Source organism: Rhinolophus hipposideros (assembly GCF_964194185.1).
Source record: "Rhinolophus hipposideros genome assembly, chromosome: 3".
Lineage (NCBI taxonomy): Eukaryota > Metazoa > Chordata > Mammalia > Chiroptera > Rhinolophidae > Rhinolophus > Rhinolophus hipposideros.
Genome location: NC_138049.1, coordinates 90858643 through 90930731, shown reverse-complemented (window position 1 = coordinate 90930731; position 72089 = coordinate 90858643). Strand labels below are relative to the sequence as shown.

Sequence of the window (72089 nt, the reverse complement as noted above, 5' to 3'; positions counted from 1 at the left end):
AATAATAATGACACTTTTAGAAACAAACAGTTAAGACACTCAGCACTGTTTATCTAGCTACTTATTGTTATAATCAGACATGGAGTAGAGAAAATAATTAGCAATTGCCAGTCCTAATAATATCTGCCTGATCTGAGAAGCAGCATAACTATAAAATAATCGAAGGAACTAAAACAATCAAAGAAACTGGGATCAAATTCCAGGTCCTACTGAAAAGGTACGTGAAAACAGGAGTGATAATAAAATTTTCTAACTTCCAATTTTCTGATATACCTAGATTCTCCCCAATTTGATTGGGAGGGTAAAATAAGAAAACATATGTGAAAGTAACTGATACAGAGTAATTTTCAGCTGGTTTGCTCCCCTCTTGAGGACACTGGTCAGGCTTTTAGTGATTTTCTGCTATCTCATTTATCAAGTAAAAAATGTGATAAATGCGCATCATGTGTATTTTTTAGCTAAGTCCAATAAAAATGGGGAGAGGCATTGCTGTGGTACAATTTGCAGTGTACAATGTGAGAAAAGCATATATTGAGTAATAACCATAAAAATTAACCTGGGCTGTCATTCTACGGAGACAATCAGCAGCTGACTTAAAAATTAATTACATAAGGTAGTTGATACAGCGCTTCAGAAATCAGATGGGTTTTCCACTTGACCTTTCCTATCATCCAGCTTACTTCCACACCCCATTCCATGGGCTTTCTAGTATATGCGTTGACGAAGCGAGCACTCCATGTACTTTCTTAAAAACTTTAATTATCTATTAGGCACCCTTGGTAAAAAACTTTTTCTTCTAAGCCCAAGAATTTTCTCTGTCCTTAGAGTTTCAAGCAAGTACTGTAAGAGATCACCACCAACCTCACACTTCATGAACTTCTCACAAGTAACACCAACACTGACAGAATAATCTCATTGGAAACTTGCAAGTCATCTCAAACCTCATTCCTAAGGATGCTCTGTGCTCCCATAAGAGAGTTTTAGTTTTTGAACATTTTATTCTTTCAAATATATTTTTAAATTCTTTATGTATTTTGAAAAATATTCTTTTATAGATAAAATATCAACTATACTTCACCTTAAACATGTAATGTGACAAATGCTTTAATAATTGTAACCCAAGATGCTGTGTTAGAGTAGAAGTACTGTGTTTCCCCTAAAATAAGACCGGATCTTATATTAATTTTTGCTCCAAAAGACTCTTTAGGAGTTATGTTCAGGGGATGTCATCCTGAAAAATCATGCTAGGGTTTATTTTCCAGTTAGGTCTTATTTTCGGGGAAACATGGTATAATGAATTAGTTGTGATGAATTTGGAAAGGATCAGACAATACCTTCTGGATGAAGTTTTATTTTTTTTGGAGAAGATTTGAAGATCCATATTGAAGTGAAAGGAATGGAATAGTGAGCTTTTCCCCAGAAGAGAGTACTTAATCAATACCTTAATTGTTTCTTTACTGTTTTTTAACCCTTTGGTTTAATAAAAATTTATAAGTGTAAATTAAACAATAAAGGAATTGTACACTGGTTTAGTCTCTTAATTTGTGCAACAAATATATGTAATCTGTTAGCAAGACTATTATTAAAAAGCAAAGACACCAACTCCTGATGTCTGCTCACCTTTGAGCCCTGAGAGTCAATTTAGGGACATAATGAGGAAAATACTGAAAGTGTAATTTCAAAGCTTATGTTGGTTCTTTAATGTAAATGCTCAATGTTCAGTGCATGAAAATAGTGATTGCTTTTTCTTTTCCTTCTCACATACATATTTTTGTCTTCTTTCCTTTCATTCATGGTCAGGAGTGTTCTAGATTACAGGCATGGGAAAGGTTAAAGCAAAGAGATATCATTTGCTCTGCAAAATAAACTAATAGAAATATATATCCACATTTCTTTAGTGACTTGGGAAAATTTGTATTTATGTTGTCAAAGGGACAGAAGAAATAAGTTCAGAAACTAGCTTGCATTCATGATTTCTTTTTTTAATTTAAAAAGTATAAGACTTAAAGATATTCCAATGACATATTACCAAGTGAAATAAAAATAATTAGATTACCTGCTTACTATGATTTTAACTGAATCTATTAATGAGGAATTTCAAAGAGAAAAATTAGTATATTTAATAATATATGGATAATGAAAATAAGTATTTTTTCATGTTCCAGGTCTGAATTATTTAATAGCTATTCTTTAGATTTTAATAAGAGATGAGTGCTATTAGCATTATTCTACACTTCTGATATTTATATCTAGAAATAGTTCAAAAAATTTAGTATGTTTATAACCATCTGTATATATTTATCTACCAGATATTTCATACAAAAAGTATAATTCTGTTCATGTATTCCATTTGACTAAAGGAAACACATTCTTTTATAGTGTAAAGGAAGTATCAGCAAACACTTTTTTGGGTAGATATTCTGGTCCAGTTTTATATTATACTCATAGTGTTATAACTAAGATTTATGAAAAATATCAATTTTGTGAACAATTTTTGATGATCTCTCAATATCATGTTAGCCTACCTTCTTCTCAACTGTCCTCATTTCTATTTGGGGTTTCTTGTGGTTCTGGGAAGTATGACTCCACACCTGACTTCTTGTAAAGGGAGGGGAGAACATGTAACTTCAGCTAAGCTAATCAGGCTACTATTCAGGCCACTTCATTCCATAGTGATTGATAGAGGTATGTGACTTAAGTAAATCCAGTTCAAACAAACTTGGGATCCATGTTTACAAGCCAGTATGAAGCATTACTTTTCTCTCTTTTGGATATTGTGTAATCTGCATGCATAGCTGGCATATCTAAGGTCATGGTTTCTACTGTTATACTCACACTCTTCAATTCTTTCTTGAACTGCCTTTACTCAAACTTTTGCACCCATGAGTCCATTAAAACTGCCTTTCTTAAGGGATCAGTGACCTCAATTTTTAGTTCTCCTCTTTCATTTGATGTATTGGTGGCTTATCCTTCATCCTTAAAACACTTTGTTTACCCACATAGCTTCCAGTGAAGTGCAATTAGCTCATACCTCAAAGGCTGTTCTTTAGTTTCTTCCCAAAACCAATGTTACAGTACCCTATGTCTATCTTTAGACCTCTCTTTCTATTTGCCCTCACCCCGTGATCTCATCAAAGTCATGTATTTAAATACCTGTATTTGTATGCTGAGGTTCCCAACTTTATATCCCTATTCTGGAGTTCTCCCCTGAACTCCAGACTCAAATATCCAATTCCCTACTCAACATCTCCACTTGGTTACAGGAAATGCATACACAACTTATTTAAAACTGAACTGATCTTCCCACCAAAACTTGATCATCCACTCGTCTTCTCCATCTCATGAAATAGCAATTCCCTAGTTCTGGTTGTTCTGCTCAAAACCTCATAAATATTCTTGATTCTACTCTTTCTCTTACATCCTACTCCAGCAAATCTTCATAAGCCTTCTGTTCAAAATATATCCAGAATCTTATGCTTTCTCATCACTTATGCTTTCTCATCACATAACTATTTTCATCTCTTATCTGTAATATTTACCATTACTTCCAAACTTCCGTACTTCAGCTCTTGCCCAATTTTATAAAACTAAAATAATCATGTTAAGTCATCAATCAAATTACGTCATTCCTCTGTTTAAACCCTCCAATGGCTCCTTCAGTAGTTCTCCGAACAGCTTCCATCTCACTGAAAATAAATCAAACTCCTTACAATGATCCACAAGATCCTACATGATTTTCTTCCCACCCTTTACTTCTCTGATCCATTTCCTACGATTTCCCACCTTGTTACTCAACTCCTGGCTTATTATTATGAATTACATTATATATTTTCCTGATTTATCCTCTTAATTATCTACCTCCCTCCAGTAGAATATGAGTTCCCCAGGGCAAGGATTTTTGTATGTTTGTTTACTTATACATTTTTAACATCAGTAACAGTGCCTGACACATAGTAAGTACTAAATAAGTATTTGTTAAAAGAATAAAATGATCAGGGGGTCCCAAACAACACAAAAAATAAAAAACAATAAATAAAAAAAAAAAAAAACAAAAAACAAAAAAATAAAAAAGCAATAAAAAATTTCTTAGGATTCTTGGCCTTGCTTATTTGTATAGCTTCGATAGAAAATACCTCCCCTTTGATCAACTCAAGTGTCCCCTGAATTATCTGTAATCCTTAGATCTTAAATTAAATAGAGGCTGACACTCTTATTATAATATAGCAATTATAAGTTAGGATCACATTCTGTTTAAAATGTGATGTGATTATTAAAATAATTTGGAAGAATTGATGGGTCCCATGTTTTTGGACTGTCAGTAATGTCAACCATGGTTTGCGTGAACTGCTATCATATACATAATTAGCCCTAAAAGAAATTTCCCCATTGCTCCTTGGTTCCCATAGCTCCATGATTGTCTTTCCTGGAAGTCTGAGGTAGCAGGAAAGACACCCAGTTCCCTGCTTGGGCTGTTATATTTGCTGACATCCATTGGTCAAAGTTCTTTGTGTCCCTTGACTAGACGGAGAAGTCTCCGCTGTTCAGAACCAGCCCACCTGGCTCTCTGTCATCTGTCCCGTGCCCTGCCTGGAGTGGTAAGAAGCTACATCCCTTCACTCTTCCTTGACCTACAGATCTTCTTAAACCTTAACGTTTGGCCTAAGGAAGCTGAGAAGTGACATTAAATCTTACTTTTTATTTATTCCTTGCTATTATATAAAAATCCATTCACTGAGGAGATTAATACCTTGCTTTTAGTTCCACATTTAAAGCTACAGATTAATTTTAAATAAGATTACAGTAAAACCTGAAGATAAAGCCAATACACAGAGGGGCCAAAATTGAGAGGACTGCAGAGAAATGAATCGGGTAGCTTGAGAACACTGAAAACCTTTGGCTCCAGCAGTTTGCCTATGTTTGTGTCGTTTTAGTTTTACAAGTCAGGGAAAAGTCCTGTATTATTTAAATTATTTTGGATTGTGTTTTAAATTTTTTTTTTTGCAATAAAAGTGTACTAACTTATGTACTTATATAGTTAATTAAGGATAGACATAAAAACAGATATTTTGAAATTATACACTCTTATAAATAATATGATTCAAAATTTATAGGCTATTTACTATATATCTTGGATTTAGTAGGTATGGATTAAATGCAAGTTACATGCTACATTCTGGTGACATTGGTGCCATAAAGAGGAAAATGAAACATCACATCCTTCCTTTCAGAGATGAAGTAGAATAGATTGGGGTACTACAGTAAGAGGAAACTACTTATTGTTACTATGCCACATTCTAGGGACTCCCAAATAGTTGCATTATCCTACTATGAGAAGGGGGAAAAGGTTGGAAATAAAGTTTATATCCAGTTGATGAAGGGTCCTAACATTTCAAATTAAATGCTTTCATTGCAGAAAAGAGAACATGTTGGGAGGTTTTTAAGCAGGAGGGAAACACATGGTAAATTCAAGTATGTTCTAGGAAGTATAGTTTGGTAGATGTGTACATGATGAAGTGGATTTGATAATTTAGGACTCATAATTAATAGTACAGGGAATAGAGTTTAGTGGTATTCAAGGATGGCTATCACATCCTCACAACCTCAATTTTTCTCTTTGTTGTTTCAAGAATTTATGGTGTTCAGGTACTTTCCTTTTAATCATCCTTTATGGAAGTTTCCTATACAGAATCACACATTAGAAAATAATACTCCTCATGTAGTGTGAGAAGAATAGTAACAATATCTAATGTGTGTATAATATTTTACTGCCATGAAGTGTTCAGAAATATGCTGTGATATCACAAAACTGAAATAATTGGGCAAGAATTTTTATTTTGAAGCTTAGCAAAACTATAGCTCAGAGAGGTAAGTAATTCTATCACGTGTGAGTTCAGAGAATGGAAGCAGTTGCAGATCATCATTCGCTAGAAATTCTTGGCTTTTCATTTCTCCACATGGCTTCATAGGAGGCAGAACAGGCTAGCATCTACTTTATTCCACTAAAGGAGATTGAAATTAATTTAGTTTCCCAGCTACCTCCTTATCACCTCGACTCAGTGACCCAAAAATATACCAGAATCAAAGTCTTTCTTTCTGCCTTTCCTTTCTTTCTTTTCCCTTTTTAGAGTGAGCTGGCTTCACACCATTGATCACTTTCTTCTTGACTTTGAGTTTATTCGTTATCCTTGCCAGCTGTGGTTCAACCTGACTCATAACTCCAAATTGCCAATAAAAAAAGGTGAATCAAATTTGTATCTCTGATAATAATGTTTACCTCCAGGATTGACATTCTTCATATTTAGAAAATCTGCCCACATTGTTTTAAGATATTGAGTGGATCCATACCTTCCATAAAGTCAGGATTTCCCAACGCAACTAATCAACACACATAGGACATAGTATACACTCAATATATATTCAGTATATTTTTTTGAATGAAAGACTATCCTTTGTTTACCAGAGATAAGCATAATGGTGCTGGATACCCAGTGGATATTCAATTATAAATATAATATAATATAATAAATATATAAGTATATATATATATATATATATATATATATATATACACACACCCATAGTTGCCCTTTAATTTCAATGTTCTTGTTTTATCAAATATATTGTGGTATGTCCCTTTACACTAAATTTTAAGATATTTTTTGCTTTCTTTTCCAATTTTCATGCCTCAAACAACAAATATACCAGCTTATTTTTAAATAATAAGCATAGTATTAAAGAGAGAGTTCAGAATCAACTTAGCTTTCATGATTTCTTTATGTTTTTTTCCTTGTGTTCATTGTTTCAAAAAGAAATTGTCTCCGATTCCTTCCTTCCACAGAAATGTTCTGTTTTCCAAAGAGGTAGAGATGACAATTATTCTCTTCTTTGTTTTTAATAAAGAGCAGGTAGTGTTCGTTGCACACAATTGTAGCAGAAAATACAGCAAGGATTTCTTTGGAAATAAGTCTTTATTTCCCAAACGATTCTTAAAGTATCTATGTCAGTTTCACAAAATATAGTCCTGTGCAATTATTCAATTATTCTTTCATTCATTTGCTTATTTGCTCATGTACACATTCATTAAATTACTACTTAGCAGCTAATGTTAAGCAGAGCACTGGGCTACTGAACAGAGTTCTAACTACACATACACCAAATTTAATAATGAATAAAGATATACTTGAGGAAATGTAAGAAAGCCCAGCAGACAATCATTTAAGGGATTGATACTTAATAAGGAAATAGATAACAAAGCTAAGTATAATTATGGTAGATGGATAAGAAATGATGATATTTAAGAATGAATATTAGTTTTAGTGGAATGATTACAGAAATTGGAGTCAGGAAGCCTGGGTTTAGAATCAATGTTAGACTTGTAACTTCTACCAGTTATGTCTATAACCTTCTCTTTTGTGGTTTCAGTGTTCTCATCTCTAAAAAGAGTGTAGGCCATAGAATCTCTGACGGTCTTTTTAAGCTCTGATAGCTCATACTTGCAGGGTGATTATACTAAAAACGCACCCAGAATTTAAAAACAAAAATAATGACATCTAAAATAGAACACTAGAAAAGGTGTTTAGAAACAATTCAACACAATCAATATTTCCGGAACATCAAATATTTCTCCACAGCAGGCTAAGTGCTTTAGGGGATATAAGAGAAGAGTCATCTACAACTATAAAGAGTTATATAACTTGATTGTGTTGATAAGGCATATACAACCCACATGAGCAGTGCTGTGTCCCAATTTCAGCTTTGGGCCACATTATAAGAAGTGTCAGTCCATCAGTAGGCTTTGCTTTTTGGCAGAGATACAACTCTTTTGAAGCTCTGGGGAGTAAAAATTTTCATCTAGTTATATCTTTTCCAGGAAAAAGTCCTGAAAAATCTATTACTCACTTTTTTCTTTTTTTAATCTGAGAAGTGGAAGAAAAACAGTTTTTTGTTGTCAGTGAGAGTTGCTGTCTCATATCATAACTCCCTCCGTCCCTGCCTCCCTTCTGTTTCTTCTATGTGGCTGGGATATTTGTAATTGTGGAGGGGCAAACATGATACCATCAGAGTTTAAAGTGAGGAAGGTAAAAGACCAGAATCTCCATCCTGAGGTGACTGTCACATATTTTACCATTATAGCCAGCCCCCACCCACATGCTTCTGATCACCACATTTCAAGTAGGAAAAATGTCGTCCGCATCTTTCCCATTTTAATCGCTTCTACCAAGATTTGCTACCTGCAAAGGTACACAGGTGGCCACTAAGTATTCCATAGTGCCCCAAACCAAAGCAAACATAAGAAAGTCTCTGCCTACCGGAAATGATCATTGAGTGAGAGGCAGCCATGCTCAACGTATGTGGGAATCTGCAGGATTGGTGTCCCAATGGCTCGATGGGACGTCCTATTGGGTGATATGGTTTTAATACACCTCACCTCCCTATCACTGTCCTTTGGACACTGGTTCAAATACCCTGTGAAAAGCTGACATCAGAAAAGGATATAATGCTATAATGCTCTGGTTGTGTTCTCCACAATACATAGTAGAAATGGCCTTTTATTTGCCCCGAATGAACATTTTTCCTATACATGCACTCTAGGCTTGCATCAACTGTAGTAGTGCTGTCATACTGTTGTCGTGAGTCACATTTGTAATCAATGAAAAGCTCTAGGTCTTTTTCAAATAAGATATTCAGGTGCCAAGTATTGCTTAACTTGTTCTTCCACAGTCGATTTCTGAACCAAAATTCAATCTTAGTTACTGCCACGGCCCAGGTTTTCAATGCTTTCTACCCTTGATTCTGTCACTTAAAGTATTAGCCATCTGTCCAAATTTAGCATGATTATGTTCCCCATGAAGGGATCCTTCTTTATATTGACAGGGTAATCAGAAGGTCAAACATGCAATAAAAATAGTGCTTTTTGAATGTAAAATGAGAGCAAAGGGAAAGAGTTTTGAGAGGCATTTCATTCGAGTCTTGATGGGGCTACTGAGAGAGCCTGGCCTCATGTGGAATACTGTCCCCTAATAACGACGCTGGAGTCTGCCAAATTCAGTGTCTGCCTTCCCTAATCCACGCAGTAGGCAAGTTAATCTTGAACTTTAGTGCGCTTTAACAGGGATCATGTTAAAACACAGACTGCTGAGTCTCACCCCGTTTCTGATTCGGTGCATTTTAACAAGTTGCCACTTGACATTGGGGCTACTGGTTAGGGGATGGACTCTTTAAGGGCCACTGCCTTGCACTGACTTACCCTGTCTAATCATATAGTTTTTCCTTGTTATGTTTCCATTTAAGAAATTATAATCACATTCCAATCTTATTTCTAGAATAGATCTAGGTTACCTTCACTGGTGTTTGAGGGTTTCCCAAGCGTTTCACTTAGAATTGATAACATCACTTGGTTCAAACAAGAAACAAAATTTTATTTGCAAATTCCTGAGAGATTGCTCATTGCTGTCCCAATGCACTGCCTAATTGCCTGCTTGCATAGAAGTTACTGGAAGCACTGATTAATAGCGTCCAATCAAGGTCACAGTCTTGTGCTGAACAAGCACAGTACAGAGAACTGTAGATTGACATTTTCACTCTAATTTGCATTTTTAAACCAGTTTCAAGTACCCATTGTAATATTTGCAAACAGTCCCCATGTTCTTCTTTTTATTATCAAAGTTTATTGGGGGGATAATAGTTAGTAAAGTTACATAGGTTTCAAGTGTACAATTCTCTAATACATCATCTATATAACACATTGTGTGTTCATCACCCAGAGTCATTTCTCCTTCCATCACCATATATTTGATAGTCCCCATGTTCTAATAAGAATTTAGTGAAATTCTGCTGAACATTTAGATGAATTCTGAACACACACATGTAGTTTTATAAAATGGGAACAATCTTGATTTATATGCATACACTGTCAAAAAGAAACAAATTTAGTTTAGCACAGTTTTTTAAAAGTGTGGGTTTATGAATAATTCTGTGTATATATGAAGCCATGGTTCAAGAATGCTAAAATAAAAAAAAATATTTTCAATTGTAGGGTTCTCCCACAGATTAATGTCAAACTTTCAAGATATTTTTCAGCCCTTCCATTTGCCGTGTCCGTCATCAGAGATTGCTCTTCTTCTTCATCATTTTTCAGGTTAACTGATAATAATTTCATGATGACTTGCAAAGTTTTTCAATATCCTCCACGTATCTAGATGATTTGTTTCTGTCTCCTCATAGATTAAATTATTCTTTTCCTCTTTCAGATAATTGTTCTGAACTCTAGAGTTTAAAGATTCACCTCTTTGATAGAAAAATAAATAAATAAGTTAGACAGTAATTTGTTTCCTTGTGATACTTTGGTTGACCTTTTCATCTTATATTCACAAGCTTCAGCATATTCTGGGATTTAGCATATTGCTTCACTCTCTAGAAATCAAATGCAGTATCATGACTTTCAGTATCCTCTCTGCAGAGATGATTACCAAATGTTTATTTCCATTCTGAACTGAATCCCAGACTCATAAATTCAACTGCCACTCCATTCCTCCACTTTTAACATGCCCTACAGTGAACATCTGATGCTCTTCCCAAACCTGTGCCTCCGTGCCATATTATGGTAATCTATTTCCTTTTCTTTTCTTGACTTTTTCTTTTTCTGCTCTCTTTCTTCTTTCTTCCTCCCCTCCCTGTTTCTCTCCTTCTTTCTTTCTTTCCTTCCTTCCTTCTTTCCTTCCTTCCTTCTTTCTTTCAGCATCTATTTTTTTTTTTTAGATTGAGACATAACTTGTACACATTATAGTACATGAACTCTTAAGGGTATATAGCCAATTTAATTTTTACATATGTATATAGCTATGTAACCAGTAATCTAGAAGACTTCTTCATACCTTCACCCAATCAGTACTCTTCAAGGTTTAAACTATTTCTTGTCACCATTTTTATACTCAGAGACCAGCTCTTTAATATAATAGAAATGGAAATTAACCTGATTGATTGAGTCAGTATGTGCTCTTATGAAGTTATAAGGAAGGTATTTTATGCCTGACTACCATTGAACTACAAGTTTGAAAAGTCACATTGTCAAAAATAAACACACCTCCAAGAATATAGAACAAGTAATCTATCTAAGAACTTAATATAAGTGAAATTTTCTTTTCAAATTAAATAATATAAATACATTTTTTAGTTCAAACTGTCAATTAATTTTAATTTAGATCAGAGAACAGCATTGTGTAGTGCTTAAAAACATTAGGCTTTTTTCAGGCTATATCTGAGTTGAGTCCATGCTCTGATTTTTGCTGGCTGTTTATATCTAGACAAGGTACTTAACCCTCCTATCCCTCTTTACTCATCTGCAAAATGCAAACAAAGAACTGTTGCGAGGATAAAGTGCAAAAAGTTAATATAAAAAATTCTGCATGACATCTGGATTGTAATATGTCTCTTATTAACTTAGGTAGCAGGAAGTGGAAACAGATAAGTAAATAAAAATTTATTGAGCATCATTAGTATCACTTACTCCTAAATATCTTGCATGCATAAAAATGAGGAAAATCATCTCGGTTTGAAATAAAGAAATACGTATCTGACGACATTTTAAAATTCTATATACAAGAGTACCTTTTATGATCATATTTCCCAACTCTAAGAGTTTCGGTTTTAAGATAGTTCCCATTAATTGTTTTTACTCATGTGTGTGCATGCATGTGTGTGACAGGCAAAGATAGTGTTTGTTCCCTTCTATCTGCTAATGAAAGAGCCATAAACCCTAAACCTCTCACCCAATTACTACTGTGTACCCGCAGGCCCCTGAGGGTTTTCTCAGGGCTATTAACAAATCTTGTCACCTACCTCACAGCTCTTCCCCAGATGTGAGGAGCTAAGGACTCTGATGCCCAGGAACACAGAGTGAGCATGTCACTGAAAACTCCAGGCCTCGAAGATGAGTTTATATTTGCTGCTTGATGACAACCAATGAGGCAGTATTATGGATGTATACTCCATGCAGACAACATGGAATTGTGTCTTCTGGAACTTTCTTTAATTCAAAACCATGATGTGTTCCATCTAAAAGTGGCAAGAAGGTTGAAGTTGGATCGGCTGTCACTATACTTTGCATTTTATAGTTTTCTATAAATGGAAAAGAAGAACAAGAGAAACCCAACATCAGCAGAAGAAAGGAAATAACAAAAATCAGAGCAGAACTAAATGAAATAGAGAACAAAAAGAAAATAGAAAAAATTAATGTGACAAAGAGCTCAAAGAGCTGGTTCTTTGAAAAGATTAACAAAATCTACAAACCCTTGGCTAGACTCACTAAGATAAAAAGAGAGAAGACACTAATTAACAAAATCAGAAAAGAAAAAGGGGAAGTTAACACGGACACCACAGAAATACAAAGGATCATGCAAGAATACTATGAAGGACTATATGCCACCAAATTCAATAACCTAGAAGAAATGGACAAGTTCTTAGAAACATATAGCCTTCCAAGGCTGAACCATGAAGAGCTGGAAACTCTAAACAGACCGATCACCAGTAACGAAATTGAATCAGTCATCCAAAACCTTCCCAAAAGCAAAAGTCCGGGACCAGATGGCTTCACTAGTGAATTCTACCAAACCTTCAAAGAGGATCTAATACCAATACTGCTCAAACTCTTCCAAAAAATTGAAGATAGTCAGTACTCCCTAACTCATTTTATGAGTCCAACATTACCCTGATACCAAAACCTGGTAAGGACAACATAAAAAAAGAAAACTACAGACCTATATCTCTGATGAATACTGATGCAAAAATTCTAAACAAAATTCTAGCAAATCGAATACAACAATGCATCAAAAAGATTATTCATCACGACCAAGTAGGGTTCATCCCCGGGGCACAAGGATGGTTCAACATTCGCAAATCCATCAATGTGATACATCACATAAACAAAATAAAGGACACAAATCATATGATTATATCAATTGATGCAGAAAAAGCATTTGACAAGATACAACATCCATTTATGAATAAAACACTTAATAAAATAGGTATAGAAGGAAAATACCTTAACATGATAAAGGCCATCTATGACAAGCCCTCAGCTAATCTCATAATTAATGGTGAAAAACTGAAGCCCTTTCCTCTACATTCAGGAACACTACAGGGCTGTCCCCTATCACCTCTGCTTTTCAACATAGTGTTGGAAGTACTTGCCAGAGCCATCAGGCAAGAGAAAGAAATAAAAGTCATCCCAATTGGGAATGAAGAAGTTAAATTATCACTCTTTGCAGATGACGTGATGCTATATATAGAAAACCCTAAAGACTCCACCAAAAAGCTATTAGAAACAATAAACAAATACAGTAAAGTTGCCTGCTACAAAATCAACGTACAAAAGTCCATTGTATTCCTATATACTAACAATGAAATCTCAGAAAAAAAAAATACAAAAAACAGTTCCCTTTGCAAGTGCAGCAAAAAGAATAAAATACCTAGGGATAAACCAAGGATGTGAGGGATTTATATGCTGAAAATTATAAGACATTTCTGAAAGAAATTGAAGAAGACACAAAGAAATGGAAAGACATTCCATGCTCATGGATTGGAAGAATCAACATAGTTAAAATGGCCATATTACCCAAAGCAATATACAGATTTAATGCAATCCCCATCAAAATCCCAATGGAATTTTTTAAAGAAATAGAACAAAAAATCATCAGATTTGTTTGGAACCACCAGAGTCCAAACAGCCAAAGCAATCTTAAGAAAAAAGAACAATACTGGAGGTATTACACTCCCTGACTTTAGCTTGTATTACAGGGCTACAATAATCAAAACAGCATGGTATTGGCAGAAAAACAGACATATAGACCAATGGAATAGAATTGAGAACCCAAAAATAAAACCACATAATTATGGACAGACAATTTTTGACAAAGAAGCTAAAAACATACAATGGAGGAAAGACAGCCTATTCAATAAATGGTGCTGGGAGAATTGGATAGCCACGTGCAAAAGAATGAAACTGGACTGCTATCTGTCACCATGTACCAAAATTAATTCAAAATGGATCAAAGACTTAAGCATAAGACCTGACACAATAAACTGCATAGAAGAAAACATAGGTACTAAACTTATGGACCTTGGGTTCAAAGAGCATTTTATGAATTTGACTCCAAAGGCAATGGAAGTAAAAGCTAAAATAAACGAATGGGACTATATGAAACTGAAAAGCTTCTGCACAGCAAAAGAAACCATCGACAAAACAAAGAGGAAACTGACTGAATGGGAGAAGATTTTTGCAAACAGTGCCTCCGATAAGGGGCTAACATCCAAAATATACAAGGAAGTCATAAAGCTCAACAACAAAAAACCAAACAACCCAATTGAAAAACGGGCAGAGGACCTGAAGAGACATTTCTCCAAAGAGGACATACAAATGGCAAATAGACATATGAAAAAATGCTCAACATCACTAATCATCAGAGAAATGCAAATAAAAACCACAATGAGATATCACCTCACCCCAGTCAGAATGGCTATCATCAACAAGACAAATAGTAACAAGTGTTGGAGAGGCTGTGGAGAAAAAGGAACCCTCATACACTGTTGGTGGGAATGCAGACTGGTGCAGCCCTAATGGATGTTCCTCAAGAAATTACGAATAGAATAACCATATGACCCAGCAATCCCTCTCTTGGGTATCTACCCCCAAAATTTGAAACCATTTATACATAAAGACACGTGTGTTCCAATGTTCATTGCAGCTTTGTTTACAGTGGCCAAGACATGTAAACAATCAAAATGTCCTTCGATAGATGAATGGATAAAGAAGTTGTGGTATATATACACAATGGAATACTATTCGGCGGTAAGGAAAGATGATATAGGAACATTTGTGACAACATGGATGGATCTTGAGAGTATAATGCTAAGCGAAATAAGTCAGACAGTAAAAGCAGAGAACCGTATGATTTCAATGACATGTGGTATATAAACCAAAAACAACAAAAGAACAAGACAAACAAATGAGAAATAAAAATTCATAGACACAGACAATAGTTTAGTGGTTACCAGAGGGTAAGGGGGTGGGGGTGGGAGATGAGGGTAAGGGGGATCAAATATATGGTGATGGAAGGAGAACTGACTCTGGGTGGTGAACACATGATGGGATTTATAGATGATGAAATACAGAAATCTATGTACACCTGAAATCTATGTAATTTCACTAACAATTGTCACCCCAATAAATTTTAAAAAAAAGAAACAGACACAAAAAATCATTATTGAATTTTGAGAGTCATTATGCCAGTATATTCCCAATCAAGTCCTGTTTTAGATACCCATAGATGTTTTGCAAACAATTTCTCAACCTGTGAATTGCCTTTTTATTCTCTTAATGGTCTTGTTTAGAACATAACTTTTTCATTTTGATGCAGTCTAATTTATCAATTTGTTCTTTTATATATTGCTTTGACATTGTGTGTAAGAAATCATTGCTTAACCAGAAGTCACACAGATTTTCTCTTATGTTTCCTTCTAAATGTTTTCTAATCTCTCTCTCTCTTTTTAGATCTATGATAGGTTGGGGTTGCTTTTTGTGCATAGTGCAAAGTCTGGATCAAGTTTTAAACATATGGATATCAATGTTTCCAGCACCATTTGTTGACAACACTATTTTTTCTCCACTGAGTTGCCTCTACACCACTGTCAAAAATCAGTTGTCCATATACGTGTGTTTATTTCCAGATTGATAATTATGTTTATTATTCCTTCTGTGTATAAGGATAGTTTTACTTCTTCCTTTCCAGTTGAAAGTCTTCCGTTTGTCTTACCTGATTCACCAGCCAGAACTAGTACAATGTTTAATAGAGATGATGAGAGTGGACATCTTTGTCTTTTTCTGATCTTAAGGGGGGAACATTCACAGTTTTACCATTAAGTCAGGTGTATTTGTTTATACTTTATATATTTGTTTATAGAAGGATGTATTTGTTTACAGTTTCCCTTTATCAAGTTGAGAAACTTCTTTTACTATTCTTGGTTTGCTGAGAATTTTATCAGGATTGGATATTAGATTTTTGTCAAATGCTTGATTATCTTCTATTGAGGGGAACGCATGGTTTTCTTCTCTAGCCTAATATGCTGTCATACAAGTTTTATTTGAATGTTAGCTCAACCCTGAACCATATAGGGTTAAATCCCACGTGGTTAGGCCATATTATCTTTGTTTTATAATCCTGGATTTACTAAATTTTTGTTTGGAATTTTTCTATGCATATTCACAACAGGTATAAATCTGTAGTTTTTGTTTGTTTGCTTTATCCTCTTTAATGTCTTTGGTTTTAATAGTGGGATAATACTAGTCTCAAAGAATGAATTGAGGAGTATTCCTTCCTATTCAGTTTTCTGGAAAAGATTGTGTATAATTTATACTAATTCTTATTTTAATGTTTGGTATAATTCTGCTGTGAAACCATCTGGGCCTGGAAATTTCCCTTATAGAAACTTTAGAATTATGAATGCAATTTCTTTAATGTGTATGGGAAAATTTAGATGATCTATTTAATCTCAGAGGCATCAGTCGGCACATGCTATTTTACCATCTGTCTGGCCAGACCTATTTTCTGACTAATATCAACACCTCCTTCACTTTTTAAAGATTTTTAATGTATAGTTTTTCATCCATGAAATAGATCTACTTCACACTGTTGTTTTATCAATCTCAAATGAGAATGTATGCAAAGACTTATAAATAGTAAATCTCTCTAAAATATGTATTACTATTGTTTTCTTTGGGGGATATATATTTGCATATGCTGTCAGATAATACACTTTAAAAAAAATGTATCAACTAAACCAGTGAGGAGGAGACCAAAATGTCAAAAAGTGAAAAGCAAGTAAGAATAGAATTGATTTCTGTTTTAGTTAAAGTTTAATTTTATAGACAAATATTTTGGAAATTTTATTCTGTATAATCATTTATCTAGAGTTAATTATGAATACTATAAAATATTGCACAAGAATCACGAATCACTTTTATGTGGTTGCTTAGATAAGTTTTTTTATTTTAAAAGCTGATTACTTTTGTTAAAAGAGGAAGCTGTAAGATGATGGTTAACCTTGGAATTCATTCTTCATACACGTAAAAATCAGGTAACAGAAACAACAATGTTATAGTTGTTAGTGTGTGTGTGTGTGTGTGTGTGTGTGTGTGTGTGTGCATGTTGTTTCTTCATTTTAATCGAAAGTTCTAGTGACCTAAGTCTTGTGGGTATACAACTTTAAAAATCCTCAACTTGGTTTAACTCATCAACTTTGAAGTGCCAAATGTATGTCAAAGTCCAAAGTTGTCATCATAGACTGTGTTACTTATGTTAGCCGATGTATGAAACAGATTTCTGTGTAGATCCAAGAGGAAAAGCTACATCACTGTTTGGAATCAAATTTGTAACTAGCAAGCCTACAATTACCACTCCGGTATGTGTCAATTAAATGATATAGCCCTTCTCCACTTAGTCTTGTGCAATGCACGTTGAGCATTTCAGTAAATTTTGTTTTCACATTGGCAAGTAGCCTTGCACTTTTCCTTGAGTAATTCATGTTCACAACCAGCTGTTGTCTTCAAGGAATCACAGTTACTAAGGAGATCTTCATACTGACAACTATTGGCTGTAACAAAAACAGATTAGTTATGTTATCATTTTCCTTAGTAGCAGCAAAACAACTTCAAAGTGTATAGGGAGTAGGATTAAACAAGTCAACATCTCTTCCACTATGATGGGCCTTTTTGAGGTACATATGAGGTGCCTTAGGTTGAGCTCACTGATTAATCCATCACTGTTTTATTTTGAACTGGGTGATATGTTTCTAAACTGAATTGACCTACTTTTATCTCTTAGCAAAAACATTAAAATGAATATATGCGTAAATAAATCTTTCTGCGCTTGCAGAGTCTAACATGAAAGCCACTAGTGACACATATATATTTAAATTTAAATTATTCTAAATTAAATAAAATTAAAAATTTAGTTCCTTAATCTTATTGGCCACATTTCACGTGTTCAAAGGCCACATGTGATTAGTGGCTACTTTAAAAATGATGCTGATAGAGAACATTTTCTTCATTTCATACTATTGGACAGCATGGCTCTAAACTCTAATGCTTTCTTTCTGGAGAAAGTGATTTTCTACGGGAGGATAAAGATGTGAATCAGTGATAATATGCCCCATTTTCTTCTGATATTGCTTCTTGGGTATTCCCCAGAGGTCCCAAATTCAACAAATCTCAGACTAAATTCATCATACTACCCCCAAGGCTGACAATTCTTGGGTTTTGTCACCCTATATACCTCCCACAATTTCAGTGAAATGGCTCTCCTACTCAGTAACTTAGGCTGGGAACTGAATCATTCTGAACTCTTCTACTTCGGACCAACAATCCACCAGCACAGGTAACAAATATTGGCTATTCTACTTGTCTCTCAACTCTGTCCATTTCTCTTCATTCATTTTGCCAGTAATGCAGTAAAGACATTCTTTTTTCTTTCTACCCTTGTTTTTCAACAGTTTTTCAGCTAGCTTTCAACCAATTGTTTCTATGTATGACTGCTAGAAAGCTTTTTATAAAACATGATTCTACCTTGTCACTCATGTTTAATTTTCTTCAATTGAGTGTATATTCCTAATAGGATGAATTCCAAGATCCTTAGCAAATAGCATTCAGCATAGGTATAAATATTCAAATTTTTTTCCTTTAGTTGATTTATAGCTTTGATGTCATCAACATTCTGAATTATACCTATATAATTCAGTGACAAAAAATGCTAACTAAAAGCGAATGCATTTGAAAGGTAAAAATCTCAGTGAATGGGCCAACTCTATTTTTCAACTATAAAAGGCCAACAACTATTTTTCCTTCTATTTATGATGTCTTTAGAAATGATACATATAGCATTTATTTCATTCTTTCCTTTTGCACAATATGTTTGTGGATTCTCTGAGCCAATATTGTATACAGATTGGATTTTGTCATTAAAACTGTGCACAAAACTACTCTTGAATTATAGGGCACGTGATCATTTATTAACTCAAACACTAATGATTCCAATTATACTATAAAAACATGATAATCAGCACAATGAACTCATTAGCACAAAAGAAACATCATATTTGGTTTGCCTGTCTAGACCAAGCTGTAATTTTATCTCACACCTGTATGTTTATACATTTTCATTCTTTCAAAATACCACCTTTGGTATAATGATACTAACTTCGATGAAATGAACTAGTTACCAGAAACATGTATAGTTATATTAAAGAGCTCTGCATACTTCCAAAACCACACTGATGATAGATGTTTCATTATGTTACATGTGGTAATATTCTTTTCATTACAAAAAATATGTAGATTATTAAAGTGTATAAAATGTTGAGTAACCTTTTTGTCTTTTGCATAGAAACATTTAAATTGGTAAGTTAAGGAGGTTTCTTAATCCATAAAAAAGAAAAAAAAATCAATTGTTTACTATCACAGCAGGTCAATCACTCAAACTTACTGCATAGTCCATTCTCACAGTTACCAGGGCAACTGGCACAGGGTGTTCCTTGTTGGTAGGGGGTATTCTTTTTACTCACATTATTCCCACTGAAATTTAAAATACATGATATCAAATACTTTTCACTTTGCTGTTTAGTTTATACTCCAAGGAGCATGAGCCACTGAATATACAGTTATTACAGTTATATTTTTAGATATGTTAACAAGACTGAAAAATTACATTCCCAATGTGTAATTCAGATAACCTCCAAATTAAGAAAATACTTCACACATTAACCCATCTCCTTGACTGTACTTTTTCAGGCTGATCAACTAAATTGAGATAGCTAGAGCTTAAAGTGTTCAGAGTATATTTCAACACTTTCTTCATGTCCTGGGAGACTCAGTCATATTGGTAAGGCAGTACACTCCAATGAGCAAGCTAGGGGTAGAACATATCTCCTAGAGAGACATGAGAAACTCCTGGGAAGGAAGGGGTTGCAGGATGGAAAAGAATACTCAATGTTACAACAGCATTTCATATTTGAAAGATGATAAAAATACCATAATTTCTCTAATATGAACTAGGGACAGGAACGTTACTATGTATATAAATATATTTTATTTTCCTTCTAGCCAGGAATAGGGATATTTAAGTAGTTAGTATTATGTGTGTTTGTTGGCTGGGAAGAGCTAGGGAAGTTTGTGAATTTCTAGAGGAATGTTAGTTTTAAAAAGTTTTGATAAGCACCAATGTCCAGGGTATAATCACCTTACAGGGACTAACTTGTAACTCACTGATAATCATTATCATATTGGCCATTTAATTCATTTGAAAATACATGGAAGTCCAAATCTCAACAGTATCAAGTGGGCCAAGAGCCCAAGGCAGTACATTTGGATCTCAGTATCGCTACACAGAATGTATCTACATGTGTGTGAATCCTTAAAAAATTGTAAAATAGACATAAAAGTATTCTGGAAGGTCTCTCACATTTGCTTTCCCTCATTACTCACTCCAACCTTCACTTCTGATGCCTGGCTCCAGGCACCTCCCCTCTCACAGCCAGGCAGTGAGTTTGGATGATTCTCATGTAAGACTTCAATTCTTTCTACTTAACCCTAATAGGTGCTTGTGGAAAAATGACTTTGGAGGTCACACTTTTCAAACAAGAGATCCATATCCATAACCCACAATCTCAAAATAAATCCTGTGGGAGATTTGGTTTTGGGGGTCCCTCTGCCTCTAATCGTAAGGTATTTCAAACCGTAAAAGAAATTAAGACTAACAGATATGTTGGGATTAGATCTTCAGTACGAATATAGGATTCATTGTGGAAGACGTCAAACATATTGCTTGGTGAAACAGCATGTTTCCTGTTATAAATCAAGACCTCATAGGTTGGTTCATTATGGAGCTTTTTGTTTGTTGGTTTGTTTGTTTGTTTTTTGTGAAAACTGCTGAGAAACAAAGACATAAGATACTTTTTCTGGACTCTGAAATATACTAAAGATCTCTTGAGAAACCTTTGAAACCCAAAAGAATGAATCATTTTTAATGGTAAAAATGTGAGTGGTCTTTAGATAAATGGAGTGGAAACATTTTAGCAGAAAAGATGGAAATCACAATTTGCTATCCCTGATTAGCCACTCCACTAACCACCTTGCTTAATATCAAGCTTCCACCCTCCTAGAGTGTGAAATTGGCAAGAACTGATGATACCAAATCTGGAGAAATGCACACTAGACAGGGTCATGGAATACCCTTGATCCCCAGGGAAAGGCAATTGAGAGAAAAGACATCACTTTGTAACTGAGGAAAGAGAGCTTCAGAGTCTGTACTTGGACCTGAGAACTTGGTTTCTTATTGATAAGTTGAAATTATCTCACCTTAAAAACCATTTCCAAAGATGTTTCCTTCCCTTCACTGAGGTATGCTTTTTAGTCTCATTTGTTTAATATATGAGAATTTAAAAATATTAACTTGCAGATGGAAGTATTGACACTGAACTCTAAAGAGTATACTTACGCAGGACAATATTGGCAAACGTAGTAGTATTTTAGACTCTGTTGATTGGGACAATAGGCAACTCCACATCCAACAAGGTAAGATGAGTACCAAACAACCTACAAATCCACAAGGGGATATATAAGAGTACATTTAAAAAGAAGAACAGTATTAAAAAACAGCTAGCAAATAAACACTTGAAAAAAATGTTACTACTATAGTTTGTAGCATTGTATCTTATGGAAATATCTAAATTATTAAAAGAAACTCACAAACTTTTAAAATATTACATTTTCATGCACATTCACTACTTTATTCAGTTATACTGTTGGAAAAGTACAGAATGCATTTCCCAATCAAGAGTTTTGCCATGGGAAAAAAAAAAAGACAGCTCTAGATGAAGTACCAATCAAATGCAGGACTGTATCATACCTATTTTGGCTCTGTCCCCCAAATTAAACACTGGGGTTTGTCATAATTTGGAGAAGCTTCCTATATGGGAGAATATAGTAGTTTAATTTGTTCCCTTTACCTGGGTATAATGTCCAACAGGTGCATTGGAACTCTTTGGTCCTACACCATAGACAAAATTTTGGCTCTCATCATACCAGTTTTGAATTGCATTTGACCAGGCAGCAGGATCACTTGACATATAGATATTCTCGCCACATTTCATACCTAAGAAGGAACAGGTCATGAGGACAGCAATACAGCATGCAAAAGAAATCAACTGTATGAACATAAGGATGTCGCCTTTCACTTGCTAACTGTTGATTAAAACATAAAAAGGGGGTTCTATTCCTTATCAGCTATAAAGCTGAATAGAAGACAGATCTGCCGAGCACTGTGAGACTAACCTCAATGTGTAAATCTTTGAATGGGTTGAGAAGACCTTATTTTTAAAAAATATTTCTCCCTCTGGATTGTCAAAGATGTATGCTTTTTCATGATACATTCTTCATGTGTGTAATGTCTTGTATGTTCTCAGCTTTTCCTTGTAAGCTTGCAAAAAGCAGCAACTACTTTTCTTTCTCTCCTCCTTTTACCCACCCTCACCAGAGATTTTTCACATATAGGACCCTGAATAAACATTTATGATTACAATTTTGTGTGAACTGTGGGGGGGAAAAAGCTTTATAGGCAGTCTTTAAGAGCCCCAATCAAGAAGCAACTGACATCAGGAGGGATAACAGTTTTCAAAACTTTTGAATCTTCCCTTAATAAGTCAGAATGTCCCAAGGTCAAATCCTCTTCAGCGAGTTAGGCGAGAAGGACCTTGCCGAGGGTGAAATAAGCAAGATAGTGGAGTAGGAAGCCCCAGACTTTCCTTTCCCCAACAAACACACTGATTCAACAACAGTTTATGAACAAATTACTCTTGTGAGAAATCCAAAGGCGAACTGAAAGGCTCCCATACCCTGGGAGAATATGAACCCAGACTCATTGGAGTCTGTAAGATTAGAATCCCCTCTTGTTAGAAGCCCTACCTTCAGTACAGTGCCATATGATCAGGAAGAGACCCGCCCACCCCACCCTGAAAGTTCCTAGATTCTCCCAGGGAAGAGAATAACTTGGTCTATGTGTCCAGCATCCCATTTTTTCCAAGCAGACTCTGCAGAGGCCTCACTTCTGTCTTGCTGGTCTTGGAGCTCTGAGTGTCGTTACACATTGGCTAGCTACCTAAGAGAGAATGGCTATGGTGCTTGGGCCGGTACACATCATAACTGCTTCTCCTTGGCTCAGCACAGAGCAAGCAATAAAAAAATCTTATCTCTCAGCTTCCGCCCTTGGAAGGCAAAGAGTTGATCAGTGTGTCCAATGTTCCAATTTTGCCAGGACTACCCAAAGAACTGGCATCTGTCTTGCCAGTCTTGAAGCACTGATGGGTTTGGCACAGTCTTGCCCAGAGAAGATGGTTTGGTTCTGTAGATGCCATAGCTCTTTTTTTCCAGCTCAGCATAGAACAAGCAGACAAAACCCACAGCTGCTTGCTTCTCCTTGGGGAGAAAAAGAGTTGGGTCTGGGCATCTAATGCCACAAATTGCCAAAGGCTGCCAAAAGGACTGGCTGCTCAGAAGATTTAGCTTGTCTGGGAATGCTAACAAGATCTAACATAATCTAGCTGCCTGGGGCTAGTGAAAACAGATGGGGATTTGCACTGGCAATTGCCATAGTTTCCCTTCCTGGTCCAGCACAGAGCGAGAAGACAAAGAAATCTCAGTTCCTAGCCTCTCCCTGGAAGTGGAAAGAATTGGATGGAATGTCCAAAGTCCATTATTTCTGGGGGCTGCCTGAGGAACTAAGGATATTTTCTGAGCACAATGGACTTAAACAGGCATTTCTCCAAAGACGATGTAAAAATGGCCAACAGGCATATGAAAAGATACGCAACATCACTAATCATCAGGGAAAGGCAAATCAAAAAGATATTATTACGATACACCTATCAAATATCTATTATCAAAAAATCCAAAAGACAACAAGTGATGGTGAGGATGTAGAGAAATTGGAATCCTTGTACACTGCTGGTGAGAATGCAAAATGGTGTAGCTACTACGGTAAACAGTATGGAGGCTTCTCGAAAACATGAAAAGTAGAACTACCAAATGATCTAGCAATTCCACTTCTGAGTACTTATCCAAAAGAATTGAATTCAGGATCTCAAAGAGATATTAGCACTCTGATCTTCATTGTAGCACTTACCATTTACAATAGCCAAGATGTGGAAACAACCAAATGTCCATAGACAGATGAATGGATAAACAAAATGTGGTATACACATACAATAGAACACTATTCATCTTCTAAAAAGGAGGAAATTCTGCAACACTTGACAACATGGATGAACTTTGAAGACATTATGCTAAGTGAAATAAGCCAGTGACAGAAAGACAGCTACTGTATGATTCCACTTATGCGAGGTATCTAAAGTAGTCAAATTTACAGAATCAAAGAGTGAAATGGCAGTTGCCAGGGCTGGGAGGAAGGGAAAATGGGGGCATTACTAATCAATGCACATAAAGTTTCAGTAAGCAAGATTAATAAGCTCTAGAGAGCTACTGTACTACATTGCACCTATAGTTAACAATGTGTATTGTACACTTAAACATTTGTTAAAAGGGTAGATATGTTAAGTGTTCTTACACAATAAATTTTTTTTTTTAAAGTGCCTTGTGTCCCAGAAAGTTTTCCCTATCTTTTCAACCCCTCACTTACATTTTGGTGGCTTGAAATTTAATGTCTACATGCTGATTAGAGTATAAAATATTCTTGGATATTATCTTTAACAAGGAAAGAGAGAAACTGATAATCTAACAGACTTGGATTTTAAGACCATTTGTTTCAGTCTTCTACTGAATGCATGCATCTCTCTTCATATTTCATTATAATGTTAGTAGCAACAATATAAACAATAATAGTTCTGAAATTACAGGTAAATTATTCATTACTTTCAAATTGGGTTTGTCTATTGTATATTATCATTGATAAAGTAAACAAATATTTTATATACAGTTTATACATAAATCTTTTTTCTCTGTTTGATCCTTGATAGATATTTTATTTCAATCTAATGTATTATTCTATGCATTATAGGCACATAGTCCATACAAAATACTTAACTATGTTATCAAAATTTAAAAAATGAATCAACATACTCAAAATATTCATTCTGATTTAAAAAGGCTTAAATATTTATAGGGGAAATTCAGGAAGAATTAAACAATCAATGTATTTTATGAATACAAAATAATTAGATTTCAGAACACCAAATGACTATAAAATATCACACAAAGGCAGTGGGTTAGAAATCAGAAAGCCTGGTTAACTTTCTAATATATAATACTACTTCTGGTTGTATTTTGGGTAAGTCATTCCTCCCACATCCTAGTTTTCTAATCTTCAAAATTTGAAAAGTGGTGATACATGACCTGCTTACTCATGAGCTGGTTGAGAGGAACAAATGATATGCTGCTTGAGAAATTATTTGTATGACATAAACAATCAACAAGCACAAAATGGTACTTATCATAATTACCTCTCTATATACAGTGATTTCAAAAAGACAGAAGTATAAGCAACATTTATTCACAATGCCTTCTTAACACCTCAGAATGGTCCATTCTATTTTATTTATCCAGTGTTACTTTATTTGTTCATTTATTCATCAAATAGTTACTAATTTACGCACTGGTTTTTCGGTCTGCTGCATCACTATGTCCTAAAGTGCACTTATTTGCCCACTTTTGGGCATTTGATGTTGCTTCTTTGTTCCATTCCTAAATGTCAAAACAACAAAAAACAAATACACTTAAAAATTCAACTCCAACAAAGCCTATGCATTATAATCTGATTGGTAGATTGATTTGCACTACTCTAAAACTTCTGTAGATGTATCATTTAATTATCTCTACTATTAAAACATCTTTGTGTGTGTGTGTGTCTTTATCTGCCCCAGTACCGGTTTCCACACAAAGATAGTCGATGGGTGATGTATTTAACAAGAGAAATACTAATACAATAATATCTATTTATGATAGCACAGCAGCCACACCTAGGAATTTTAGTAATGGTGCTACTTTATATACTGATCAATTTGTGAAGTATTATAATTATATTTCGATAGTAATAAGCTGATTATTTCCAGTTCCATTTGTAGCCCATTTCCTTCCTATGGGAGATATTTAGCTTTTAGGGACTATGCCCTAGAAAATGTGCTATTTACCCTAAATGGCACTGATCCTGAAGGAAAGGGGATTTCTTTAATTTAGATTAGGGAAGATAGTGAACAAAAAGTTTAACAACTTCACCTTTGATGTCTGAAGATTTAGCTTCTAATTCTGCCTTCCCAATGTAATACCTCTGTAACCTTGACAAGTTATTTAATCATTATAAAGGAAAATCAAGAATTTCTGCCCTGCCCATAACACAGCTCAAATAAAATAGCAAAATCAAGGCAGAACTTTGTAAGCCACAAAGTGCTTAAGAGCTGCCTGCTCTTACCACTGCTAGTTCACACCACTTTCCTTATGTTGCTGCCCCTTACCATCTTTAGCATGTTGCTGGCAGGTGGAGAGACTGATTTCCTTAGCTCATTGTGTTTATTGACAATCTCTCTTTGGACTGACGATTGACTGGTTAACAAAGCAGTAAAGGCTGGATCCTAAAGGGAAATCAAATTATTTTTTAACATTACTGAAAATTGCATGTGAAAGTGAACAGGTTAATTCAAGGGAACAAAGATTACTTTAAAAAGCATTCAGTTCAAGCCAATATTGTTGTTAAGCATTGCCAATGAATCTCAGCCAAAGTTCTGACAAACAGGAAAGAAATCATTTGAAGCTTTGAGAATGGGGATGTAATTCATGGCATGACAAATTAAAAAATCCTCCGAGGCCACAAAGGCCAATTTCTAGTTTCAAGGGAACTCTAAATATGACACATAGGTGGTAATATTTTATAACCACAAAGGTGCACAACTAGAACCTTAAGACATAATCATTCACATCTGATCAGGCTGCAGCAGAAAAATACAGGATAAGCCCGAGAGTGTCCCAGACATTAAGGTGAACTTTTACCTGATCTTGTATCTGTATTTGAGAGAAAGAATGTATTTAGAACGTAGTACGGAAAGAATATTTAGACTCTAAGTGCATTCAACCTTCTAGAAAAATCTTTCTACTTGTTGTGAGTAGATTTTATGGAGTCATTCAAGAGACAATTTTGCAAAATTAAACAAATTTCAATGGCAATATGAAGGGAACAAAGCCATCCAATTAAGGGACTATTGCTGACTTTGTTCCTTTTAGTAACAGAAATATAATTAAGGTATTAAATCAGGTGTTGATATGCTTGTTTTATCTTTGTGTGTGTGTGGCGGGGAGAGGGGGTGGTGATCTGGAAGTAGACTAGTGTATGTAGATTTTTCCATAAGGTTTATGTAATTTGAAGACCTAATTTTACATTATCAAAAATATTGTTTCATCATGTAGTCAATATAAAAATGATTGAGATATTTTCTTCCTATTCTTTTTGTACTAAATCTTTGAAATCTGATGTGTATTTTACACTTACAGTACATCTTGTTTTGGAACAGCCACATTTCATATGTTCAATAGCCACACGTAACTAGTGGCTATGTACTAGACAGCTCAGCGTTAGACTTCCACCTAGATAATTGCATTAAATACTCCAAGCTACCAACGAGTACTTTGTGATATACCAGACACTCTTGCCCTTGCTACTCTCAAAGTGCCTTGCCATCCTACAAAGTTGCTAGGATAGCTCTGGATTTTCCACTTTAACTTTACCTTTCCTTCTGCGGGGAAAGATAGAAGCAGCACAACCTCCAGAAACACCACCACTGGGAGTAAAGCCATTGCTGGAAGCAAGTCAAAGAGAACAAAGGTCTGCATTGAAATATGTACGCAGACTAAGAGGGAAAACACAATGTAATGATCATGGTTATCTCAAAAGAGTTGTGATTCCCAAATTCATAATGTAACGAGAGGAGATTGTCATATGGTGGCAGTAGAATCATAACAGAATCAACCTTGTCACTGATAAGGACAATAAAATATAAACAAGAAGCTGACTGATGTCTTTGAAGTTTTTATGTATATAAAATATATACAAATTGTCATACTTTTATGTCTTTCGATTAAAGATCGTTCTAGCATAATTGTTTCAAAGTCATAAACGGGAATTATTCTATTTTAGAGTGAAATGTAAAGAATTTATTTAAGTTTCAATTTGATATAGTCTGTAAAAGAGTAAAATTAACTTGAGATAGTTTTCTCAATAAAAATGTAACCATAAAGTTTTGAAAATCATGGATAGATTTATTAAATATATCATTTACCATTGGCAAAATAAAAATGATTGGTAAAAATGTTCACATTAAAATAAACGATTTACCCTTCCGTTGGTTCTCAGAAGAGGATGAAGTATCTGCTTTATGGGAAAAGGGAAGGTGGATAGAAGTTTAGAACACAATGTATATTACACCTATATCTGTTTTAGCAAATTCTGATTGTGCAAATAAATATAAGTTAATAAATTTCTGAAGCAGAATTTTTCACACCAGTAGCTTTAAATTTTATTGCCAGTTGTCTGACATTATTTTTGCCATCATTTGGTTTCCCAAATAGCTTTTAACATGAGTAAGAAAATCATGCCCTCCTTCCCTAACTAGTTAACCCTTTTCTCTTTTCAGGTACACTCAAATCTCAATGCTGCCTTTTGGCCTAGTATTTTTGTAATAACCACTCAACACTGGTTAATCACTGTGAAGGTAACCAGGGCCCTACCTTATAGCTGAACTACTATGGCTCAGCTTTCTATGACTTTTACTTCCCAGTTATCAACCTTCTATAGCTTACTGCTTAAAAGCGTAGTCTTTGGAAACATCAGTTCTGAGAAATCCTCTTGGAGATTCAGTGAAATGTGGATTATCATGGGTTTGCTTTGAAAACTGAAATGCATAATATACATAAAGTGCCTTAATACAATGCTTGGCCCATAATACTCAATAAATGGAAATTATTAAAATTTTTATTATTATCTTTTGCAATGTGTGGTATTTTTTTGAGCTTATCTTTCCAGAAGTACATGTTGTTTGATTGAATTGCTAATTTTAGAAGTGTTTATAAGACCTGTTGTTACTTCCAGGTGTCACAGGAAAAAGAAAATCCGTATAATCTAATCAAAGATTCAAATGTTCAAGGCCTAGTCCTACTGGAGACCTGCTGGCTAACTTTAGGGAAATGATTTAACACCTGGCTCTTGTATCCTCATCAGCTCATTGAAAGACCTATACATGAGCCTGAAGATTTTGTATAGCTCAGTTATTCAATAGATTTGCATTAGATGACTCACAATTCCATCATTCAATAAACCATGATGCCACATACTCCTCCCTGCCATTCTTCTTGCCCCCAACCAACTCACCCAACTTGTAATTATCTTTGTTGCATCAATGAAAGCAATAACACTTTCGGTGAGAGTATATTTAAAGAAAAGTGATCATATTTTTTTCCTTTAAACCACATTCTTACATCGTTGAAAAGGTGGCTGCCATTTCCCCGACTTATTACTTACTAATAGAAAACTACTGTGCCCTTTCTTGAAGGTGTTTTAAAACCAGAATAACTTGGTTTTCCTAGGGTGTCTACTGGAAGAACATGGTGTATGGTTTCATAATCCTAAAACAAGGAAAAAGAGGATATTTAAAATTAAAAATGTGAAGAATAGATAAGTAGAATCAATAATCTCTGTCACAAATTTAAAACTTGACTCAACTGTTTAGTATTGTTCTCTAATCCTTTATTCATCTCATTATGAAGACCATAATTCCCTTCTGAGATCAAATTGTTTTGATGTCCTGGTGTCACGCAGGGGACCCTGCTCGCTGCGCCATTTGTCGTGCAGGGTCTCAGCTCCCACTCCCCGCCCAAGAACGCAGGACACGGTAAGGCCAAACAGGAACACCCACGGAGCCACAGATAGGGGAGTCAAACCAATATATTCTCGCTGGCGGCTGGGCTGGAGACACAGGAAGCAGGATCTACATAATCTGCCTAACAGCAGTCCGTGCTTGCCAGCCACCATCTTCTCGCTAGCCCCCATTCCTTCTGCTAGCGTAGCCACAGCCGTTATATTAGTGGCCAATGGCCTACGGGTTACAGCTGACGGCCAACTAGCCACAGCTGCTGGCATCTGATCACAGTTGATGGCCATTTACTACCCGAGCCAGCACCTTTCTATGTGAGGCCGAGAGCCTGGAAACTGTTTTTTGGGGTTTTGTCCCCACACCTGGCATTTCATTCAGACACAAAGAAGTGGGCTTCTTAGAGAAGTTCAAAATTATTGGTTGACTTACTTCCTTGGAATACCACAGCATATTTTCAAGACTCCCAACTCCTCCTGATCTAAGCCTTTAACCCACACACTCTTCAGAAAACAATTTCTTTAAGTAACCACCCACATAGTGAGCATTTACTACATGGATTTGGAGTCATGCCTGTATCTCTTCAGGTTCTTTTCCTAGAAGCCAGTAGATGACATAAATCCAGAAGATTCAATACCCACAATTCTCATTGTAATATTCAATTTCTAATAACTGCATTCAAAACATAAGAAGCTAAAGTTCTTAATTTAACCTCACAGAAGGCCAGATTTAGAAATGACAACAGTCTTCTGCTATGACTCAGAGCTTTTCATGTAAATACGAGTAGAATGATTTATCTTTTAAGATAGGTAGGGAGTTTCAATAACAGAAACAGAAAGAGGCATGTTGGACGTCTTTGACTGGATCAGCACTAAGGAACACAAGGAAACACTCTATCCCTCTCTACTGAATCAGACCATGATGTGCCAAGCAGAGAGCTAGAAGAAGCACATAGGATCAGAAGACCCCTCACCTCACAGATCTTTTTCCCCACTGTCTTCACCCTACCTCCCCGGCCCTGGCCATTTCCGGTTTCCCAGCCAGCTCTAATTCTTACCCTGGCTCCCGAGCCCAGATGTTCCTGCTTCCTTTGGGGCCAGAGCCACAGACCAGCTGCAGCTTGCTCCTCCTACCGCGTGGAAAATACCCAGCCAACCACGTGTGGGCGACGTCAAGGGGCTTTATGCCTTCAGCACAGTCAGGGGCTAACCCAATCCTTCCGACAACTGCCACATCACCCTCAAGGGCCGCACCAGAGAAAACTCCTACACATTATCCCTTGTGAAAACTAGAGTTCTGCTTTTCTTTCACTCCCATCATTGAATGAGGAAGGTAAACGTCTGCTCACACACCTGAACTATAGGAGGAGGATGGAGATAATAGGATTCGAAATGCCCAGGAGGCGGCTGGGAAGGGAGTGTTTTTTTACAGACGTGATCTCCCGAATTAGCACACATCAAAGTTTTAAAAAGCAGCTTGAAAAAGTCCGTATATACTTAAGTTTTCAATACAATACCAGTGTTGTGCCAACAGTGATCTCAGGGTTATGTAGATAAAGCTGGCATTTTGTAGGTTTGCTCATTACCACTTGGTGTTCTCGTTCCTCTCCATCCCTTCCACAACAGTTTTGTGGTCAGGAAATTCAAGAACAGTTAACAGAAATAAGCTTTAAGAGAATGCCCAGAATTCCTGATCCAAGGCTGGGGGTGCGTCAACTTCAGCATGTATATTGGAGGTTGTTTGAAGACATGTTGACTCTCTTCACAGAGGGCAGATGAATAATGTACTTTCCGCTGTCCTTAGTTGTTTCCAGAACTTCAAGAAATGAATTAATTCATTATCTAGAGGATGGGTTGGGTTAAAATATGTCAAACCAAGGATTAACATCAATCATTTGCGAGAGCTCCGTATCCTATGCAAAGAGACTTGGGATTTCTCATTTCAAACCTTGAGACACTCCTAAGCACAACTTAGCTATAAATAAGTGCCATATTTCACGGTGCTGAATGCCATTTTCCCTTTGCAGTATTAAAATTCCAAGTGACCAGTGCACAGACATTATTTTAGTCCTCCCCTACTGTTATTTCAGTTGAACTACTACCGACTTAAAAAATCTTGGAATTTAGAAGTCACCCTAGACTTTATGGTTACATTCAGTTGAAGTTAACTCCTGACAGTTTGCTTCTCTAAATGTTTATGAAATCTATCCTCAGACCTCTCAGTCTCATGGCTATATTCATGTTTTCACCATATCTTGCCTAGATTATTAATCTAAAATTTCAAATACTTATATCCACAAAATTGCTGCTCACCTTTTTATAAAGAGAATTGCTTGTTGCATTTGCCCTTTTCCTATTGCAAAACAATTCATTGTTATCTTATAAATAGTCTATAATTTACTCTGAATATCTGATTTTTCATTCTTGGAGACACTATACCTATAAATATATATATACCTATATATACCTATATATATAGTTATATATATATATATATATATATATATATATATATATATATATATACCTATAAATATATATAAATATAACTTGCTCTGGTGGCTGATGTCAGAATGAGAACAACCTGAGTTGTTTGTAGTGATAGATATTGTCAGTGAACATGTATTTGAGAAATTGACTATGTCTCTCTTGATTATTGCTATAGCTCCAAAGCCTAGCAGAATACCAGCTACATAGGTGGCAGTTTGTAAATATTAGTTGAGTGAATAAATATTGACCTGGCTTAGACTCTTAGGGAGTGCAAAGAAAAGGACACATCATCTCTTTCCTCTAGGACTTACAGTACTGTGGATAAGAGTATATACATATGAACATTGCCAGGTAGTGCAATTTAGTACTAAGTAATTGGAACAGAAAACATATACAGCAATTGGGAGTTTGTGAGTTGATGTTATCTGGGTAAAGACTAGATGGTAGAGTGACATTTAAACTGCTTTGAGAAATATACATAACATGATCAGAAAGACAAAAAGAGTATCGTATACCTGGTTAGAAGAGCAGAAACAGAGAAATCAATATATCACAAAGGCATATTTAAATCAGAATGATAGGCTGTTGAAAATGTTGGGGAAACTTTGTATAGAAGACTGAGATTTGCTTTCTTCTATAACAGGGGAGAGTACTTTCACTGATGTTTAGACAGTTGGGAAATTATATGATCAAAAATTATTTCATCAAAGCTACCTGATAACACTGTGCAGAGTGATTTGCAGAGCTGAGAAGTTGGTGATAGAAAAAATAAGAGTGTGGTGACAATGTCCCATATTAATTTTAGAATAATAGAAATAGGACAAAGTGTTGGGATGTGAAGAGACAAAAAAGCAGTGTTGACGATGAATTTGGTATGCAGGGCAAGTCCAGAATAAAAGAAAGCTTGTAGGTTTAGAGTCTACTTGTGTTGGAGAGCACATGGAAAGTCCATCTCCATTATTGAGAGGAACAATGGAGGTACTTCAAATACTCATGTAAAATCAGAAGTTAGCAGTGTGCTAAGTTGGAAGAAGTGTTCAAAGTGCCTGAGAGTTGGGAAAATTGGGTTTTTGCATGGATTTTGATGAGATATCCATTGTAATTGTTATCCTTTCTACGTAAGCTCCAACTCTGCCCTATAATTTTGTGAACTTGCTAAACTTGCTTATTAGTTCTAATTGCTTTTTTATGGATTCATTTGGATTTTTCACAAAAAGATCATTTTAACCTGCTAATACAGACAGCTTCTACCTTTCTAAACTATGTCTTTAATTTATTTTCATTTATTTTATTGCATTGGTTGTAAACTTAAAATGTGAATGACGTGGTGTAAGCTGACGTATTTCCCTATTCCTAATAGTGGATTTCAGATTGAGAAGTACTACAATGGTGTTTTCATCTATAAAGTGATATAAAGAGAAAGCACTCAGTTATTCACTAAGTATAAAGTTAGCTGCAGGATTTTGTAAGATGTTCCTTATTAAGATGAGGAAGTTACCGTCTACTCCTAGATTCCTGAAAATTGTTTTTATTAAAGGTGCTGAATTTTGTCAAGTGCATTTTTTTGCATCTTTTGTTGGTGATTATGTTTTTATTTTATTAATATGGTGTATCATCTGAATTGATTTTTGAATGTTGAACCTTTTATTCCTGGGATAGCCTTATTTTCTCATGGTGTATAATCCTTTTTAAATGTTGCATCTATGTTCATGTAGTTTTCTTGTGATGCCTTTGGCTTTGGCATAAGGTAATATTAGTCTGCATTGGGAAATAGTTCTCGTTTTGTCATAATATAAACAAAAGTATCTTGAAATTAGTTGTACTATATACATTACATATGTACACACAGACACATCTATAATCTAGTGCAATATAACTTAATCTCTCCTGTCAGTAGTCTCTCAACTGTTTTTTTCTTCATTCTTGTTCTCTTATAATTTGTATCTCATCATATTGCTTACTTATGATATCCCAATTCTTTATCTGCCCTAGAAGGCACCATGTGACCAAGTTGCTGCCTAACTCTCTGATCCCTTTTTAAAATTATCTTTACCTTGCTCATTCTACTCCAGCCGTCTTAGGCTGCTTGCCTTTCCTTAAATATACCAAGTTTATTCTTACCTCAACAACTTTGTATTCACTGTTCACTTTGACTGGAAGTTCTCTTTTTAAGATTTTTATTGTGAAATATAGCTAACATACAACTTTATATCAGTTTCAGGTGTATACCATAGTCTTTCAACATTTATATACCAAAAGAAGTGATCACCATAAGTCCAGCAACTATCTGACACCGTACTATGCTCACAATATTATTGACTATATTCCCCATGCTATACATTACATCCCCATGACATATATGTTTTATACCTGGAAATTTGGACCTCTTATTCCCCTTCACCTCCCCGCCTTTTAATTTTTTAATTACAGTTAACATTCAATATTATCTTATATTAATTTCAGGTGTACAGCATAGTGGTTAGACATTTCTATAAGAAGCAATCCCCTGACTAGTCTAGTACTCACCTGGCACTATACATAGTTATTGCTCTAACATTAACTATATTCCTTATGCTTTATTTTACATCCCCATGAATATTCAATAACTACCAATTTGTACTTCTTAATCCCTTCACCTCTTTTACTCTGTTGCCCAACCCTCCAATATATCATCTCAATAAATCTAGTATCCATCTGACACCATACATAGTTATTACAATATTATTGACTATATTCCTTATGCTATACCCTACATCCCCATGGCTACTGTATAAGAACCAATTTATACTTCTTAATCCCTTCCCCTTTTTCACCTTCCTCTCAAACCCCCTGTCATCTGGCAATCATCAAAATGTTCTTTGTATCTATGAGTGCGTTTCTGTTTTGTTTGTTTGTTTTGTTCTTCAGATTCTACATATAAGTAAAATTGTATGATATTTGTCTATCTCTGTCTGACACTCCACTCAACAGAACACCCTCCAGGTCCATCCATGCCACTGCAGATGGCAAGAACCCATTCCCATCCATGGTCAAGCAATATTTCATTGTATATACATACTGTATTCTCTTTGTCCATTCATCCATTGACAGACACCCAGGCTGCTCCATATCTTGGCTATTGTAAACAACGCTGCATTGAACATATGGATGTACATGTCCCTTTGAAGTAGTGTTTTGGGTTTCTTCAGATAAATACCCAGAAGTGGGATTACTGGGTCCCTCTTTGTCTCTTGTTATATATAGCCTTTGTGTTACAGTATTGCTACCCCAGCTTTTTGTTTCCATTTCCATTTTCATGAAATAACTTTTTCTATCCCTTTACTTTCTGTCTGTGTGTGTCTTTCCATCTGAAATGAGTCTCTTATAGGCAGTATATATAAGAGTTTTGTTTTCTTACCCATTCAGCCATCCTATATTTTTTATTGGAGAATTTAATCCATTTACATTGAAAGTTACTTTCGATAGATACGTAATTATTGCCATTTTATTATTGCTATTTTTGATCTTTTTTGTTTTCCTTCTTAAAGAAGTCCCTCTAACATTCATTGTAATACTGGTTTGGTGGTGATGAACTCCTTTAGCTTTTTCTTGTCAGGGAAGCTCTTTATTTGTCCTTTAAGTTTAAAGAATAGCTTTAGTGGATAGAGTAATCTTGGTTGTACATCCTTACTTTTCATCACTTTGAATATTTCCTGCCAATCCCTTCTGGCCTGCAAAGTTTCTGTTGGGAAATCAGCTGACAATCTTATGGGAGCTCCCCTATAAGCTATTAGTTGCCTTTCTCTTGCTGCTTTTAAGAGTCTCTCTTTGTTTTTTAACTTTTACCATTTTAATTGTAATGTTTCTTGGTGTGGGCCTGTTTGGGTTCATCTTGTTTGGGACTCTGTGCTTCCTTGGTTTGTATGAGGTGTGATCAAAACATATGGTGAATGTTTAACAATAAATTTATTATAGTAGAATCCCATTGCCATTAATCCTCCTCACTTTGAACACACTTATCCCATTGTTCTTGCCACTTTCTGAAGCAGTTCTGGAAATCTTCTTTTGTGAGTGTTTTTAGTTGCACTGTTGTGGCTGCCTCGATGTCCTGAATTAATTCAAAATGTTTATCTTCCATGGCCATTTTAACTTTGGGGAAGAGCCAGAAGTCGCACGGTGCCAGATCCAGTGAATAAGGTGGATGAGGACACACCGTAATGTTTTCATTTGACAGAAATTGCTGTGCCAGAAGTGATGTGTGGCACGGAGCATTGTCATGATGGAGGATGACTTATGGCACACTTTTAAACTCACCTTCTCTCAACCTTAGCTCATACTTGACTGCACCGAACAAGTTGAAACTTGTCCCATACTATTACAAAGGTTCGACACACCTCTTCCCATATTGAAGATCCCTGCCTTTCCAATGGATGGCACTCGGCAGCACCATTCACCGTATTTGTTAATCACACCTCATATTTCTATTTCCTTCACCAGGTTAGGAAAGTTTTCAGTCATTATTTATTCAAATACATTCTCAATCCCTTGCTTTCTTTCTTCTCCTTCTGGTACCCCTATGATGCGAATGATGTTATGCTTGATGTTGTCCCAGAGGTCTCTTAAACTATCATCATTTTTTTTTTTTTTTGGATTCTTTTTTCCTTTTGCTGTTCTGATTGTTTTCTGCTACCGTCAACATCATTGATTCAGTCTTCTGCTTCATCTGGTCTGCTGGTGGTTCCTTCTAGTGCATCCTTCATTTCAGTTATTGTATTCTTCACTTCTGACTGATTCTTCTCTGTGGTTTCTATGTCTTTTTTGATGCCTGCTATCTCCTTGTTGAAGTTCTCACTAAGTTCCTTGAGCATCCTTATAACCATTGTTTTGATCTCTGTCTCTGATAAATTGCTTGCCTCCATTTTGTTTAGTTCTTTTTCTGGAGTTTTCTCCAGTTCTTTCACGTGGGACACATTTCTTTGTTTCCTCATGTTGGCTGCCAGAACTTGGTTTGTCTTGTTAGTCACTCTGTTTGTAAGTACCTAATTAAAAACCTGAGCTATAATTGTTTTCAATAAATATTTGTTGAATGCAGGATTGAATTATTATACATTGTGATGATTGCTATGAAAGAAGTATAGGGATGTAGGTATGAGAGGGAATGGAGGATGTTCTTCAGATTACTTACTCAAAGGAATCTCTTGGATGGAATGGAGTTTAATGTGTAGGAGCTAGTCTAGCAAATAATGGAAGGCTGACTCTTCTAGACAGAGCTAATAGGAAACATAAATGCCCTGAGGTAAGAAACATCTTGAGGAGCTTGTGAAAATTTAATAAAAATCTTTGTAGTTAGAGCATGAGTAATAAGGGAGAGTGGAAAGAAGTGAGATTAGGTGGGAAAGTATAAAACATATCATTCAACTTCTTTCAGGCCATTTTAAGGTTATGAATATTATCTTAAGTATTGAGAAGTCTATGGAAAGGTTTTGAAAGTAGATTAATTAGGAAGTCTATCACCTTAGATATTAAGAAATGTGCTGCAAAAGCAGCATCTGGGAGCCATACTGGTGGTCTTGAACTTGTCCCTTTTTTGCCTTTGCCTCATGATTAATCATATGTTTAAAATTATTAGTGATGCTTGACACTGGATAGCCATGTGAGTCTGATTTGACAATGCAATCATTGGTATTATGTGAAAGTTCTTGAGAAAGACAAAATCAAACATTTAGTAATAGAATAGAGGAATGCAAACTTGGGGTGAGGTGGGAAGTCTGAGAAAGAATAAACATAATCTAGAGAAAAATTATGAAGTATTATGGATCCAAGGAAACAAGATTTTCTTTCTTTTTTTAAATGCACTTTTTGTTTTGGAATATGTTTAGATTTACAGAATCTTGCCGAGATAGCACAGAGAATTTCCATATACTCTGAACTCAGGTTCAGTTTCCCTAATGTTATCATCTTACATTAACCTGATACATTTGTCAAAACTAAGAAATCAATATCACTGTTAAAAACACTCCAAACTCTGTTCCGATTTCACTAATTTTTCCAATAATGACCTGTTTCTGTTCCAGGATCTGATCTAGGATGCCTCATTGTATTTAAATCTCATGTTTGCTTAGTCTTCCCCGGTCTGCAACAGTTTCTCCGAATTTCCTTATTGCTCATGATTTTGATAATTTTGAGGAGTCCTGGTCAGGGGTATTTTCTAGAATGTCCCTCAATTTATGTTTGCTTGATGTTTTATCTCAGGATGAAATTTGGGTCACAGCGTTTTAGAAAGAATATCACAGAAATGAAATGCCCTTCTTGTCACATCATATAAAGGTGTACAAGAATCTACAAGACTTCTTACAGGTGATATTAACTGTGATCACTTGGTTAAGATAGCATTTGCCAGACTTCTCTACTGTAAAATTACTACTGTTCCCTTTCCAAACTTTACTCTTTGGATATGAGTCATTAAGTTCAGCCCAGATTCAAAAGGGAAGGGACTAATTTCTACCTCCTAGAGAAAAGAATATTTATATATACTATATTGAGTGCTTCTTTATGGGCAATTTGTCTAAGAGAAGAGAGGTTTTAAAATGGAAGGTGTGGTCATATTGTACTGTATAATTTATTCAGATGAGGAATGAAAAGTCTTCATTGGTTGGCAAAATGAAGGTTGGGATTACCTTAGGAAGAAAAATTTTAATTTAATTATAAGGATAGAAGCTAGATGAGTGAGAAGAAGCATGAATGGCAAGGGAAGAATTAAAGACAGTTTATGTGAACAATTCTTTGAAGTTATTTAGCTATAAAGTAGACCTATGAAAGAGAACTGTAGTCCAGGATTCATGTGACAATAATATTATGTTCTGTTCTTTTTGTACATTTTGTTCTAGGAATGTGATTCTCAATTTCCTAGTGACCTTAGTCATAAGAGGTTTTCATATAGCTTTCAGAATCCTCAACTTGATTAAATTCATTAAATTTAAATCACCATATTTATTGTTATCATAGATTATGTTACTTTTAACTATTTGTATGAAAAAGATTCTGTAAAATAAAAAGCAGACCCAGGAGAAAAAGACATTACTATTTGGAATCAAATTTATAGCTAACATGTCTATAGCTGACATGTCTAATTAGGAAGTCTATCACCTTAGATATTAAAAAATGTGCTGCAAAAGCAGCATCTGGGAGCCATACTGGTGGTCTTGAACTTGTCCCTTTTTTGCCTTTGCCTCATGATTAATCATATGCTTAAAATTATTAGCGATGCTTCATACTGGATAGCCATGTAAGTCTGATTTGACAATGCAATCATTGGTATTATGTGAAAGTTCTTGAGAAAGACAAAATCAAACATTTAGCAATGGAATAGAGGAATGCAAACTTGGGGTGAGGTGGGAAGTCTGAGAAAGAATAAACAGATAATCTAGAGAAAAAATATGAAGTATTATGGAGCCAAAGAAACAAGATTTTCTTTCTTTTTTTAAATGCACTTTTATTTTGGAATATGTTTAGCTTTACAGACTCTCGCTAAGGTAATACAGAGAATTTCCATATACTCTGATAATAAATGTCAAATGTAAATAGATAGCTATCCGCTACTTCACCATGCTCAGTCTGCATTGAGCATTTAATAAATTTTGTTTGCGCAATTGCAGGAAGCCTTGCAACTGTTGTTGGTGAGAGAATCTTCACAGCCCAGTTGGTCTTTCAACTGTTTACAGTTGCTGTAGGCATCTTCATACTCACAACTGTTGGCTGGAATAAAAACAAAGAAATTCGTCACTTTATTATCATTTTCCTCCATAGCAGCAACACAAATCACAAATTCAGTGTGAGTAAGGAGCGTGGAATTGAACAAAGAAGTTGGCATCATTCATTATACTCTGATGGCCATTTCATATCTCGAGGGACACATAAGTTCCCTTAGTTAAATTCACTGATTAAGCCATCATTTCTTTTAAAATATGAGCTTCTCCAAATGTTTCTAAAATGATTGACCTAATTCCCTCCCTCAGAAAACAGAGTAAAATGGATTTGACTGAATCTCTCTGGAACTGCACTATCCAAAATGATAGCCACTAGCCATGCAGTTTTTTAAATTTAAACTTAAATTAATTAAAATTAAATAGCATTGAAATTTCAGGTCCTCAGTGACCTTAGTTACATTTCAAGGGCTAAATAGCCAATGTATCTAGGGGCTACTTTACAGGGCAGTGCAAATATGGAATATTTCCAACATTGCAAAAGGTTGTATCGGACAATGTTGCCACTAGACTCTTATGACACTAATCTTTCAAGAAGTCATTATGAGAAAATGTGGATGTGAAATGTAAAAACAAGAGAATTTCACTATTACTATTGTACATTTCCAGTTGCATTTCCCTCAGAGGTTACACACTCAACAAATCTCAAACTAAATTTATCATCCTATCTACAAGTTTGGCATTTCTTTGGTATCCCTCCCCAACTCCCAACTCGATTCACCCAATCTCAGAGAAATGGCACTGCCAACTACTAAATAAGTCAAACCAGGAAATAGTAATCAACCTGAACTTGTTCCCCAGCACTTAACAAGCACAGGCAATAAGCACTGGATATTCTACTTTCTTCCTTTCTCTCATAAACTCTCCATTTCTCTTTGTTAATGTTGCCCTAATGCAGTAAAGACATCCATTTGTTTTTGAAGCCATGTTTTTCAATAGTTTCCACGCTGGCCAGGAGCACTTTCTAAAACACAATTCTGATCTCATCACTCTTCTGCATAAAATCTTTCAATTGGCTACTATTACTAATAGGATAAATTCCAAACTCCTTAACAAATAGTATTCAGCAGAGGTATGAGTATTTTCTTCTTTAGTTAATTTATGGCTTTTATATCATCAATAATCTGAATTATGGCTATACAGTTCATTCAGAAAGAATGCTACAGTTCAGTCTGGTGAATGATTTTAAAAGGTGAAAATTTCAGAACAACTGTATTGTTCCTAATAATTTTCATAATACATCCCAAGTAAACAAAAATAACAACTCTTTGTACCTCAATTCATAACAACACTGCAAATGAGATACACTATGGCATTAATTGTATTCTCTTTTGCTAAAATAGTTTCGAGGCTTCTGTGAACTAATAATACTATATACAGATTTGATAGACATTTTAAAATTACATAAAAGTTACTAGCAAACAAAAGTGCAGGTGGTTATTAAATTGAACTTGATGATTCTAATTAGACTATAAGGAAAATGAGGAATTTAGTATGACAAACTCATTGGCATATCAGGAATTATATTTGGTGTGCCTATCCACACAGAGTACATATTTTTATATTTGTACATACTTACTTTTTAAAAAATCACCTTTACTATAATGGCATTAACTTTGATGAAAAGAAAATTCATACTTAATTACAATAAATTATTTCCACAAAAATATTTATATATATATGCCAATAGGTAGTGGGTTCAACATAGTCACAAATACACATTGTTGGTAGATGTTTCTTTAGGTTACATATGCTATAACAGGTTTTCATTGCAAATAATGCATAGATATTGAATGGTGTAAATTTGTTGCTTAAACACATTCTGTTGAGTAATTTTATTGTTGTCTTTTGCATGAAGGCATTGCTTAAGTTGGTTACATTCAGATTTCCTAATTTTTTTGAAAAAGTATCAGTTCATTTTATTATACTAGCAAGTTAATGACTTCAAACTTACTGCATAGTCCATCGACACAGTCATTAGGGCACTTGGCACAAGGTGTTCCTTCCAGGTAGGGGGTATTTTCTCTGCTAATTACATTACCACTGAAATTTGAAATACAACATGTCAAACATTTTTTTTTTTCATTTTTTGGTTCAGTTTATGCTCCAAGCATCCATCGCCCTATATATCTGAATATTTCTTCAATGTTTTTAATTATGTCAGCTGAAAAACTAACATTCCCAATGTGTAGTCAGATAACTATGCAAAGTAAGAGAATAATTCACACATACACTCACTTCCTTGACCATAATCTCACAGCCTGAAATGGGATAAATAGGGTTTAAAGTTTTCAGAGCATATTTGAATGTGGCAACACTCTTCTCCTCTTGGTAGATTCAGTCAAATCGCTAAGTTCGAGCACCACAAGGAACTGCTATAGGTAAACTGTACCCTATAGGAGAAGCTACGGGGGGACAGAGGGAAAATACTTAATGTTAAATGTAATTCTATATTTTAAAAGGAAACTGTGGTTATTAATAGTTTCTATAATATGAACTGGAGAAAATAAAGCTCCATTTGGCTTATCAATGTAGGGGTGATATTTTCATGTAGTTTTTGTGTGTATTTTTAGAAGGCAGATGGGTTAGGAAGGCTTTTTGAATGTCTAGAAGATTTTGAGTGTGAGATTTTTGTATTTACCAAAATGGGAGTGTTAGAAAAAAATGTTTCACTACCACTAATCTCAGGGTATATTGGTCTCACAGTGATTAGCCTACACCTTATTGATGATTATTATCCTATTGGCCATTATCTGAAAATAGAAGGGAGTCAAAGTTTCTGTTGGAACAAGTGGGCCAAAGACTCAAGGCAAGCATCTGAATCTCAGTCTCCCTGCACAGAACACTGCTGTGTGTGTGAGCCCTTGGAAAATTTGTGAAATAAATAGATGTAAAAGTGTTTTGCAAGTTCTCACTCCTGCTTTCCCTCATTATTCACTCCAGCTCTTACTACAGATACCTGGCTCCAGGTGCCTCCCCTCTCACAACCAGGCAGTGAGTTCGGATCCATTCTCCTAGGGCTCTTCAGTTCTTTCAACTAAACTCTAATAAGTATTTGCAGGAAGGTCACACTTCTCAAACCAGAACCTGCATCATCTACAGTCTCATCTGAGGTATCTATAGTCTCAAAATAAATAATGTATGAAGCTTGATTTGGGGGGAAACAATCCCTCCAGTGGCAAGGAATTTCAAACATTAAATATAACATATGTGTTATGAATATATCTGCAATATGTCCATAGGAATTTTTAGAGATAATTCAAATGTATTGCTTATGGAAAGAGTATAATTCCTGCTATAAATAAAAATCTTAATGGGTGGTTCCTTCAGAGATTTTTGTGTGAAGTTCTGAGAAGCAAAGACTTACTACCTTTTCTTGACAATTTGAAATATATCAAGGATTTCTTGAAAAACCTTTGAGGCCCAAGATTCAATCAATTCTTAATGGTGTACTATAGATATTTTTAGATAAGCAGGAGTAGGAACATATGAGTACAATGGGCTAAAATCACTAAAATGTCATTCCGATCGGCTACCTCACCTTTAACCTTGGTCTTACCATCAAGCTTTCACTTTCTAGAAGGTGAGCTTAATAAAAACTGACAGTACCAAATCTAGAGAACAACACTCTGTGGATACCCATTGTGTCACCCTAAGCCTTGGGAAAAGCAATTGAGAGAGAAGACGAATCATTTTAGTCATGAGGGAAGACAGCTCCAGAACATTATACGTACTTGAAACTGAGAAGTTGGCCTTCATGTGAGAAGTAAAAAATTAGAAAACGTTTCTAAATATTTATCTCTCCCCTTCACTAAAATATGCTTTTTTTACTCTGGTTTGTCTATTACATGATAACTTAAAAATATCAAATTGCTGATGAGATTATTGGCAGCAAATTTGAAAGTATATACTTACGCAGGACAATATTGGCAAACATAGTAGTACTGTAGGCTATTTTGATTGGGACAATGGGCCATTCCACATCCAACTCGGAAAGATGAGTACCAAGCAACCTACATGCCCATAAGTGAAGATACAAAAGCACATTAGAGTAGACAGAAATATCAAAAAACAAATAGTAGGAAATTAAAAAAAAACACTGAAAAGAATGTTACTAATGTATTATGTTTTCATATACTTTATGGGTATATTTAGTTAAATTATTACATTAAAGTAAATTTTTTTTTAAATTACATTTTCATGTACATTCACTACTTTATCCATTTAGACTGTTCAAAAAATACAGTTTGTTTCCTTATCAAGAGCCTGCAGGCTTTTGACAAGTGACAGCTCACAGTTGAAATACCCACAAAATGCAAAGACTATTCTTCACCTACTTGAGATATTCCCCCAAATTCAACATTGGAATTAGTCAAAATTTGGAGAAGCTTTCTTTTTAGGCTGTTTATAGCAAAGGGATTTTCAATTGTTTCTCTTACCTGGGTATAATGTCCAACCATTGTTTCGGGTTGCTTTGGACCTACACCATAGATAAAGTCACGGTTCTCATCGTACCAAGATTGGATTGCACGTGACCATGAATCAGGTTGACTTGACATAAAGATATTCTCGCCACAGTTAATTGTACCTAAGAAAAAAATTGACCATTTATAGGGTAAGCAATAAAGCATGCAATGTTTGATATATATACATACATACATACATACATATATATATATATATATGTGTATATATATATCAGAGTGCAATGGCTGAATATATATATATATTATGCAATGCATATATAATACATATATAATAATACATACAATGTATATTTTATATTATATATATTATATGTATTATAATATATATGACATATATTATCTAATATATATATACACACACATAGGGAGTTCCTTATCAACTATAAGGTAAATAGCTTCTAGATGTGCCAAACACACTGAAGCTGAAGTCAACATGTAAAATTTTGAGTAGATGAAGTCCTCTTTCTTTAATATCTACCTCCCCTAGACACATTCATTTACATATTAGATTTTTCATGAGTGTATGCCTCATGTGCTCTCAGCTGCATATTGTAAGGTTGCTGAAAGCAGGCAGCAACTGTAATAATATTCTTTTATTTTCACCCACACTTACCAGAGATTTTTCATGTACAGCAAATTGAACACATGTTGAACATTGTTATTTTGTGTAATATTTGAAAGAAATCTGACACTCCGTCTTTAACAGCCCCAAGTATGAAGGAAATGACACCAGAAGGAACAATATTTCCAAAGTTTATGGACCTCCCCTCCATCAGCAAATAAAAATGTCACAGGCCAACTTCTCCTCAAAGAATTAGGAAAAAAAGTGCTTTGAAGCCCAGAAACATTTCAATATATTTTTCAAACCTTGAGAGCAATATTTATGTTTGGATGGCTTGAAATGTAATGTCTACATGCTAAAGGGAGTGTAAGCTACTCTTGGATAGCTCCTTTAAGAGGGAAAGAAAGAAGCTGAAATTTTAATAGTAGACTAGGGTCTTCAAAACCATTTGTTTCAATCTGACTGAACACAGTCATCCCTCTTCATGATTGTATTAAATTATAGTATCAAAAACACAAATAACAATGGCAGTCCTGTTTTCAAAACAGGGAAATTATTTACTGCATTCAAATTGTGCTTGCCTATATCTGTCATTTTTGCTAATTTAAGAAATATATATATATATATATATATATATATATATACATATGTATATATATTATCTAATAGTTCATACATATGATATTTTATTTAATTGTATTTATGTTCCTTGTGTAGAGGTTGTTTCTTATAGATTATTTTGAGTCTAATATAATATTGCATGCATTGTAAGTACCCAGAATATAAAAGACTTGACTTATAGAATAAGTCATCAAAAATGAAAAAAAGATGCTAGTGTTAAGTATTTCTGAGGAAAATTCAGAAACTGTTCGATGAATACAGCATACTTCATACATCCAGAAATAAATAGTGTTCATAACACAAATAGCTCCATAATATGAAAAAGGCTCTGGGTTAGAAGTCAGAAATTCTAATTTTAAATTTCCTACATATGACACTAATTATCAATCATTTTCCCCCTGAAAGTCAGTTTCCTAAAATAGAGAAAGAGATGATACCAGACCTGTTTTACTCATGAGATGGTTATGAGGCACAATGTGATATTGTGTGAGACAGTTTTTGTAAAATATAGAAAACTCAACAAGCACAAGGTGGTGATGCTCAGAGTTTTTTTTTTTTCTTTTTTCTCACACATAGGTACTTCAACTTGGAAAATTCAGCATTAGAAATATTTCATAAAGATTTCTTAATGCAACATAAAAAAATGGACCCTTATTATTTTACTTGTTCATGTACTCAATAAATATTGATTTACGTACCAGTTTTTCGATCCGTACTGTGTTTGTAAAGGCACTTGTTTGCCCACTCTTGGGCATTTGCTGCTGCCTCGCTGTCCCATTTCTAAAACAAATAGGGGGAAAACATACACACTTAATGACTCAAACAACAAAAGAGCGTATGCTTTGTAATGAGATTGGTAGGTTCATTCATTACTATACAATTTTTGCACATTTGTATTCTGATTATCATTATAATCAGACATATTTTTTGATGTGCCTTTTTCTTCTCCACAAACAAATATAGATAGTATGGCTACCCTAAGCACCTGGAAAAAAAAAAATCTAAGATATTAGGTTGGTGCAAAAGTAATTGCAGTTTAAAAGGTTAAAAATAAAGGCAAAAACTGCAATTACTTTTGCACCAACCTAATTAATCGTCTGTTTATGACAGCACAGTAAGCACAACTCGAGATTTTTAGTAGGGGGCCTACTCTAAATACCAATAAACATGGATGTATTGAGATTAGTTTTTCCTATCATACTGGCTGGCATACTTCATTCCTAGTTCCTTTTTTCCCCCTCTGAAAACATACGGGAGACATATGGTCTTTCGTCCTAGGCCCAGAAAAGTGGGCTGTTGTTTACCCTAAATGTCAAAGATCTTAAAGGGAAAAGATCTTCTCGATCCTAGATTAGGAAAGAGAATGAGAAAAAAACAGAATGGCCCCTGACTGGATGTCCAAAGATTTAGTTTTAATTCTACCTCCACACATTAAATAGCCCTATAAACTAGACAAGTTATTTAACCATTATAAAATGAAATTAAGAATTTCTGCCCTGTCCCATGGAGCTAATGAAGCTTAAGCTTTGAGCCCCTCATTTGCATAGGCCCTTCCAACATTGTGCTAATGGACCTCAAAATATATTTTGTCATTCAATTGTTTTATTTTTTTTTATATGCAGTGGTAAGATAGTTTTGAAGCTTAAAGAAGTTTCCTTTAAGCTTCAAGCCAGCAAAACTTGAATTTCCCCAAAAAATATGTCTCCCAGAAAAGGTGTAAGGGGGAGCATAGGGGGAGTGGACATCAGTAATGAGGATAATAGCAATGATGATATTGTAGGTCTGACTGTACAGAGAAGGACTGGACAGAGAGCTACTACAGCCAGAGAATTTATTAGAAAACTGTTTTGGATCCAAAGGAACAGAAAATACTGAGAAAAAGTGTCGAAAAGTCAATTTATCAAGGACAGAAGGCACATACTAATGTCAGGGCCAGGGTCTTAACGCAGAATTCATGAAGGGGCTTCAGGGCCTCCCTGGGCCCCTGGAATTGTATGTGAATTGTATGTACATGCATTTTTTTTTTCTGGGAATAGAAATTCCACTCATGCAGATGGGAAACTCTGTAATGGTCATGATAGCGAATCAATTCTGACAGATTATACTATTCTAGTGAATAGAACATATAATGGTAGGAGGATATACAATTTATGAGCAAAAATAGTATGCGGAATGCAAAAAGAAAAATATTTCTGCATGGTAGATAACAAAGTGCAAATGAAATAACAAATCCCGAACTTCCTGTCACCACGTTCCTGAGAGATCTTGTTTGCTAGGTACCGGCACTTGTCACAGCTGGCTCAAGCCACTTTTCTTATGTTACTGCCTCTTACCATCTTCAGCATGTTGCTGGCAGGTGGAGAGACAGCTCTCCTCAGGTCATTGTGTTTATTTACAATCTCTTGTTGGACTTCTTTTAGGGAGGTGCTCAATGCATCAATATTTGGATCCTAAAGGGAAGCCAAATTAAAATTATTATTATTTTGTTAAAGTTGTGAAAATTGCATACGAGTGAATAAGTTTATGCAAGAGAACAATGATTATTTAAAAAGTGTCCAGTTCAAACCAATATTAATTATTAAGCATTGCTAAGGAATCCGAGCCAACATTATGACTTTTAAATAGGAAAGAAATAGTGTTAAATTTTAAAGTAGGAGATATAATTCATGGCATGGAAATTAAAAACACCTCTTAGGCCGGGAATACCAATTTCTAGTCTTTTTATTTTATTTTATTAGTTTCAGGTGTACAAGACAAGGTAATACTTAGACGTTCATCATTTCTATCCCTCACACTGTGAACCCCCCACCCCCCATCCACTATCCCTTCGACCTCCATTTCAATTTCTAGTCTTAACGTGATTTTTCTAGACATATGAGTGATAACATAACAACAAAGATACAAGATAGGAATCATTAAGACATTTTCTCATTTACTCTCAATCAGGATGTAGCAAGGGAACGGTAAGAGCAGGGGCAGGTGACTCATTCTAGATTTTAAGGGGAACTTTAACCTGACATGATGTCTGTGTTTAGAGAAAAAAATGCTTAGTCCAAATACATGCAATACTAGCAAATTATTCTACCTATTATACAGCAGATTTTATGGAGTTGCTCAAAAGACAGTTTTATATTATTGAAGAAAACTCCAAGACAGTTTGGAGGGAGCAAAGCTATCTAATTAATGGATTATTGTTTACTTCATTCCTTTCAGTAACAGAAATACAATTAAGGTATTAAATCAGATGCTCATCATTATTCTCAGTTGTCAAGACATGGAAACAACTGAAGTATTCTTCAATAAATGATTGGATAAAGAAGTTGTGGTACATATACACAATGCAATGTTACTCGGCCTTAAGAAAAAATAAAATACTGCCATTTGCAACAACATGGATGAATCGTGAGAATACATTGAGTGAAATAAGTCAGATGAAAAAAGTCAAGAAACATATGAGTGCACTCATATGTAGAATATAAAACTGGAAGCAGCAAACCAACAAAACAAACAAAAACTCATGGAAAATAGTACGATGGTTACCAGAGGGAAGGAGGGATGAAAGGAGGTAAAAAAGGGTAAAGGGGGTCAAATATGTGGTAACAGAAGGAGATTTGACTCTGGGTGATGCACACACAATGCAATATACAGATAATGTAGTACAGAATTGTGCACTTGAAAACTATGTGATTTTATTAACTAATGTCACCCCAATAAAATAAAAAAAATCAATCAGATGTTTAACTTATATTTTTGGTTTATCTTGGTGTGTGTATAGTGGGGGTTCAGCCTGGAGGTAGAATAGGGTGTGTGAATTATTTCATAAAGTGTACATAATCCCATGACCTAAATTTACACAAGAATGTGAAGTTATATTAGCATGAGCAAAATTTTGAAGTACAAATGTAAACAGACAGGGCCCTTTATTGCTTTCCCTGGCACCATGGGATAAGTTATTCTCTCCTTCCTGCAATCCTGAGTTCCCTTGAAGCTCCCCAGACCTATGAGAACATAGGCCTGACCACATTTTATTGCCACTATGTACTTATGTATCCATTTCTCCCACTTGCTTACATGTTCCTAAGGACTGGGACCAAGAGTGAATGCCATTGTACCCACAGATCCAGCACTTTCCCAGCTACTGGTTCCTAAGTTAGCAAGGATGAACATGTGAAATAGTAGCAGTGGTCGATCTCTGCATCATCTAAAAGCATAAAATAACAGCCTTGGGTATGTCCCGTTAACCCTCAAAGCCCTGCTTAAAATAGTTTCATTTAAAGGCACATCAAAATTGGGTCCCAGAGAAAGGAGAAGTAATTATTTCCTGCTTTGTATACAGTCTTCCTTTGCAGGTAAAAAATTCTACTGATGAAGACATGCCTTTGTTGTTTTTAAAATAAGTATCAGTAAAGCTTTTATTAGGGGACAGGTGAAAAATTTTGAATATGCAAAGTTTCAGAATAAAGTGGATAAAATATGATATCTATCGATCCTTAAAGAGTTTATATTGGATAAGCAATATGACATAAATAATTATAATATCACATGATACATAAAATGATAGGTGGGATGTACTAGATATAGAAGAAGCAGAAATCAATTCTTCCTGATTGAGGTTAAGAAAGGTCTAACAAAAGATGGTCTGGATTGGGGTTTTGAGAGATGAATAGTGTTTTCTAGGCATCTTTTTCTGTGAAGGCACAGAAAACCATACTGGGCAGAGGGTAGGTAAAGCACCTGATCAGCAAACATTTAGTGGTGCAAGAGACAAATGATATCTCCCTTTTTAATAATTTTATCAATGAAAACTAGGAGGTGGACTAGAGCGGTAACGCGGGATTGAAAAGGGCCATGAAAGGAAATATTTAGGAAAGAAATTGGGAAGGCAGCACACTTCTTGAATGAAGCCCTTAGTGGTGAAAAGATTGTCTTCAGATTGAAAATTTGATTATGGTAAACTAATGACTATTTTTGAATGTTAAATGAGGTTTGCCGCAGTGTCAGAATTTTCTGGTCTGTCTGAGGGGTCCTAGCTAATCTCTATGCCCTAAACTAAAGAAGGATGTGGGAACAGATAGCAATTACCAAAGCTGCTCATATTCAAAGGTTTTCTGATCAGGAGATACTTTCTATGGACCACTACACACTGATGGAAGAGGATAATTTATCTTGTTCTTGGGATTGTCAAAGTGAAGCAGCATATTAGAAATAATTATAGCGTCTTATGTTACACATAATAATTGTAAAAATTAAGAAAAAATCCAAACACTTAAAATCTTTAGTAAATTTTCTTCTCATAATAATAATAATAATAAATAGGTATAATTATCCTCACCTACTAACTATGAAAATTAAATGTGGTGATGTATGTGAAGAAGTGTTGCCAATTTGAGATTATGTAAACATATTGTTATTTTTCTGTGTGGATCACATCAAAATTGATTAAGTCAAAGGAAATCAGAAAAGATATTATATGAGGAGTTGTGTTAACTTTTAAACCTATAGATCAGTGCTGTCAATAGAAAAATAATTAAAGCTTCACATGTAATTTTAATTTTTTGGTGGCCACTTTAAAAAAGAAAAAAACAAACATTAAATTTATATTTAAATCTATTTTATTTAATATATTCAAAATGTTTCCATCATTCCATCATATAATCCATATTAAAATTATTAATAAGATATTTTACCTCCTTTTTTAAATGAAGTCCGCTATGTGTTATATTTACACAGATCTCAATTCTGACTATCAATATTTCCAGTGTTAGTACCTTCATGTGGCTACAGGCTACCATTTTGAGCAACAGCCTTAGATTTAATTTTGTTAAGTACCTTGAGCAATCAATGAGTTCTTTGTGATATACTAGACACTCTAGCACTTTTTACTTTTGAAAATTGATCTAGTAGCTTGCTGTTCCCCAAAGTTGATTGTATCATTCTGAAAAGATTTTCAACCTTGACCATACCTGTCCATTTGCAGGAAAGAATGGGAGCAACACAGGAGCCAGAAACAGCAACACTGGGAATACTGCCATTGCTGGGAAAACAAAGGAAACAAAGACCAGCATTAGAATGCTGAGTGAACGAATTTCTGAGGAACATGGGAAAAACGAAATGAACAATGTAATGATCTCAGATATACCAAATTCATTAGTAGAACAAAAGAAGATTCGTCACATGGTGCCAGTAGAATGATAATGGATTCATTCAGCCCCAGAAGCAAGCCTCCAGTGGAGACCATAAAGACTAAAGCGCTTGAATTAATACATCTATAAATGTTAAGTTTACACACTTCCAGCCTAGTTCCTTCCACAGTCTTGTCTATGGAGCTAAGCTACTCTTTTCAAGTTCTAGTAATGGCTTCTTCTCCTTGCCCATTTAGGAGTAGTAATAGCTCCCAACTATTGCTGTTACTGCTGTACTGCTGTGCTGCTTGGGGCTTTCCTTAAATCCTGCTTACCTTTATAAATATCCCCTTATTAACATCTCTTCAGTTAACCAGTTATCATGTACCATTTCTTTCTGGCTAGGCCTCTGGCTCATATATTTGCTATTCCTAGAAAGAAGTAAATGTACTAAGAAGTGTTTTGTTTTGTTTTTTAAACACTTTCAGCCATTCTTCTCAGTTCTGTCCATGCAGCCAGTGTAGTCTTCATACCCACTCAAAGCTTTTTATTTATTACAATGCCCCACATTTAAAAAATGCAATTCTCTCCTTTGGATCTAAACATTGAAAATCATTTTGAAAGGATTAACAATCCAATTTGTATGAATACCCTTAATATGCTCACTAATTCAACTTTTTGGAATCCTGAGGATATAAAAACATTAGGCATACACTTTTATCACATTAACATTTGTATGGGTAAGACATTATAATTAATTTATATTCAATAACAGGAAGGTAGCATGTCTAAATAAACTAGAATACATCCTCTTATTAGAGTATATTAGACATAAAATTATGTGCATGATGATTTTGTAACAAGGAAAATGCTTATGCTTCAGGGTTAAATTAAAAAAAAAAAATAAAACCATATACTACATGGGAGATCTTCAGTCTTCTGTTATGGATGAAAGTTTGTGCCCTCCCAAAATTCATGTTAAAGTCTTAACCCCAGTGTGGCTGTATTTGTCTTTGGGAATCTAAGGAAGAAATGAAGTTTAAACAAGGTCGTAAAGATGGGCCCTGACCCAATAGGGTTAGTGTTTAGATAGGGAGAGACATAAGAGTGTCCCCCCACCCTACCCGCACACACAGAGAAGAGGCCATGTGGGAACATAGGGAGAAGGTGGCTGTCTGCAAGCCAAGAAGAGAGTCCTCACCAGAAACTGACCATGGTGACACCCTGATCTCAGACTTTTAACTCCAGACCTGTGAGAAAATAAACTTCTGTTGTTTAAGCCACCTGGGCTTAAACAACAGAAGAATGTGTATGAGTCTGCTATGGTAGCCTAAGCAGACTCATACACATGCTCATGCGTACTATTTGAGGGTTAGATCATTTTCAGGTGTGTTCTAAGGTCCATAACGTGTAGTAATTTAAAATCATCTAGAGCTACAATTCTGCGTTCCAGTGCACATGTGTGAAAAGGCTCTGAGCTAGCAGGTTACCTCCAACGGCCATCCAGCATCCATATCTCAATGCTGTTTTGCTTTTCTCGTGGGTATAGGATAAAAACTCTATGACATAGGTATTTGGGGTCAATTTTAAGGTAAGGTAAGAAAAAAATAATTGCGTAGTGGTACTGATGATCTTGATGGTGGGAGATCTGGAAATAAGTACATTCTGCTTCTCCTGGAGGACAATAAGAGAAATAGGTCCCCATCCCCTTCTCCCACAAAAGCAATGCTCAGACAATAAATAAATAGATAAATAGATAAATAAATAATTAAATAAAAGCCAAGCAAAAAACAAATGACATTAAACAGAAATAAAAGAGAATGAGTTTATCTTCATGTGGTAAAACATTCTTTTCTTCATTTTCCATAATAAGTCTATATTACTATAATTACAGTAATTAGAAAAAGGAAACATCTTTATTCCAAACAGATTATTAACTCTTGGAAAAGTGCCTCTGACTTTGTCAAACCTGTTATCTTAGTACTTTTTTAGCTAGCTGGTGTAGCTAAGGGGTTAGGCATTATGATGTCCAAGTAAGGTGAAGAACAGAGGCGTAGAAGTCTTAAGTGACAGTCTCATTGCTAGTAAGTGTGTAGCTAGGACAGAACCTAAGATTTATTTGAACCTCAATATCCATTTCCCACTAAACTGTACTATACTTTGGGGGGACATGAGGTTTCAGGTAAGAGTGAAAGTATTTAATGAATATTTTACCTTGACAAAAGTAGTCATGCATTACAATAAATCTTTTTTATGGCTGGTAAATAGCTGGTAGATTACTGAACATGTTTGAAAAATGAGAAAAAATTAAAACAAATATTAACAATTAAGTCAATCCTTTTTTGTTGTCCTTCAAATATAAAATAAAACTACTAAGATTTTGAAAACTCAAGTAATATTTTCTTAGGATGTCCATCTTGAGTTGAAAACATACACCATTATGATAACCGTTATTTGTGAAACTTTGTTGAAACAATGGAGAACTCTGTTGTCATTTCAATAAAGTTTTTGTCCATTTAAATAACTAGGATGGAAAGGGAGGGAGTTGGAATGAGAATCACAAAATTGCTAGCATATCCCTATAAGTGTTCTATAATGAATACAAATTATACAGGTGTTTCTACAATGTTTTGGAAATTGAAGGTCTTCTATGCAATTAAAATTTCACTCATAGCAATTAGAAAAATTGATTTTGTTTATATTGTAGTTTTTAGGTGGAATAGAAGAAGTGGTAGGAAAATAGAATGAAAATTAGAAGACAGAAAAGGAAAAACATGGAAAGAAAAATAAACTTATTTCTGTATAAAGCAAATATGTAAGTTTAATGTCAAAGAGCCATTTTTATTTCTCAGGACTACCTGGTCCCCTATTGAGCAAATGTAAACTTTGGCACCTGTATCAGGAGAGAGGAAAGAGAGCAATGTTTAAGTGTTAAGAAGCCTGGGTTTTTGTTGTTGCTGCTGCTTTTTTACCTAACCCATCTTTAACTATATGAAATCAAAAGTTTTCGTTTGTCAAATTAAAATATGGTGACATAGAGTCACCTCATAGGGTTTCTGTGAAGTTTGAGAAGATAAATAATGTTAAAGAAATTTGAAAACAAACAAAGAAAATCACTATATACATATAGGTCCCAGCATTAATATTACTACTTTTATTATCATGTGGGGTGCTTGCTCCCTCAGCTGGTAGTGTTGCCAGCAGAAATCTCTCAGCTCTTAGGCCCTTCAGGAACTGCATCTGCTGAAGATAGGCACCTGGCCTAAGATCATGTTCCCCCCCTTGGGCTCCCTCACCCAATGTCTGTCAGATATGAGGTAGAAAGGCCTGATATCTTCATTCCAGCTACAGATGACTCTGAAACATAATCACTCTGAAGTAGTTCATTGCCAAAGCCTCCAATGAGACTATACCGTAGCTTGATTTCTACCTTTGCCTAATCTTGAGTTCTTCTCTTCCCTTCCAAAGGAATTGATGCCAAGTACAGTCCTTAATAAACTTCCTGTGTCTCAGATTTTCTTAACATTGGCTGGGGAACCTAACCCTGATATCATTCATTAGATAATCTTTATTCCATTACTCTAGGATAGGTTCCTTATTTATACTTTCATTATCCTTTGCTCATATGGCTGTATGTCTTTGATCATGTTAATCCTCAAACCTTGATGCTATCCACGAACATTTCAAAGTTTCTCGCCCCAAAGAAACTCACAGGCTAACTCCAAAAATACTGAACTTGTCCCAAGATAGGAGCATTTAAATCCCACCCAGTAACTTTTAATTATATGAAATTTTTCTGATTATGTACAGGATCTAATTTCTCTCAAATTTTTTATGTACGTTGGACGTTTTCCAGAACTACACTGTGAGTTTGAAAAAGACAGACTACCATCTCCATATTCTTTGAAACGCCTTGTGGCTGATGATGGTTCACTATGGACTCGCTCAGTGGTGGAGCTGCTGAAGCTTTCAAAGTCTCCAGAGGACACTCTCGTAGGCTAGTGTCCCTGGGCAAGCCCATCCCTCTGGCAATGGCTTCAAGTGGGAGTCCTGGAGAATTTGAGAGCAACATAGAAAAACAGAACCTTCTTTTTTTGTTACAAGTTAGTGACAAGCAGGTATTCTTTCCTTTGACAGACAGACATGTGTCAAGGTTTATATACTTTGTCCAGGTTAGTGTGCTAGAAATTGCTGAACATGATCAAGTGAATGAGACATGATTCTGCCTGCCCTCAGAGAGTCTTATCAAATCATTCGGGGAACCCTTCACTGAAGTACTCAAAGTATGAACTATTTGGACTTTCCCATGTGTACAAAAGTGGAGGGTAAAGTTTCATGTTCTTTTCCCTTACCAATTCTGATACTTTAGAAGAATGGGAATAATCTATCATAACACAGGGCTCTGGAAGTTAACTACTATAGATGAGGTAAATATAGTTAAGATCTATCATAAGCTGGAAGAGAAAAGCATTTAGCTCCACGCCGTCCCTCTTCCCCAGGAGCCATCCTAAATACCATGTGCTGCTAGAATACCATTTATTTTACATTCATTGAGTAGAGACACAGAAAACATTAGACAATCAGCTAACGTGATTGCCTCTTCCTGCCACCTACTTGCATGAAGACAATTTCCAAATGTGTGTAGTTACACATTTCCTCTGCTAATTACTTAGGGGCAAACTTTAGAGTCTTTTAAAATAACTTCCCTTAAGAGTTATTTCATTATGTGCAAGTCACCAACTCGCTCCTTTTACATGGTTTTCTTTTCCACAGAGATTAGTGATTTCTTATAAGTGGGACCACAGAAAAACCAAATCCAGGGATTTCAAAGATTTATAATTCTGTCACTGGTAGACTACAATCTAATTCCAGACAGCAGAGCAAATTGTGTCTTCTGAAGCATAAATGGTTCTGATCCAATTAAAGTGTGATATATTGTTCCTTCCTCACATTGATGTTAAGATGACCACTACATTGGAAATACTCACTTGAAAAAGAAAATAAATTATTTTCTTTAATGGTATGATATCACTGTTTACCAACTGATAGAAAACAAATGAACAAAAAACAACAACATCGTTACAAAAATTATACAGGCATACCTTGCCTTAAAAGTCCATTTTGGGGAAATAAGGATTTTCAAATTATAAACTAGGGAGGATTTGCTTAGTTCCTAAGAAGAGAATTTATAAAATGATTCACTTAAAAAGTAAACATTTAGCCTTCTATTCCAGTCAGGATGCAAAAATAAGCAGACTTCTGGTTATTGCCTCAACATAAACTCTGAAGGAATCAGAGAAGCAAAAGGAAAGCATGGCTTCCAAGAAAGTATCAAAAAGACAGTGAGAAAATCTGATGAGATCAAGTCTCCCACGAGCTCTAGTATGGGTGTCTGGATGTGGGTGTGTGGGTGTCTATGTGGTGTGTGTGTGTGGTGTGTGTGTGTTTGTGTGGTGTGTGTGTTTGTGGTGTGTGTGTGTGTGGTGTGTGGTGTGTGTGTGGTGTGTGTGTGTGGTGAGTGTGACTGCATCCTGGGGCTGTGGCTGGCCTGACCAGGTAGTAATGACTTCTAGTTCCTGCTTTTGCCTCAACCAATCATTGCTTCCCCTTTGATGCAGAATTCTGCAGCAATAGAAGGAAGGAGCCACCTCTTCTGGTGCTATATGTGCACAACACAGCATCAGGGACACATAAAAACCTTTATCAAGAGTGAAGAACTAATGAAAATAGACACATGTGGACTACTCTATGATGCTATTACAGTCACATCTTTACTCCTCCTTACGCTAGGGTCACATGAGGATAAATTAGTGTGACTACTTCCTCCCAGAGCTGTTTCTTCCTAAAGTGTAACCTAAGGAGTGGCAGCAGATGGAAATGATTCTGGGATTGATTTCTAAACTGATGAGGATAATAACACATAATATATAGGTCCATTTTATACATGAAACACAAAAATCCTAACAAATATTAACTCACCAATTTCATAAATGCATTTAAAATATCATGATCAAATCAAGTAAAGTTTATATCAGGACTGCAACAATACTTCAAAATTAGAAAATTCACTGGTCAAATTCATCACAGAAACTGACTGTAAAAAATCAGGTGGCAAAAAATTTTTCACTAAATTCAATCCCTAGTTATAGCTAAGGAAAGAACAGAGGCGAATAGAGGAGATTATTAATTTGATAATAGCAATATACTAATTATCTATAGCACATATGATAGTTACTGGAGAAAGTAGGTGCATTCCATTTAATATTGGGAACAAGAAAAAAATGACTAATGTCACTGCGACTGTTCAACAATGCATTGGAGAGGTCCTGATCAAAGCCATAAGAAAAAAAAAACATATATATATATATATATATATATATATATATTGAGAGAGAGAGAGAGAGAGAGAGAGAGAGAGAGAGAGAGAGAGAGAGTTCTGGCACTCTTCCTACCAATTTACCTCTTCCTCTTAAAAACCTGAGCTCAATTCAGAGGCCCCGATTGACCTTACAACACATTATTATAAAGCAGTAGCTCCTGAGCTTGAAACTTGTCACCAGTTTAATTTCTTTGATTCTCTTCCTGAGAGTTAGTCAAAGGGGCAGACATGGGTTTGGTTTTAAGTAGGGGAAGAGTCAACACCAGATCTTCTCGGCAATAGTCTAAGTCTTCCTTAAGCGCCCTGGCTGACAGTCAGCCATAGAGTAGAAAAGCACTAATAACTTATTCTCAAAGTAAAATGTTTCCTCTACAAGGTAAATAAGTCCTTACATGTTGTCATTAGGTAAGTGCTATGGTCTTTTAATATCTGTTTATCCAGAATCACTTCTTATTTGCCAAGGAATATAAAGTTTTATGTAGAAATTACTTCCTTATATAAAATACACACAGCAGATATTAAGTTTAAATTATTTACATAAATGTAGCTGCCTGAGTAGATTAATTTTTGATTGGAAACCTTCGAAAAGTCTCTCTCTCTTTTGATTTGAGAGCATTTCATGGGGAAAATTGTAACTTATATTTGTAATCTTTAATGATGAATTATTTCAAGGTCAATACTATAATTTTGTTTTGATAGATTTAAAACTATTAGCAATTGCTTCCCATCCTTATTTTAATGTTTGTATTAACATATATCCATATATGTGAATATTAGTAAAGTTATTAATAGATGGAAGTATGCATACACATATAAGAATAGGTTTTTATTTTTCCATTAAAGGGAATTCTAGAATAATTGTTTCCAAAAGTCATAGATATGAGAATGAATTTTATTGCTTATTTTAGAATAAAAGGTAAGAAAATATCATTTAAATGTTAAGTTTGATAAAAGTGCTTTGGAAATAATACAGCTGTATTATAGTTACTTTCTTGGCTTCATAAGAGTATAATAACTTCAGGTCACTATTGGAAATACAAGTTATCAATAAAGCTCTGAAAAATCACAGATTCATTTACTAATTATCATTTTACCACTGACAAGGCATACATATATTGGCATAAAACATGTTCACCTTAAAATAAAGGAATTATCACTTACTGTTGGTTCTCAGCAAGGTCAAATATCCACTTCTCTGTAGGAAGAAGGAAAGTGGAGAGAAAAGGTTAGAGAGCTATATATATACGTTGCACTTATTTCCTGTTTTGGCAATACTGTTTGTGCAAGTAAATCTAAGTCAACAAGGTCTGAAACAGGATTTCATATCCACAGTATCACATTTCATTGCAGGTTGTAAAACTGCAATTTTGATTGTATCTTATGATTCTCCTCATGGCTTTTCAAAAAATTGCTCATTCAAATTTAGTTGTCGTACATTTATTCTTTGGAGCTCATATACTGTTACAATTTATTCACGTTTTTGCCAATCGATACTTTCACAATTCTTAACCAAATTATTCTCATTACATTAGAGTTTTCAAGATCACTTCTGTATGAGTAAAGTTTATCATTTTGTGAACTATAGAGAATACAATGTTTTTTTCTTTCTTTTTTATTTTATTTGTTTCTTTACAATGATCTAAAATATTCATTAGTAATCTGCTGGATCTTACTGTTTTTGAGAATGATTTAATATTTTACTTTTATAAATGCAATATCACAGTGCCTTTTAAAACATAATGGCCATATGATTTCACTGATATGTGGTATATAAAACTGAAAACGACAAAGGAACAAGACAAACAAATGAAGAAACAAAAACTCATAGACACAGACAATAGTTTAGTGGTTACCAGAGGGTAAGAGAGGAGGGGAGTGGGAGATGAGGGTAAATGAGGTCAAATATATGGTGATGGAGGGGAACTGCCTCTAGGTGGTGAGCACACAATGTGATGTATATAGATGATGTATTACAGAATCGTACACTTGAAACCTATATAACTTTACTAACAATTGTCACCCCAATAAACTTTAATAATAATAATAATAATGAGAATAATATAAAATACATAATGGCAAAAGACCCCATAACTCGTGTGTATTTCTAAGTTTTATGTTCTTTTAATATTAAAATTTATTTTCCGGTTGTATGGAATTCAACATAACATTGATCTACATTACATACTGAATTATCATCATTCGAATCCGTTCATCCATGGAAGGATTTATTTAATCTTTTCAAGGCATGCTTCCATATCTCAAATCTGCAAGGATTAAATGAAGGGTGATGGACTAATGATATCAGGTTCTCTTTACCTCTGAAATGTAATGATTTTAAATACTGAGTTTGTATAAATGAACGGGTATAAATTAATAAATCACAAGTAGCTCACACGTAACACTGGCAGGCATTTCTTTGTACTCATGTTACCATGTAGATTGCAAAATGTGGTGCGCAATTCAATAATTTCTGTTTATTTTCATGTTTATATTAGCTTTATTGTCATGTTACAAAACTGTACTAGCACAGACCAGTGCCTGTGATATGATATCAACAGAATATCGTTTAATTGTAGTTAATAAGTAAAATAATTGGACGTTACTCTAAATGTTCTTTATAAGAGAGTTTAGAACTCTGGATAGATTTTACCATAAAATTTTTTTAAAAAAGCAAACCATTCAACTTCCATGTCTCCAGTTAATTCCTAAAATGTATTTTACCCCATGATATGTGATATGGGAGCACTCAATATGTTGAATCAGCGACTAGAATAAAATCACCTTGGAGTCACCATATATGTGGCCATTTTTCTGTGGGAGGATGTGTTTCATTCTCATTCTCTCTGCGGATGTGGCAAGGCCAGACCCAGAAGCATTCAGAGCTCATCCTACTCTTTGCTTAATGCTGTGGCATATTATTAAGAGCTTGGAATTCATGGTCTGATGGGCACAAATTAAATTTCTTTACCAATGTGTATTGGGAAATTATTTTTCTGTCCATGAGTTTTCATATCTATAAATGAGAATAATATTAGTTTATTTAATTGTGATAAAATGAGGTAGTATGTGTAAGTTGCCTGGCATGTAGTAAGAATTTCTAGTGTTAGGTCCCTCCCTTGTTATGTGCTTCTTTTCCTCTGTGTCTTGACAAATCTGCACCTAACATGTGTAAGCTATGGGATTGCACTTGAATTTTGAGAGATGGGATGGCTAGGTAGTTCTATGAGAAATTACCATAGGAGAAGTGGATAGAAAAGTGTATAAAAAGGGAAAATATAGTTTTGACTTATTATTAACACTTATAAATTTTGTCTAATTTTATATCTATCGTTATGACTGAATGATCATTATGTACGAAGTCTGACAATTATGTTCACGACCTTCTCTTGTAACAATATTGCTACCTTTTTTGATATCAGAGCGATTATTCAACTGGATTATATAACTGGACATATAGCGATTATATAACTGGACAAACAGTTAACCAAGTTTACTATTTGGAAGTGCTGAAAGGCTACATAAAAAAGTTAGACAGCCTGAACTTTTCGCCAATGATTCATGGCTCTTGCATCACGACAATGCACCAACTCACACAGCACTGTCTGTGAGGGAGTTTTTAGCCAGTAAACAAATAACTGTGTTGGAACACCATCCCTACTCAGCTAATCTGGCCTCCAATAGCTTCTTTCTTTACCTGAAGATAAAGGAAATATTGAAAGGAAGACATTTGATGACATTCAGGACATCAAGGGTAATAGGACGACAGCTCTGATGGCCATTCCAGAAAAAGAGTTCCAAAATTGCTTTGAAGGGTGGACTGGGCACTGGCGTTGGTGCATAACTTCCCAAGGGGAGTACTTCTAAGATGACCATAGTGATATTCAGCAGTGAGGTATGTAGCACTTGTTCTAGGATGAGTTCACAAACTTAATTGTCAGAACTCATATAATGATTTCTGGTTAATCAATTTCTTAATCCTATTCTTCTTTTGGATGCCTTGAGTACAGAACCAAAGAAGTTAATAAAGAATAAAAAAGAGTGACATATAAGCCTCTGCATATCTGAAGCTATTTCTGTGCTCTGGATTTTGAACATTAAAAATATTATAGCTTTATGAATAAATGTTTTCAGATATTTGGGGTAGATACCCAGGAGAGAGATTGCTGGGTCATATGGTAATTCTATTCTTAATTTTTTTGAGGAACCTCCATACTGCCTTCCATAGCAGCTGCACCAGTCTGCATTCCCATCAACAGTGTATGAGGGTTCCTTTTTCTCCACAGCCTCTCCAACACTTGTTACTATATGTTTTGTTGATGATAGCCATTCTAACTGGGGTGAGGTGATATCTCATTGGGGGTTTTATTTGCATTTCTCTGATGATAGTGATGTTGAGCATTTTTTTCGTATGTCAGTTGAACATTTGTTTGTCCTCTTTGGAGAATTGTCTTTTCAGGTCCTCTGCCCATTTTTTAATTGGATTGTTTGTTTTTTTGTTGTTGAGTTGTATGAGTTCCTTATATATTTTGGATATTAGCTCCTTATCGGAGGCACTGTTTTCAAAAACTTTCTCCCGTTAGGTTGGTTGTCTCTTTATTTTGTCAATGGTTTCTTTTACTGTTCAGAAGACATATATGCTCCAATGTTCATTGCAGCTTGATTTAGAGTGGCCAAGACATGGAAACAACCCAAGTGTCTTTTGATAGATGAATGGATAAAGAAGTTGTGGTATATATACACAATTAAGTAGTGCCATTTGAGATACATCGATGGATGGATCTTGAGATTATAATGCTAAGCCAAATAAGTCAGACAGAAAAAGTAAAGAACCATATGATTTCACTGATATGTGATATATAAAGCTGAAAACAACAAAAGAACAATAGGTACAAATGAAGAAACAAAAACTCATTGACACAGACAATAGTTTAGTGGTTACCAGAGAGGAAGGGGGAAGGGAGGTGGTAGATGGGGGTAAAGGAGGTCAAGTATATGGTTATGGAAAGAGAACTGACTCAGGTTGGTGAACACACAATGTGATATATAGATGATGTATTACAGAATTATACACCTGAAATCTAACTTTACTAACAATTGCCACCCCAATAAACTTTAATTAAAAAGAAATACCGTAGCTTGAAATAAAATCCTCAGGGCACAATGCTTTTTCCTTAAAAATTATGTGGACATTGAGATTTATTTTTTGTGATTAAAAAAATAATAGTTAAACTAAATTTTCATCTTGAAAAAATATTGATGCCTGGGTCTTACCCATGGAGAGTAGGATTTAGTTGGTAGGTGTGTGTCCTGGACATAGTGATTTTTAAAATCTCCCCATATTGTTGTAATTGAAGTCAAGGTTGAGAACCTATCTTCTAGAGAACAGAATCACTTGGAGACTAAATCAGTTACTCAACAAGTATTTCCTGAGTAAGTACAACACACCCAGTACATACAAGTAGTACCGTGTTTCCCCGAAAATAAGTCCTAACTAGAAAATACACCATAGCATGATTTTTCAGGATGACATCCTCTGAACATAAGCCCTAATGTGTCTTTTGGAGCAAAAATTAATATGAGACCCAATCTTATTTTCGGGGAAACACAGTACCAAGTGCAACAAAGAATATGAACAATTCTGTCCCTTAGTTGCTGAAGAGATAAGACTAACACGTGAAAAAAATACAGAGCAAGCTTCTAGTTCACATGATTGCTGACAATATGTAAGGTACCCACTTCGGTGGCAGATTTCAAGAATTCAAGAAAAGGAATACACTTTGTTGGTAAATTGAGCATGTAAACACCCAGATACTTGAAGGTGAATTGGTGTTTAAGAATGAATAAACTTTTGAGCCCCAGTGAAGTTACCAAATCCAACTGGATTAATATAAAATCCTTTGTTGAAGTGCAATTGAAATACAAACACTTACACATATTTAATTTGTACAATTGGATGAGTTTGTTCATATATGGACACTGGGATACCATCACCACAATCAAGGTAATAGATATGTCCAAACAACAACAACAACAGCTTAGAATTTACATCTCAATCTCCCCTGGAAAGATGTGTCTTTATTACTATAGGATATTTACTCTTTGGTTGCAGCTCCTTTATAGGTATACTTGAGAGAGACACAGTCTCTGGAGCATGGCCTGGAGACTCATACTAGATATTTGTTAAATGATAGATCAGTCGAGATGAAAAAAATAAGACACTGCCTGCATTGTTCACTTAATTGAATTAAGGTACATTAATTAATTCCAATGTGACTTAAGCTAATAGAAATGCCATATATCTTGGCTTATTCTCAGAGTTAAATTATTCAATTCATATGTTTACTTGGTGTAATCAATTAGTCTGTGACAATTTTTATCTTAAATAAAATATTCATATTAGTTAAAAATTACCTTGATGCAACTTATCTTGTATGGGACGAAGCATGACAGCATCCCTTCATACATTTTAAAAATTGGAGCTATGTTTATGCTCAATGCTCTAGATCGAAGTTTTAAAATCTAACCAGAGAAACTGGTGAAAATAATGAACTCTTAGTAATTAAGGCATCTGAAGGGCAATACTTAACTGAAGTTCTAAATTCTGACAAATGAAAACTAATTTGATCATCACTCTGTAAATTTTGACATGTGTGATGGGCCTGTGCCCAAAATGTGGGTATGAATATAGGTATCACTATAATTAGTTTTGCAACAAATGGTTAAATATGCACAAACTAATACCATCAACTCTGTTATTTTTAAACATCTGGGATAATTATATTTGTTTACACAAATTATGGGTAGAGATTAAAATCTTCATTGTTGTTGGAAACTTTGAGGGAGGAAGGGTATATCTTTTGTTACTTGAGGAGAAAGTTACTAGTTGAGAATTCTGTGAGCAGTTAAAAGATGAGTGGCATAATTTGTAATGATGATGTATTTCACCTTTCTCTAATAAACAGAGAAGTGTTTACTCATGAAGAAAGGAATAAAAAAATCAGAAATTAGGGCAAATAATTTGTAAATTAACTTTCTGGTGATGTTTTCCTATAAACCTTGGCACTGTTTTTCAATAAACGTGATGGTCTTTACACAGCCAACTTGTACAGGTGTTTGTATTAATGCAGTTCTCTCTAAGGCCGTGTTTACATTTATTAGTGCAGTCTTTGATTAATGTTATCTAACAAAAAATGCTGAGTATACTTGACATGAAAAAGCATTATATCCTATAAGTGATGAAAATATTTTACAATTAAATATGGTTACTTTCTGTTCTCATTCATTTTTCCTTCGTCATTCAACATTGCAAGATACCTTTATCATAAAAAGGTTAATTTTCACTTTTAATTTGTATTTGTAGCATGAGTTTAACTCCTACCTAGTTGACTTTTATAAATTGAAATTTTTGTAGTTAACAGCAGTATCCTTTGTGTATTACCATGTGCTCCATCTATACTGATACTCAAAGTACTTGTTCTATCCATTCAAATGGTGATAACTGTTTCTTTGAGTTACCTATCATATTAATGACAAAAGTTGGTGTGGTAAATAATCTCTTTTATTTTCACTAAAAGTCACAATATTATTTGCTACCATACCTTTTCAAGGCAGGAAAAACTAAAATTTAAGTTGATACATATTACTAATTCACTTCATTTGGCAATTTTCTGTCAGAAGAATTAATAAACTCTAAATAGTCCTATAGAATATATTTCAAATATGAGCTTCTGAATCAGCTTTTTTCCTGGTAGGGAGGAGAAAATGTTGGGTTGTTTATTGAAGTCGTATTAGAAGTAAATTAATTTTGGAAACATTGAAAGTTTTACGCCATTGAGTTTTCTTATACAAGACCATGTTATTAGGTTGGTACACAAGTAATTGTGGTTTTTGCATTTATTTTCAGCCTTTTAAACCACAACAACTTTTGCAGCAACCTAATATATCTTCCCAAGTATTTAATTCTACTGAAGTTTTTAGATCCTCCAGGAGCATTAAAAAATTTTCCTTAAATAGGTTTTGAATGTTTTTGGCTTAATTTATTCCCATGTTTTACCCTTTTAGTTGTTGTAAATGGTACCCTTTCTTTCCATCTGCCATTCTAAAACCTACAATTGCAGGCATGTCTAGTCTGTCCTTGTAACCGAGGAAATGACTTATGTTGCAAGCAAAAGAAATAGTCAAGAAATGTCTCTACCAAAATTACAGAATATGAATGAATTTCCCCCTAAAAACCATCTATCATTTGTCTTGCTTTTCTGCTTGTGACTCCCATGATTAAATAATCACGACAGTTGTATTAGTTTCCCGTGACTGCTGTAGTAAATTACCATAGACTTTTTGGATAAAAACAATAGAAATTTTTTCTGTCACAATTCTAGAGGCCATAAATTCATAATCAGTCATCACTGGGCTGACATCAAGGTGCCAGCAGGGCTGCACTTTTTCCAGAGGCTTGAGGGGAGAATCCAGTCCTTGACTTTCAGATTTTGGTGGCCGCCAACATTCACTGATTTGTGGCTGTGTCACTCCATACTCTGCCTCCTTGTGAACACATACACAAAAGAGACATTGCCTCTTCCCCTTCTGTCTGTAATCTCCTTCCCTCTCTCTCTCATAAGGACATTTGTGATAATTTTTAGGATCCGCCGAGATAATCTAGGGTAATTTCCACATCTCAAAATTAATCACATCTGCAAAGACCTTTTTTGTTTTTTCTTCCAAAAGTGATAACATTTACAGCTTGCCGGGATTAGAATATGGATATCCTTTGGGGGGTAGCGGTGACAATTTTTAGCCTTTTTAGCCTATACAATACTAGACTTCTCATTTTCTTATTAAAGTCCAGGTGATATCTGACTTTACCCTTTCTACCATCTGAGCAGTTGAGGGAAGAATTGATTATAGGCTTGTTGTGACAGTTTAATATATTGCCAGGGGAAATTTTGAGACTCGTATCTTCAGTTGTTCAGATGTGAAACATTTGATCTGAACAAAGTCGCTGGGGTTCTGAACTATAGATCAGCATATGAGATCAAACAATTAAGTTCATGAACTCATCCTAGGAAAAGTGCTACATATCTCATTGCTGAATATCACTACGGTCACCTTCAAAGTACTCCCCTTGGGAAGCTATGTATTGATGCCAGCGCCTAATCCACCCTTCAAAGCAATTTTGGAACTCTTTCTGGAATGGCCATCGGAGCTGTTGTTGTATTATCCTTGATGTCCTGAATGTCATCAAACTGTCTTCCTTTCAATATTTCCTTCACTTTCGCATAAAGAAAGAAGTCATTGGGGGCCAGATCAGGTGAGTAGGGAGGGTGTTCCAATACAATTATTTGTTTACTGGCTAAAAACTCCCTCACAGACAGTGCTGTGTGAGCTGGTGTGTTGTCGTGATGCAAGAGCCATGAATTGTTGGTGAAAAGTTCAGGTTGTTTTTGTGTTTTTCACGCAGCCTTTTTAGCACTTTCAAATAGTAAACTTGGTCGCATGTTTCTCCAGTTAGTACAAATTCATAATTCTGATATCAAAACAAGGTTAGCAACATTGTTGCAACGAGTTAGCAAATGTAATTGTCAGACCCAGCACCTCCTCACTATCTCACGGATCACTAGTAACTAGTAAAGAAACAGAGCACAATCTAAAGTAAATTTGAATCAACTTATACTTTTCATAGTTAGGTAATGTAAATATATTGGAAAACACTTGTGCAAGTAGAGTCGCAAGATTTAGTAAATTTTAAATTTTAACTCCATAGAGGGAGTTGGACTAGTTAAAATGTTTAAAACTGGTATAGTAAAATGACAAATTCCACAGTATTGCAATGAAAGAAAATGGATGAAATTTAATAGCAATGACAATCTTCAGTACATAGATGTCAGGAAAATAAAAACAAATTATTGTAAAGTTTTTTATGTTCGTGTTTAATATGTAAAACAGTTTTTTCTCTTCTGAGGAAAAATTATATCCAGAGACTAAAATCTTAATGCCACATTGGAATCCAGATGGTATGCTTAATCTCTCGCATAAATTATATTAGAAACTGACTCATTATAATCATCAAACAAATAAGATCATTTTTAATCCCATAGACAAATGCCAATGAAAGCAAATGATACTGGCTTTGTTTATACCAACTCAGCTAAGACTGTAGAATTTTAGAGCAAAGAAGTGACTTAACTTCTGTAGGGAAAAGGTATTTGGATCCAGCTCAGAAGGGGAGCTGGGCCTTGGAGCTGGGCCTTCTATCCATCAGGAGGCCAACTTGGCTCTTTTTGTTTTTCTGATTTCTTTGGGGTATGTTTGTGGATACATGGAAAAAATATATACCTTTTATGCTAGCAAAAAGCAGCATGCTTTTTGTTAAAAGTAATATGTTTCCTGTCCTTCAAGAATGAAGGAATGGAAAAGGTTCTTTAGTTATTGGAAAATCCATGAGAAAAGTGTCCCATATGTATTGAAGAGTCCCATACACCCTGAAGGATTTGGCACAGGTTATAGTATTACCAAATTTCTTGTCAGATGTTGACTGAAACAGAGAATTCCAAAAGCCTATGCTCACAGGAAAAAAACATGGAAATAGCCTAATAGATTTAAGTATATCTTTAAAGACAAGATTCTTATTCTAAAAGTGCTGGGTATGAAACTTCAGATTCTGTTTCTTCACAACAAAGTAGTACATTAATATGCTTTAAATAATTGGGAAGAATTGCTATGCCATATTTTTTACCTCTTTCCTCTTTTTTTTTTTTTTGGATATCTGATTTTGGTAGGTTGTTTGGAACTTAAAGTTGGTTTTCAGGGGGAGGGGTGTAGAATGTGAGATGGAATGAACAGCAAGTGCTACTTTGTTCACAGAAGCATTGAAAATTCTGTCATGTGACTAATATGCAATATCAGTTATAGAAAAATTAATAGGAACAGAATAACATGGTTGCTATAGTGAATTATTTTTAAAGATTTTTTTTTCTATTTTATCAACCAGACACTTGCTATAAGAAAAATTTGTCACAGGCAACCTTAAATACTGTCATTTTATTGCCATGGGAATTGTACCTGTAAATTAAAATATTTGATAAAATGTATGTGGATGTATGTCATTTCGCACATCCTAATTGCTCACGACTAGTTTCCCCCCAAAAAAATCAAACATCAAATGAAAATAGTCATTATTATACTAAAAATGTTGAGCACGCTCTTGAGCCATTACATATCATTGCAACAATTTTTAACTAATCATACTTGCAAGTCCTTAATTATTAGGTGTGGGGTAATGTGAATGAGGATAGGTAATATTTTTAGTCAGTCAACTTTGATGATTGATACAGGCTGATGTGTTTCTTTATTGAGAACATTGTGAAAAGCTAAATTATTTCCTTAGATAATGAGTTGATACCTCTCAGCCAAGACTATTTGCTTTAAAACTCTTTTCTTTTAATTCTTTATCGCCATGATTTCTTTTTGCTCCTTAAGTGTCAAATCACATTTCACCTCCTATTTGCTCAGCTATATGGCTCTTAGTTCAGCTCTCTACTGCTTCATTTTGAAGTTTGGTTGGGACCAATATGAGCATGATTAATGATGAAAAAGAACATTGATAATTTATTTATGTATAAATACACACACATATATGTTACCAGAACACTTCCTTTTTAAAATAACATATTTTTGTTCTGTGTATTGATATGGTCATAATAATGTTCTCAAGGTAGACATCAGTAGAAATCCAGTGACATAATTATTGCTATTAATTTTCTGGGCTTCCAGCTACTAGAATCTCTCTAGATCTAATTAGCAAAATGCTCATAATACTTCACAAATAAAGATACTTTGCAAGTTGGAACCAGGTAATCATCTATTTCTAACATAGTGACTCTTTCCTTTATCTTAGTAGATGTTGAGGAAGACAGAGATACACAAAATGAATGATAAGGAGGGTGATTATTTGTGTACAGAAAGAAGAAGAGAGTGAAGGGGAAGAGAAAAATAGCTTGTTCATCCTCTGTCCTCTTCAGTAACATATATGGGTTCCTTACTGATGAGTAAGGAACTCTCATACTTCTCTTACTAAAGATCCACATGTTATACTAATCCAATATTTTATAAAGACTTTCATGATTATATATTTCTAATTTCATAGTAAACTTTTTTTATAATGAGATTTCAGTAGTGCTCTCAAAAGCAGTGGGCCTCTACAGTATGTGATACATTAACTTATTGATGCTTGACCTTCTTTATGTTTGAAATGCCCTTGAGAGAGAGCAAAGCTGTTCATCATGCTATTGGGAGTAGATTAGTGCAGCATGGAAGGCAAAGATGCGTTGAGAGGTGAGTGGGTCAAACTTTTGGATTTAAATCTATGCTTGTCCATTGATTTTGACTTGTTTAGTCACTTGTCTATGAATAGTATTATTAATTTCACAGGTTCTTATCAGATAAGAAAAAAAGATGTTTTAAAACAGGTGTTTCATAAAAATATAATTTCAAATCAGAAAATGTAGACACCTCTGGAAAAAATTATCTGTAATTTTTACTCTGATGGAATAGTTTCTTGTTGTATATATAAACTAAAAGGAGAAAGGAAGCATCAAAGGCAAACCCTACACAGAGTAATCTTTTGTCTACAGGGGATTTCTTTATATTAAAATAACATAGAATCCCGACATGAGAGCTTTTGCTCTTTCTGCTCCTTCTGCCTGAAGGGCCCCACACTTATCTCCATCTAATTCTTCTTAGATGCAATTAAATCCTACTCATTTTAATTGGAATCCTAGGTTATGATAGAGAGCTTTAGACTACATTAAGAGTTCCCAGGGGCTTCTCTGACGTTATTTAAAACTCTGAGGCTGCCTCAGTAACACTACAGCCTCCTCCATAATCTCAGTCAAGGTCACTCTATGTTCCTCTATTCCTTGCTCTTCCCAATGGTCACAGTCCATTTAGTCATTGCACATAGTGCTAATTCATGCAGAACAATGAGCAATTATAGCCATGGGGATTTCTGTAACAACAACTCCATGAAAATAATTTCCAATAATTTTCCAAGGAGACCTTACTTTTCTAGCTAATTTCTTCACATCAACTAAAAAGGATGTGCATGAGGAATTGCATGCAATTCACACATTGCCCATTAAATCTCTTCATCTCCTAGAATTTCCCCCATTCCGTCATGTCACAGTTTTTATTGTCTGTTATTTATCTTCCTAGGCTTTAAGAAGAGAATGACCGCAATGTCCTTGAGGTTTTCTGTGCAGAGTTATATGGTTGGTTAAGTCATAGCAGTTTTTCTTGGGACACTCCAGGATGTTTGTTCAACTCTAGGTTATTTTTTTCTCAACACACCCACACACAAGCAATAAAAGCAATATATAATTTAGTGAGCAGCTATTGTATGTATAATTTATTCTTTTTTATAAAGAGAAGGTATTCATTTGGATATATTAATATAGTTGCTCCTAATAAAATAATCAAAATCAGCAAAGGTGCTTGATTTTAAGTACGAAGTTGGACAATTACGTTTACGAATTCATCCTAGAAAAAGTGCTACATACCTCATTGCTGAATGTCAATATGGTCACATTTGAAGTACTTCCCTTGGGAAGCTATGCAAAGACACCAGTGCCTAGTCCACTCTTCAAACCAATTTTGGAACTCTTTTTCTGGAATGGCCATCGGAGCTGTCGTCATATTACCCTTGATGTCCTGAATGTCATCAAAA

The 72089-nt window shown here is 34.9% G+C and overlaps 2 protein-coding genes across 2 annotated transcripts; both read right to left on the bottom strand.

Moving 5' to 3' along the window:
* Positions 1–17518: 17518 nt before the first annotated feature.
* LOC308494955 (cysteine-rich secretory protein 2-like) lies at positions 17519–27898 on the bottom strand (the record flags this gene model as incomplete). The annotated part of the gene is made up of 7 exons (XM_081042974.1): positions 17519–17646; positions 19533–19621; positions 21543–21640; positions 22054–22199; positions 25711–25798; positions 26566–26682; positions 27830–27898. The coding sequence occupies 7 exons, from the start codon at positions 27896–27898 to the stop codon at positions 17519–17521; spliced, it is 735 nt and encodes a 244-aa protein (XP_080899100.1).
* Positions 27899–40062: 12164 nt separating this feature from the next.
* Positions 40063–51900, bottom strand: LOC308494961 (cysteine-rich secretory protein 3-like; the record flags this gene model as incomplete). Its single annotated transcript, XM_081042986.1, has 7 exons — positions 40063–40190; positions 42153–42241; positions 44114–44211; positions 44638–44786; positions 46567–46648; positions 48202–48318; positions 51832–51900. 7 exons carry the CDS (start codon positions 51898–51900, stop codon positions 40063–40065), a joined length of 732 nt encoding a protein of 243 aa, XP_080899112.1.
* Between the last annotated feature and the right edge of the window lie 20189 nt (positions 51901–72089).